General features: G+C 34.2%; 1 protein-coding gene, 2 long non-coding RNA genes and 1 pseudogene across 4 annotated transcripts; 1 reads left to right on the plus strand and 3 right to left on the minus strand.

Annotated features, from left to right (window-relative positions):
- Positions 1–23,176: 23,176 nt before the first annotated feature.
- On the minus strand, positions 23,177–25,689 carry LOC121229251 (YDG domain-containing protein At5g47160). Of its 2 annotated transcripts, XM_041112975.1 has the most exons (3): positions 25,426–25,689; positions 24,577–24,962; positions 23,177–24,406 (listed from the first exon to the last, which is right to left on the minus strand). In XM_041112975.1, the coding sequence occupies exons 2-3, from the start codon at positions 24,592–24,594 to the stop codon at positions 23,522–23,524; spliced, it is 903 nt and encodes a 300-aa protein (XP_040968909.1). In that variant the 5' UTR covers positions 24,595–24,962; positions 25,426–25,689; the 3' UTR covers positions 23,177–23,521. The 2 variants fall into 2 exon arrangements, with proteins under 2 accessions (XP_040968909.1, XP_040968912.1); XM_041112978.1 differs by lacking the exon at positions 24,577–24,962 and having other exon boundaries at positions 23,179–24,406; positions 25,426–25,687.
- Positions 25,690–26,518: 829 nt separating this feature from the next.
- Positions 26,519–28,754, plus strand: LOC107925393 (uncharacterized). Its single transcript, XR_005926949.1, has 5 exons — positions 26,519–26,656; positions 26,764–26,917; positions 27,105–27,203; positions 27,483–27,524; positions 27,683–28,754. It is a non-coding gene; the product is annotated as an uncharacterized lncRNA (long non-coding RNA).
- On the minus strand, positions 28,502–29,630 carry LOC107925490 (uncharacterized). Its single transcript, XR_001692002.2, has 2 exons — positions 29,357–29,630; positions 28,502–28,746 (listed from the first exon to the last, which is right to left on the minus strand). It is a non-coding gene; the product is annotated as an uncharacterized lncRNA (long non-coding RNA).
- A 26,554-nt stretch (positions 29,631–56,184) lies between these two features.
- Positions 56,185–56,996, minus strand: LOC121217676 (protein argonaute 4-like; annotated as a pseudogene).
- Between the last annotated feature and the right edge of the window lie 15,093 nt (positions 56,997–72,089).

Raw genomic sequence — 72,089 nt, forward strand, 5'->3', positions numbered from 1 at the left:
GTAGTCCTTATTATGCAAAACACTAAATATACAAAATTCATCAAAACCATGCCTTAGCCGAATTTTCCTCTGGTCCTCATCAACCCATATTTATAATTTATTTCACATTTTAGTCCCTCAAAATCTCCTTTTTACAATTTAGTCCAAATTACTCAAATTAGTCAAAAATTCAAAGACAAAACTTAGTAATCTAACGCCTATCTTCCATTTACTATCATTAAGCTTCATAAAACTCATATTATCAACAATGACACACCTTAAAATCATAATCAATTTAAGATATTGAGGCATGGGCTTGATAGAACTTTAAGCAACGATTATAAAAACATAGAAATTATTAAAAACGGAACAAAACTCAAACCTTAATTGATGCTTGAACTACCCAAACCCCAACTATCTCTTTTTATTTTCTTTTTCTTTGAATTTTGGCAACAAGATGATGGTAATGGCTTAATTTTCATGTTTGTCTAATTAATCTAATAACATTAATATACATTTTACTTAAATAACCTTATTAATATCATTAAAATTCCACCAACTAATGTCCATTTATGTCATTTAATAAAATCCATCGTCAAATAACCACATAAGGACCTCAAAATTAAGGAGACATAGCAAATAGGCACTTTAACAATTAGAAGGCCAATTTTACAATTTACGCGATTAGGTCTTTTTATCAAATTAAGAACACAAATGATAAAATTTTCACACGAAACTTTCAAACATGTTTTAACACATACTGTAAACACTGAAAATAATATTAAAATATTTTTTGAATTAGATTTGTGGTCCTGAAACCACTATTTCGACTAGGGTCTGAACCGGGCTGTTACAACTTTTCCCCTTAGGGATTTTCGTCCCCGAAAATCTTACCAGTGAATAGGTTTGGATATTGTTTTCTCATAGTATCTTCAGGCTCCCATGTGGCTTCTTCAACCCCGTGTCGATGCTACAACACTTTCACTAATGCAATTTTCTTATTTCTCAACTCTTTGATCTCACGAGTTAAAATCTGTATCGGTTCTTTATCATAAGACATATTTGAATGAATTTCAACCTCAGTCGGAGAAATGACTTGTGAAGGATCTGATCTGTATCTTCGAAGCATTGATACATGAAACACATCATGAATCTTTTCTAGCTCTGGATGCAATGACAATCTATAAGCAACTAGCCCAATACGCTCTATAATCTCATACGGCCCGATGAACCTTGGACTCAATTTGCCTTTTTGCCAAATCGAAGCATTTTCTTCCATGGAGACACTTTCAGAAATACTTTGTCACCGATTTCAAATTCAATATCTTTTCTTTTTAAATCTACGTACGATTTTTGACAATCCGCAACTGCTTTCAAACTATCTCGTATTACTTTCACTTTTTCTTCTGTTTCTCTGATCAAATCAACCCCGTGAATTTTATTCTTACCAAGCTTTGTCCAATACAGCGGTGTTCGACATTTGTGACCGTACAAAGCTTTCTAAGGAGCCATTTTGATACTCGGTTGAAAGCTATTATTATATGAAAATTCAATCAGTGGAAAATATCATTCCCACGTACTTTCAAACTCAAGAATAGAACATCTCAACATATCATCAAGTATCTGAATAATCCGCTCAGATTGATTATCCTTCTGTGGGTGAAAAGCAGTGCTAAAGTGTAATTTGGTACCTAAAGCATCTTGCAATTTCTTCCAAAACTGTGATGTGAACCTCGGATCTCTATGCGATACAACAAAAATAGGTACTCCGTGCAATCTCACAATCTGAGAAATGTACAACTCAGTAAGCTTATCAAGTGACTAATCTGTATAAACCAAGAAAAAATGAGCCGATTTAGTCAATCTATCAACAACAACCCAGATTGCATCTCTCTTACTCGGTGACAGAGGTAAACCTGATACAAAGTCCATCGTTACTCTATCCCATTTCCATTCCGGAATCATAATCGACTGTAACAAACCGGATGACACATGATGTTCAGCTTTAACTTGTTGACAGATCAAACGTTTCGAAAAAAATTCTGAAATATCTCTTTTCATACCATGCCACCAATAAAGCTGTTTCAGATCATTATACATTTTCGTACTACCCGGATGCACAGATAACCAACTACTATGAGCTTCATTCAAAATCATCTTAATTAACTCTAGATTTCGAGCTCTCGAAACACAAACCTGACCTCGAAATCTTAAACAATCATCATTATCAACTCGAAATACAGAATCAGAATTAATATTACACTGAGCTCGTTTTGCTAAAATCACATTATCAATCTTTTGAGCATTAATAATCTGTTGTAAGAACAAAGGTCTCACTTTCAATTCTGCTAAAACTGAACCATCATCAGACAAAACTAAATAAGCATTCATGGCACATAATGCAAACAATGATTTTCGACTCAAAGCATCAGCAACAACATTTACTTTTCCTAGATGATAATCCATAATAAGCTCGTAGTATTTTAGCAATTCTAACCATCTTCTCTGTCGCAAATTCAAATATTTTTGAGTCATCAAATATTTCAAACTTTTATGATCTGAATACACATGACATTTCTTACCAAATAGATAATGACGTCAAATCTTCAAAGCGAACACAATCGCAGATAATTCAGGGCAATGCGTCGGATAATTTTTTTTCGTGCGGTTTTAGCTGTCTCGAGGCATAAGCTATAACTTTGCCTTCCTGCATCAAAACACAACCCAGACCGTTCAACAAAGCATCACTGTAGATCATAAATTCTTTACCGATTCTAGTTGTACTAATACTGGAGCCTCAGTCAATAGGGCTTTCAACTGATCAAAGCTTTTCTGACACTTTTCAGACCAATCAAATTTCACATCTTTCTAAAGCAATTTCATCAATAAAGTCACGATCATAGAAAAGTCTTTTACAAACCGTCGATAATAACCAGCAAGTCCTAAAAAACTACGGACTTCAGAAACATTTCTCGGAGGCTTCAAATCTAAAATAGCCAAAACTTTGCTCGGATCAACTCGGATACCAGATGCCGACACAACATGTCCCAGAAAACTGACTTCTTGTAACTAAAATTGACATTTGATAAACTTCGCATATATCTGTTTATCTCGAAAAGTCTGTAGTACCATTCTCAGATGTTTGGCATGTTCAGTTTCATCACGCGAATAAATTAAAATGTCATCAATGAATACAACAAAAAGTCAGTCTAAATATGATCTGAAATTTCTTTTCATCAAATCCATAAAAACAGAAGGTGCATTTGTTAATCCGAAAGGCATAACCAAAAAACTCATAATGTCTGTACCTCGTTCGGAAAGTAGTTTTTGGAATGTCTGAATCTTTTACTCGCAACTGATAATAGCCCAATCTCAGATCTATCTTTGGAAACACGGTAGCTCTTTTCAACTGATTAAACAAATCATCAATTCGGGGAAGAGGATATTTGTTATTGATAGTCACTTTATTCAACTGACGATAATCAATACACATTCTCATTGTGCCATCTTTCTTTTTCACAAACAAAATAGGTGCACCACAAGGTGAGAAACTCGGTCTTGTGAATCCTCTATCGGTTAATTCTTGCAACCGAGACTTTAACTCTTTTAACTTGGTCAGAGCTATTCTATACGGAGCTATCAAAATCGGAGTGGTTCCTGGTACTAACTCAATGCCAAATTCAACTTCTTGAATCGGAGGTAATCCCGGTAACTCATCAGGAAACACATCTGGATATTCACAAACAGTTGGCACTGATTCAATCTTCTTTTCAGTCACTTTCGTATCAAGCACATAAGCTAAATAAGCTTCACAACCCTTTCTCACATATTTCTGAGCTAACATCACTGAAATCATTCCTAGCAATCCATTCAAATAATCTAATTCCATACGGATAATCTCACTCTTCTGACATCTCAAATCAATATTCACAACAACATCATGCATCGTTAGCCAATCCATACCCAGGATTATGTCAAACTCGTCAAATGGTAATAACATCAAATCGGCTGAAAAGTAATTATTCTGAATCATCAACGAAAAATTCTTGCATACTTTATCAACCAACGCACACTTGCCTAAGGGGTTCGATACTCTAATTACAAATTCAGTAACTCTACCGGTAAAGTTTTACTGGATACTAAATTCATGCATATATACGAATGAGTAGACCCTGGACCTATCAATGCAATAACTTTAGTATCATAGAGAGTAAAAGTACTGGTAATAACATTTGGAGATGACGCTTCTTCTCGGGCTCAAATAGCGTAGGCTCGTGCAGGTGCTCTTGCATCAGCTCTCGTTGCAGTGTCTCGAGTTACACCTCTACTACCACTTACGTTTCCCGTGTTTCTCAGTGGTCTACCTCTAGCTGCAGTGTTACTCGGCCTCATGTTCTGAGCATTATCTTTCTCAGCTAATTATCCTTTTTAGCTAACTCTGGGCAATCTTTTATAAAGTGGTCTCGTGAACCACAACTGTAATAAGCTCGGTTATTACTTTTTTCCCAGGAATCTCCAAAATTTTATCTTCCACATTGTTTACACTTAGGCTTTACATCCTTTGTATTACCAACACTCGATACAAAGGTAGTTTGAGCTTTAGGGTTGGTATATTGCTCCGCAATCTCTATTCTGATATCCCCGCTGAAGCTATTGATTGATCATTAAAATCTCTAGATTTCTTTGACGAGGAATGATAAGTTTTATTCATTGATCTCTTTCTCGAATCTCTAGCTTCTGAATTAGCTTTTCTCTTTTCTTTGCTGAGATCATCGGCTTTACAGGCACTCTCAACCAATACTACGAATTCTTTCAGTTCAAGTATCCCTACTAACAGTTTTATATCTTCGTTCAATCCATCAACAAATCTTTTACACATGATCTCTTCAATAGACACCTATTCTCGAGCATGCTTACTCAAACATACAAATTCTCTTTCGTATTCTATCACAGCTATCCGGCCTTGTTTCAATTCCAGAAACTCTTTATTTTTCTGATCGAGGAATCTCTGGCTTATGTACTTTTTTCAGAACTTGGTCTGAAAGAATTCCTAGGTAACCCATTCCCTAGGAACCACTGATGTCAACGTTTTCCACCAGTGATATGCATTGTCTCTAAGCAAGGATTCTACAGATTTGATACATTCATATGGAGTATAGGACAACTCATCAAATATTTGGATAGTGTTCTCAAGCCAGAACTTAGCCCTCTCAGCATCGTCATCAACCGTAGCCCGAACTCTTCAGCCCTATGTTTACGAATCTTATCAACAGGTGGCTTATTCAATCGAATCAAATCTATTACTTGTGGCACAACCGGAACTTGTTGAGGAATAGGTGGGGCTGGAGGTTGTTGAGCAGCCGGATTCGTTCGTACGAATTCCATGAACCACTCAGTCATTATTTGGAAGAAGGCTTGCTTAGCCTCTCCTCCCTAACTACTAGATATCAACCTAGATTCAGCCGGCACTACCCCTTGAGCGGGAGTAGGCGCATTGCTCTCAACATCATCAGCTATTACTCATTTGGGATCCATTTGCTATATGAAAAACACATTTTAATTATCGAGAATCATCACACTATCGAAATTCATATATATAGCATGTATATCTAGACTCACATACGCTATGGTAGTCCTAGAACCGGCTAAACTGTAGCTCTGATACCAATAAAATGTAACACCCCTAACCCGTATCTGTCAACAAACTAGGGTTAAAGGCGTTACCTGACAAATCAAAATATTTTACACATAATTCGTATACATCATCCACAATAATAGTCAAATATTACCATAGAGTTCCTTATATAGGTCATCGAGACTTAAACATGCATTAGAAAGGGGTCGAAACTAATCTGAGCTCATACAAAATTTTTCAAAACTTAAACATTTTTCAAAAGGTCATACATACCAATATTTAAAAGCCAAATCTCATGGCTAGATATTCACATCACAAAATATACCAAGATACCTCTAGCTTATACATGCCATATACCAAATAGACAACTCTCAAAATGGTACCAAAATAGATGTTCGATTGTGTGAGTGAGTTGCTGACGATCCCTAAATCTGAGCTAGCTTTATAACACTGTAAAATAGAGAACATTTCACACAGTAAGCTTTAAAGCTTAGTAAGTTCATGATATAACACCTTTAACTCATCAATTAAAATATAATTTTATCAATTAGCTAACTCTTAATGCAACTTATCTCATCCTTCATTTACATAACCTTTCATCTACTTCATACTCAATATCATCAACCACATAGGTTCCGTACATACCTGTATCATCACGTTTTTTCTATCACATTTATCACTTCGATGCTCGATGCACTACTTCATTCGATCATACTTGAACATTCAATAAACTTGCACATTTAGTGCCAATTAATTAGCCGAAGCTATAATAATATCACACACTTAGTGCCATTTCATTACACCGAACTTATATCGGTATCGCACATATAGTGCCATTTTTAATAGTCATAGCTATTTCATTTCTCGCACACTTAGTGCCTCAAATTCGATTCACATTTCACATACACCAACTTCTCAATCTCATTTCTATTTATTTCATCACATACAAACATTATACAAACAATATGTATTATACACGAACTTACCTCGGACGTAAAAACGACGATATTAGTCGATCAATCGAGCACTTTTTTTTACCTCGATCTAGGTCCGAATTTCTCCTTTCTTGATCTATATGTATTCAAAATTAACTCATTTAATCACCAACACATTTAATTTAATACACAAACACATATTTGGTCATTTTTGCACTTTATCCCCTAAAATTACACATTTTGACATTTTAGTCCTTATTACACAAAACACCAAATATACAAAATTCATCAAAACCATGCCTTAGCCGATTTTTCCTATGGTCCCTACCAGCCCATATTTATCATTTATTTCACATTCTAGTCCCTCAAAATCTCCTTTTTACAATTTAGTCTAAATTACTCAAATTAATCAAAAATTCAAAGACAAAACTTAGTAATCTAACACCTATCTTCCATTTACTATCATCAAGCTTCATAAAACTCACATTATCAACAATGGCACATCTTAAAATCATAATCAATTTAAGAAATTGAGGCATGGACTTGATAGAACTCTAAGAAATGATTACAAAAACGTAGAAATTATTAAAAACAGAACAAAACTCATACCTTAATTGATGTTTGAACTAGCTGAACCCTAACTATCTCTTTTTATTTTCTTTTTCTTTGAATTTCAGCAACAAGATGATGATAATGGCTTAATTTTCACATTTGTTTAATTAATCTAATAACATTAATATACAGTTTACTTAAATAACCTTATTAACATCATTAAAATTCCACCAACTAATGTCCATTTATGTCATTTAATAAAATCCATGGTCAAATAACCATATAAGGACCTCAAAATTAAGGAGACATAGCAAATAGGTACTTTAACAATTAGAAGGCCAATTTTACAATTTATGCGATTAGGTCCTTTTATCAAATTAAGCACACAAATGATAAAATTTTCATACGAAACTTTCACACATGTTTAAACACATACTGTAAATATCGAAAATAATATTAAAATATTTTTCTGACTCGAATTTGTGGTCTCGAAACTACTATTCCAACTAGGGTCTGAACTGGTCTGTTACAGAAATAATTAGTTATTCATCAAAATTTCTTTTATTCAATGACCAGAATTAAATAGGGATATATGGCTCGTAGATGTCGAACAAAAATTAGTTTATTTGCTTCAAGCTTCTGAGGGGCTTATTCAAGACTTACTCGAACTATTACTCAACAAAGAATAAGAGCTTAGGTTTTGGCTCATCGAGATAGAGATAAAGATAGAGATAGGAAAGAAAAGGATTTTCGTCATTTATGGATCACTCAAATAAATGTAATAATTTATGGAGTAGGGGTATCCTAGAGTTATAGTAGATTAATACACAATTTGTACAAGAAAGATTTACTTCTGAATAGTAAAATACTTGCACAAATAGCTATCTCAAATAGGAAATTCTTTATATGATTTCCAATGAGATTAGAAAATAAGGAGATTGGAAGGAATCCAATGAAATGCTTTAAATGAAATGGGGTTCCCTCAAGAATGAACTCGGGGAAGGTAGAGTAAAAATTAATATGATAAAAAGTTCTGATTTTGATAAGGTCATCAGAACAAGATGAGCGAAGACACTCAATAAAAAATGATTTTTTCTTCCCCAATTAGATTCGATTCTTTTATTTATTTTTTCTTATGACACTACTATTTTGATTACTAAATTTTTTGACAAAAGCACCAGTCTACGTCTGATAATGTTGAATCAATTGAAGGGATAAACCTATTTATTTTTGGTTCTAAGGGTAGTAGTTCTAGTAGTCGACTCACTCCTTTCAAACTGTTTCTCATTATTAAGAAAGGGTAACAAAGATAAAATACTAACTTGTTTTTCAATAATAGTAATTAATCGTTGTTGTTTTAAGGTCAATCTATTTACTCCCCTAGATAATATTTTTCCTTATTCACTAATAAATCGACTAATTAAGCTCATGTTTCTATAATCAATTCGATCTCTCGATTGGATCGAGGGCAAACACTTACGAAAAGATCACTTGGATTTAAGAAAGTGTCGCTTGGATTTATCTATAATTTCTTTATTCCTTATTTCTAAACAAAATCCTATCCCTATCACTATTCTATCTTGAAAATTCAAATTATAGAATTAATATAATAAATAACATTTGATTTGTTTATTTTATTATTATTTATCATTTAAATATATAATAATATATAAATAATATAATAATATACAAATAAATATATAAAGAAAATATGCGTTATATATAACTAATTATATACTTATACTTAATATATTATACTTAATAATACTAATTATTATTTATCAAGTGAGTAGTTTTTTATTTCAAATTGTCACAGAAACATAATTAAAAAATAAAAAATAATATTAATGGTCTTAAAAAGTAGAAAATTAAATTTCTAAAAATACAAGTACAAGTAGGGGGACTAAATTCCTAATTTTTGTAAAGTAAGGAGATTATAAGCTAATTTCAACAAAAATAAACTAGTAGTATATGAACCTTTTTCCTTTTCAATTTTACTCATTTTTGTAGGTTAATTTTTAAATTGAATTTAGAGTTTTTTAAAAAAATATGAAATTTCAAAAAAAGTACTGCAAAATTATTGCTTTCTACCAAGGTTTTTCGATTACTCAAAGGGCAGTTTGGTTTCGCCAAGACACTGTTCTTCTCTGGTGTTGGTGTTGTTGGGTTGATGGTTTCAGCTGTGCCACATCACCACAGCTGCTTCACCCTGCCACTAGCTCCGCCTTCAAGGTACCCCCATTTATTACTTTCCATTTCCCAGCTGACAAATCCCATCAAATTTATCTTTTAAGGGCAAAAAAAAAACAAAAAACGAGAGAATAAAAAGATTGATTCTTTGGTTCTTATGTCATTCAGAAACTCTGCCATCTATGTAATGTGTCTAGATTGAAGCATGTATGGGCTGAAACAACTTCCAAACTCATGAGAACTGGCAATTTTCGATTTGCAAACGATGCTGTCTGTCCTTCGTGTTCATCTTACTTATTCTTCAATGCGGAAGAACAAAGAAAAGAGTTTGGAATTGTAGGTAATAGTGGATCATCCAAGATAGATACTTACAGGAGAAATTCATTTAACACAAGGAAATTGCCCAACACCCTTATAGATGTGAATGTGTTGTAAATTTTCACTTGTGAAAACAATCACATGTTCATTCAACAAAAGATTGAATTGTCTGTATAAAAATGAAAAGTAAATTATATAATATTCAGAATTTATGTTGCACAATTGGCAACACAAGGGAAGCTCTTGCTTTGGTTTCATTGTAGTTTTAGAAACTGTGGGTTGATATTTGATTACTGGTTATGTATATTGTATTTTGACTCTGTCAAAGAAAAGTAGGTGCCGCTACAAGTTACTGGTTCTTCCAAGCACCCGCAGTTGGTACATCAGGCACAATATTTAGATTAGAAAGTCACCTCGAACTTATTCGAAAAATAAGATTAATGTTCATAAGAACCTCTTCCAACTAATGAATGTCTCCCTTGAAAATTTAGGTTTTCTTTTTTCATTTTCTTTTGAAATAGATTGTTTGCTTTTATTGCGTGTCTTTGTCTCATTTGACATTCTCTTGGCTGTCTAGGTTGGTTCTGTTTCTGTGTTTGTAACGAGATATAGAGGTATGATCAGAGATGCCGAAGAAGATCTGCAACACAGCACAAGTTATTTCCACAAACCCAGTATGATTCTAAGGTTTCACTGCTCTATGTTTGAGAACCTAAAACCATATAATTACCTATCAAAATCCCCGTCTCATACATACCAAATGCAGTCCCTAGAGTTAGATGCCTTCGTAAGTCTAGATTTATTCAAGTTTCTACTATGATACTGCTTGATACAATGATTTCCTTGAAGAAAATCATAGTATCTAGTAATCCTCTAGCCTACTTTCCTAGCGCATTAAGTGCTTTTGCTCTTAATTTTCTGAGCTCGGTGCTAATGAATGTTGATCATGTCAGTAGTATACCTATATTTAAAGTAACGTTTGTGAATCATAAGAATCTCCTCATACTTCATTAATACGGACATTTACAGTTTAACTTCCAAGATTGTTTCATATCTTAACTTATAATTCCAGATAGGAGGCTTGAGTTGAGGAGCAGCAGTTTACTGGTCTGTAGGACCTTCATGGAAGTATGAATCCATGGCCAGAAATGGCCAAAGAATATTCTCAGACTGAAAACCATCTTTTACCTTACTGACAGAAAGCTGAAACCTCAATGAACTAGTTTAACTATTGACAATTGTGACACAGGCTCTGATTTAAATTGGTTGCAGCTATCCTATATGCAAAGTATAGCAAGGGGTTTGCAAGGTAGAAGTGAATTCTAATCGAACCAGTAATTTACCAGAAAATAATCGAAGGGATGATGGTGATTTCCCTAGCTATATTCTGATACATCACTGACCGTTCAGAGTTCACCACCATTTCTGTATTGCATTTTAGCAAAACAATCTGGTTTCTGATATCTGTAGTGTAGTGAAGTTTGAAGTGAAGATAGCCCTTTTTTTATATTGAAGCTCGTTGAATCTTGACCATTGATTTATGATTATTACACTTAATCATATCCGTTAAAAAATGGGAAACTTAATTAATGCTAGCATTTATAAAAACTCCTTATATGGCATTATGCATATCCACCAGACCAGTACCTACCACTTTAGATTATCATTTAGTGTTAGTGAAATAGAAGTTTACGTTTATCTTTACTAATACAAAAAAATATAACCGCGATTGGTGCATAAGTTAATCGTAGACAATAAAATTATGGAATTATAGTAGATTTTTTAGAAAATACAACTTGAACTACATGCAGGGAGGCTCAAGTGGTATCATACTTGCAAGTAGATTGCCTATATAACTTAAGTTGGTGCTTCAAGCCTCCTCACACATAAATGATTTCCATAATTAACGTTAGACACTATAGTGGCACCTCTCCAGTGAGTTTTGCAGGTCATATCTCCGTCAACCGAGGTGCTTTCGACTCTATGAATCCACGCCTACAGCAGGCCTCTTAAAGCAGTCGGGATCTCAGCAAATTCAGAAGGATAAAACTCCGCCATGGGAAAAATGCCTTACATTGTTAAGGGTTCAATTGTCTTATTGACAAAAGAGAGATTTGGAGGTTGGCCACATCTTCTCTTTTACATGCTAATATTGAAACCTTATGGTATGGTTTCCAATTAGATGATTTCAAATTTCTCAACTAGGAAGTTTATTTCTATATTTGATTTAATAGAATTTGTTGTTTTCAGGTCAATTGTTATTCTTTGAATTCTGTTGGACCTACTATGGAGAATTTAAGCGGTCCAAGGAGATTCCTTGTAGTCTACTCCACCTCTTCTCTTTCAAGTAACAACTCTTAAACTCATTACGGTATCTTATAGATTGCTGGTTGTGCAAAGCACCTGCAATTGGTGCATTAGGTGCAATCTCTGGATTAGTAAGTCATCTTGAAGTTATTCGCAAAATAAGATTAATGTTCATAAGAACCTGTTCCAACTAATGATTGTCCGCTTTTAAAATATAGGTTTTCTTTCTTTTTGTTTTGTTTTGTTTTCCTTTTTTTGCTTGGGAAATCAATTGTTTAGTTTTATCGCCAGTCTTTTTCCAATTTTACAATCTCTTGGCTGTTTAAGTTGGTTTTGTTACTGTGTTCGTCTTGAGACAGAGGTTTGATCAGAGATGCCAAAGAAGATCTGCAGCACATGGCACAAGTTATTTTCCCAAACACGGTATGAGTTAAAGCTTTTGCAATTCAATTTGAGATTCGGAGGAATTGTAAAAGACATGTCAATAAACCGAGCTCATATACACCAAATGCAATCCCTAGAGCTGATGCCTTAGTAAGTCTAGATTTATCCAAGTTTCTGTTATGTTACTAGTGTGATAGAATGACTACCCTGAAAAAAGGTGTAGTCTCTACCATCCTCATGTGGACTTTTCTTAACGCGTCAAATGCATTTGCACATGCATTCTGGAGGTTAGTGGTAATGAATGTTGATCATGCAGGTTATTGGGCTAATGTCAAGAGGCATTGATAATTGGGGACACACAAGTTTTAACTATTACATGTGTGCTTGTATTATACCTCTATTTAAAGTAACAGTTACGTACCATAAGAATCACCATACTTCTTCGTTAATACAGACAGTTACAGTTTTACTTCTGAGATTGATCAAAATCTAATCTTACAATTTCAGCTATGTGGCTTCTTGGAGGACCAGTAGTGTCCTAGCTTATAGGACCTGTATGGAAGTACGATTTTGACTCAGTCAAAGAAAACTAGGTGCCGCTACAAGTTACTGGTTCTTCAAAGCACCCGCAGTTGGTGCATCAGACGCAATAATTGGATGAGTAAGTCATCTCGAACTTAATCGCAATAATGTTCATAAGAACCTGTTCCAACTAATGATTGTCTGCCTTGAAAATTTAGGTTTTCTTTGTTCTTCTTCTTTTTTTTGTGCTTGTGAAATCAATTGTTTGCTTCTATTGCCAGTCTTTGTTTCATTTGACATTCTCTTGGTTGTCTAGGTTGTTTCTGTTGCTGTGTTTGTATTGAGACATAGAGGTATTATCAGAGATGCCAAAGAAGATATGCAACACATAGCACAAGTTATTTCCCCAAACATTGAGTTATTTCGCTACTCTATGTTTGAGAGCCTAAAACCATATAACGACTTATCAAAAAACCCATCTAATACATACTAAATGCGTCCCTAGAGTTAGATGCCTTCGTAAGTCTAGATTTAATCAAGTTTCTGCCATGTTACTGCTTGATACAATGATTTCCTTGAAGAAAATCGTAGTATCTAGTAATCCTCCAGCCTACTTTCTTAGTGCATCAAGTTCTTTTGCTCTTATTTTCCCAAGCTCAGTGGTAATGAATGTTGATCATGTAGGTTATTAGGCTAATGTCAAGAGGCGTCGATAATTGTGGTTATGTAAGTCTCAACTACAATGCCTTCTTGTACATGTACTTGTAGTATACCTGTATTTAAAGTAACGGTTGTGTATCATAAGAATCTTCTTATACTTCATTAATACAGACATTTACAGTTTTACTTCCGAGATTGTTTAACATCTTAACTTACAATTTCAGATAGGAGGCTTGATTTTAGGAGCAACAATTTACTGGCCTGTATGACCTCTATGTAAATATGTTTCTATTGCCAGCAATGGCCAAAGATTATTCTCAGATTGACAACCATTTTTTTACCTTTCTGACAGAAAGCTGAAACCTTGATGAACTAGTCTAAAGGCCAGTTTTTAGCATTGCTTCTAAAAAGCACTTTTGGGGAGAAGCTAAAATTTTCTGCTTTTGTCAAAAGCACTTTTGGGCCAATTTTTGGGTTTTGAAAAGTACTTTTTCTCTCAAAAAGTATCTAGTTTAGCAATGCTTTTATCTTAGAAGTGTTTTTTGTCCCAAAAGTGCTTCTTAGAAGCAATGCTAAACTGGCCCTAAGTATTGACAATTGTGACCCTGACTCTAATTTAAATTGGTTGTAGATATACTATATGCAAAGTATTACAAGGGGTTTGCAAGGTAGAAGTGAATTCTAATCAAATCAATGATTTACGAGAAATTTCGAAGGGGTGTTCCCTAGCTATTTTCTGATAAATCACTGACCGTTCAGAGTTCACCACCATTTCTGTGTTGCATTTTAGCAAAACAATCTGTGTTCTGATATCTGCAGTGTAGTGGAGTTTGAAGTGAAGATAGCCCTTTTCTTATATTGAAGCTCGTTGAATCTTGACTGTTCATTTATGATTATTACACTTAATCATATCCATTAAAAAAAGGGAAACTTAATTAATGCTAACATTTATAAAAATTCCTTATATGGCAATAGGCATATCCACCACCTACCACTTGAGATTATCATTTAGAGTTAGTGAATTAGAAGATGCTGTTATATTTACTATTACAAAAAAATATAACTGCGTTTGGTGCATGAGTTAATCGTACACAATAAAATTGTGGAATTGTATTAGATATTTGAGAAAATACCACTTGAGCTACATACAGGGAGGCTCAAGTGGTCAAGTAGGTTGCCTATATGCCTTAGGTTGGTGCTTCAAGCCTCCTCACACATAAATGATTTCCATAATTAATGTTACAATATATATTGACACCTCTCTAGTGAGTTTTGCAGGTCATATCTCCGTCAATGCGGAAGGACAAAGAAAAAGGTTTGGAAATGATGCTGTCTGTCCTTCGTGTTGGTCTTACTTATTCTTGAATGCAGAAGAACAAAGAAAAAAGTTTGGAAATGTGGGAAATAGTGGATCATCCAAGATATGTACTTACAGGAGAAATTCATTTAACACAAGGAAATTGCCCATTGTGAGTTTTTGCTTGTGAAAACAATTACCTGTTCATTCAACAAAAGATTGAATTGTCTGTATAAAAACAAAAAGTAAATTATATAATTTGCAGAATTTATGTTGCACAATTGGCAACACAAGGGAAGCTCTTGCTTTGGTTTCATTATAGTTTTAGAAACTGTGGGTTGATATTTGATTACCAGTTAAGCATATTGTATTCGGACTCGGTCAAAGAAAACTAGGTGCCGCTACAAGTTACTGGTTCTTCCAAGCACCCGCAGTTGGTACATCAGGCACAATATTTAGATTAGAAAGTCACCTTGAACTTATTCACAAAATAAGATTAATGTTCATAAGAACCTCTTCCAACTAATGCATGTCTGCCTTCAAATTTAGATTTTCTTTTGAAATAGATTGTTTGCTTTTATTGCGTGTCTTTGTCTCATTTGACATTCTCTAGGTTGTCTAGGTTGGTTCCGTTGCTATGTTTGTAACGAGATATAGAGGTATGATCAGAGATGCCAAACAAGATCTGCAACACAGCGCAAGTTATTTCCACAAACCCAGTATGTTTCTAAGTTTTCGCTACTCTATGTTTGAGAACCTAAAACCATATAATTAACCATCAAAAAACCGGTCTCATACATACCAAATGCAGTTCTTAGAGTTTAATGCAGTAGTTTACTGGTCTGTAGTACCTGCATGGAAGTATGAATCTATGGCCAGCAATGGCCAAAGAATATTCTTAGACTGAAAACCAATTTTTACCTTACTAACAGAAAGCTGAAACCTCGATGAACCAGTGTAAGTATTGACAATTGCGACACAGGCTCTGATTTTAATTGGTTGCAGCTATACTATATGCAAAGTATAGCAAGGGGTTTGCAAGGTAGAAGTGAATTCTATCGAACCAGTGATTTACTAGAAAATAATCGAAGGGATGATGGTGGTTTCCCTAGCTATATTCTGATACATCACTGACCGTTCAGAGTTCACCACCATTTCTGTATTGCAATTTAGCAAAACAATTTGTTTTCTGATATCTGTAGTGTAGTGAAGTTTGGAGTGAAGATGGCCCTTTTTTTATATTGAAGCTCGTTGAATCTTGACCCTTGATTTATGATTATTACACTTAATCATATCCGTTAAAAATTGGAAACTTAATTAATGCTAACATTTATAAAAATTCCTTATATGGCATTATGCATATCCACCAGACCAGTACCTACCACTTTAGATTATCATTTAGTGTTAGTGAAATAGAAGTTGCTGTTTATCTTTACTAATACAAAAAAATATAACCGCTTTCTGTGCATGAGCTAATCGTAGAAATAAAATTATGGAATTATATTAGATTTTTTAGAAAATACAACTTAAACTACATGCAGGGAGGGTCAAGTGGTATCATACTTGCAAGTAGATTACCTATATGCCTTAGGTTGGTGCTTCAAGCCTCCTCACACATAAATTGTTAAGAACAGGCTTTTTCTATTCCATTTTATTCATAAGACATTACATAAATATTTATACACATAGTAAGCCTAACTTAGGAAACTCTATACTAGGAAACAGACTAACTCTAGGGATGCTGTCTAAAAAAACAGCCTTAAAGTTAGGGATAGTAATCAGTAAAATATTTACAAAATCCTATCTGATACACTTAAATACTCCTTAATTAGTAAACTGTAATCTGACACTCCCCCTCAAGCTGGGAAGTAGATATCATCCATTCTCAGCTTGCTTACTAGTTTCTGAAACAACTTTTCAGACAACCCTTTGGTAAGTATGTCTGTTAGTTGACCATCAGTGGACACAAATGGAGTGCAAATTAAGCCACTGTCCAGTTTTTCCTTTATAAAATGTCTGTCAACCTCAACGTGCTTCGTACGATCATGTTGAACTGGATTATGTGCAATATTGATAGCAGACTTATTATCACAATACAACTTTATTGGACCTTTCCACTTGATCTTCAAATCTTCCAAAATAATTTTTAGCCATAATAGCTCACAAATTCCAAGAGCCATCGCCCTAAATTCAGCTTCTGCACTAGATCTAGCCACAACATTCTGTTTTTCACTCCTCCAAGACACAAGATTGCTTCATAGGAAAGTGCAATAGCCCGAGGTTGATCTTCTATCAACCATAGACCCTGCATAATCTGCATCAGTATAGGCTTCAAGGGTTAAATTCTCCCCCTTTTTAAATAGGATTCCTTTACCTGGCGTGCCCTTTAAGTACTGTAGAATTTGATACACAGCTCTAAGATGTGATTCTTTAGGGTTGTGCATAAACTGACTTACAACATCGACTGCATAGGCAATATCCGATCTGGTATGAGACAAGTAAATGAGCTTCCCCACAAGTCTTTGATATGAACTTTTGTCAACTGCTACATCTTCTAGTGCATCTCCAAGTCTGTGATTCATCTCTATGGGTGTGTCTGCTGGTTTACATCCCAACTTGCCTGTCTCTGTCAACAAATCAACTATGTATTTTTGCTGAGATATAAAGATTCCTTCCCGAGAGTGTGCCACTTCAATACCAAAGAAATATTTTAACTTTCTGAGCTCTTTGACTTCAAATTCTTTTACTAGGCATTTCTTTAAACTCTCCATTCCTTCCAGTTCATCACCAGTCACTATAATGTCATCTACATAGACTGATAAAGCAGTCACTCCCCCTGAAGATAGGTGTTTTACAAACAGAGTGTGATCTCCTTGACTCTGTTTATACCCCAACTTGAGCATTACTTTGGTAAATCTTCCAAACCAAGCCCTCGGGGACTGTTTTAGTCCGTACAAAGCCTTTTTTAGTCTGCAAACTACCTGTCCTGTATTTGGACCGAATCCTGGTGGAACATCCATATAGACTTCCTCCTCAAGATCACCATGTAAAAAGGCATTTTTTATGTCAAATTCAAATTGTTGTAATTTCCAGCCTCGGTTGGTAGCTAGTGACAACAACACTCTCACAGTGTTCATCTTTGCAACAAGGGCAAATGTCTCAAGGTAGTCTACTCCATACATTTGAGTGTACCTTTTAGCAACCAATCTTGCTTTTTACCTCTCCAAAGAACCATCTGATTTATACTTCATTGTGTACACCCAGCAACATCCCATTGGTTTCTTTCCTCTCGGTAATTTCACCAAGTCCCATGTCTTATTTTTTTCAAGAGCTTCCATTTCAACCTTCATGGAATTTTTTCAATTCTCATCTTCTAATGCCTCGGATACAGTTTTGGGAATGGAGATAGAATTTAGGCTAGTAAGAAAGGCTTTGTGGTTATGGGACAAATTTTTGTAAGACAAAAATAAGTACAATGGATGTTTTGTACAGGCTCTAATCCCTTTTCTAATAGCAATGGGAAATTTATCTAAATTTTCAGTAGTTTCAGTAGTAGGTTCAGCAATTACCTCAGGTTGTATAGGAGGAGAAGATGATTGAACTTGCACCGATGCCTTCTTCCTTGAGTAAACCAATAAAGGACGTGTCCTGAATCCCTCTTTGTGATTTGGGTGTATTAGGCTTTGTTTCAGGTTGCTGGACAGGAGCTAGAATGTGAGTGTTTGGTTGCTGGACGGGAGCTGGAATGTGAGTGTTTGGTTGCTGGACAAGAGCTGGAATGTGAGTGTTTGGTTGCTGAACAGTAGCTAGAATGTCAAGAAGAAAGAATTCTCTGTCCTTATCTTCTGTGAATAAGATCTCCCTCTGAAGATAAGGACGATTAAAGAAATTCTCTTGTTCTGCAAAAGTAACATCCCCTGATACATAATTTTTTTTGTGGCTGAATGATAGCATTTGTACCCCTTTTGAGTGGAAGAATAACCGAGAAAGACATACTTGACAGCTCGTGGATCAAATTTTCCTCTATTTTGAGAATGTACATGTACAAAGGCAACACAACCAAATATTTTGGGAGGAAGGTTACTTGAAGTACTAAAATCAGGAAAGAATTTTTCTAGAACTTGCATAGGACTTTGAGATTTAAGGACTTTTGTAGGCAATCTATTTATCATATGAGTAGCAGTTAAAACAGCCTCCCTCCAGTATTGTTTAGTTACATTTTTTTGGAACAAGAGGGCTCTTGTAATAGCTAAAATGTGACCATTTTTTCTTTCGGCAACACCATTTTGTTGGGGTGTGCTAACACAAGATGACTCATGTATAATGCCTCTTTCTTGGAAATATGGTGAGAGAAATTGATTGAAATAGTCTTTGGCATTGTCTGACCTAAACCTTTTTATTTCAGCTCCAAATTGTGTTTTGATCATGTTGTAAAAGGTTGGAAAGACAGACCTTACATTAGATTTCTGTTTTAAAAGAAATATCCAAGACACACGGGTACAATCATCAATAAAGGATACAAACCACCGAGCCCCAGAAATATTTGAAATAGTGGATGGTCCCCAAACATCACTATGAATAAGAGTAAAAGGAGCGGATGTTCTTTTATTGCTTACCGGAAAAGAGGTACGTTTATGTTTTGCAAGTTCACAGACATCACAATGGAATTTTTCAACAGTTAATCCTTTGAACAATAAAGGAAACATAATTTTAAGGACTCTAAACGATGGATGACCAAGGCGGAGGTGATGGAGCCAAATTTGGTTTTTATTGGTTTTAATAGATTCGGATATGAAAGATAATGGTGAGGAATTCAGAGCACTAACTTCTCCACTGGATTCCTCAAGATAGTATAGGCAATTTACTTCCTTAGCATGTCTAATCATCCTCCTCGTATTCTGTTTCTGAAAAAGACATCGATTGTGATAGAAAACCACACTTCAGTTAGAGTCTTTGGTAATTCTTTAGATGGATAGAAGATTGGTAAATAGTTTTGGAACATGAAGGACATTTTTAAGAGTAAGGGTTTTATTTATAACAATATCACCCTGACCAGCCACTGTGATCACAGAACCATCGGCTACTATTATCTTTCTACTACTAGGGCAAAGTGTATATGAAACAAATTTTTGTGAGGAGTGGGTCATGTGGTCTGTAGCTCCTGAGTCAATGACCCAAGAACTTTTTGTGGGTATATCCGAGATTTTAGAATTTTGAGAAGAGGATATACCTGAAAAAACCAAACCACTAGTACCTATTGAAGGAGATTTTTCCAATGATCTCTGCAGATTCTTCAACTTCTCAATTTCTTCTTTATTGAACTTAACAGATGATTCTTGAGAATTCCCTTCTCCAGTGTTGCTGGTTTTGACAGTTTCAGCCATGTTTCTTTTGAACAAATTCTACAGGCTTGAGGGTTGATCAGGAATGAGAAGAAGTTGCCAGACAAAGAAAAAAATCCCAGAATTTGAGCTAAAAAACCTGGCTCTGATACCATGTTAAGAACAGGCTTTTTCTATTCCATTTTACTCATAAGACATTACATAAATATTTATACACATAATAAGCCTAACTTAGGAAACTCTATACTAGGAAACAGACTAACTCTAGGGATGCTGTCTAAAAAAACAGCCTTAAAGTTAGGGATAGTAATCAGTAAAATATTTACAGAATCCTATTTAATACACTTAAATACTCCTTAATTAGTAAACTGTAATCTGACGTAAATGATTTCCATAATTAATGTTAGACACTATAGTGGCACCTTTCCAGTGAGTTTTGCAGGTCATATCTCCGTCAACCGAGGTGCCGTCGACTCTACGAACCCACGCCTACGGCAGGCCTCTTAAAGCAGTCGGCTCTCAGCAAATTCAGAAGGATAAAACTCTGCCACTGGAAGAATAGCTTACATTGTTAGGGGTTCAATTGGCTCATTGACCAAAAGAGAGATTTGGAGGTTGGCCACATCTTCTCTTTTACATGCTAATATTGGACGCCTTATGGTATGGCTTCGAATTAGATGGTTTCAAATTACTCAACTAGGAAGTTTATTTCTATATTTGATTTAATAGAATTTTTTATTTTCAGGTCAATTGTTATTTCTTTGAATTCTGATGGACCTACGATGGAGAATTTAAGAGGTCCAAGGAGATTCCTTGTAGTTTACTTCACCTCTTCTCTTTCAAGTAACAACTCTTAAACTCATTACAGTACCTTATAAATTGCTGGTTGTGCAAAGCACCTGCTGTTGGTACATTAGGTGCAATCTTTGGATTAGTAAGTCATCTTGAACTTATTCACAAAATAAGATTAATGTTGATAAGAACCTGTTCCAACTAATGATTGTTCACTTTTTAAATCTAGGTTTTCTTTCTTTTTTGCTTGGGAAATTGATTGTTTGCTTTTATCGCCGGTCTTTTTCTCATTTGACAATCTCTTCTTTGATTAAATTTTGATAAGATGTGATATTTTTGCATATACACATTTTATGTATTATATGTATGAATGTTTCGGTAAGTGTATTTATTTTATAATAATATAAAGTAATTTTGTCAAAAATTTTGATTCCTACGTTTAGATCGATTGTACTTAAATTATTTTTCAAGTTTGTAATGTAGATTATCATTATCCCATAGGTTTTATTTTATTTTATTTTTTGGTAAGGAAATATAAAAATTACTCACAAAGACAAATTAGTTACACTACAAACAAGCTATCGATAAATTAGTTGCACTACAAACAAGTTATCGATAAATCAGTTACACTACAAACAAGTTGTCGATAAATTAGTTACACTGCAAACAAGTTATCGATAAATCAGTTACACTACATACAAGCTGTCCATCAATCCAAAATTACTCAATAATTTCTATTGGGATCTCCTTGAACCTTTTAGAACCATACAGGAATTTTTGCGTTTCATCGGCCAAAGTATAAGTTATAGCATTGGCTTCTGTTAAAACCTTCTGTATGATCATCTGCCACTCTCTTCTACAAAATTTTTGTATTTTTGGAACAAAGTCTCTATTCAATTGACCACGAGACTTATCTTAAATTGTCATAAGAGCTTGAGCACAATCTGTAATTTTAACAATAATATTATACCATTTCGCATCCTAAGCCAACATAAGTGCATAATAATTTGCCCAAAGTTCTGCATGCTCGATACTACACCTTCAAATTTTCCTCACCATGCCTCCAAACCATCTACCCACATCATCTCTAGCCACCACTACAGCCAAAGCAAACCCCAAGCTCGGGGATCTCGCCCCATCCTTGTTTAACTTAATGTAGCCCAACGATGGAGGTCGATGACTTAGTCTCGTAAAATTATCAACAGAGGGCATAAGACTATGGTTAATAGATTTCGCCCAACACCACAGAGACTGAAGAATGTGAGCCGAAAATAGATTATGCTCTTTGTAACTGGACGACTTTCGATGAAACTTGGGAAAGCATGGTGGACATGTAAATCTATAAACAAAGAAAACAAACACAACCGAGTGGGAGGACGAGGTATCGTGCCCCAACCAAACACACGACAACATTAGAGTGCGAAGGCATCAGCACCCTAGTGCGAAGCCCAGCACGTAGGAGCATCAGGGCATTGCACCCAAGCATGATGTACACCAACCGCATAAGCCGAGGCTATCGCAGCACCAGCATGTAGGGTAACTAAGGTCGTTACAATCCTGGTTGCAAGACAAGTGCACGGAAGGGAAAGGGAGCTGAGGCCATTACAACCCCAATGGAACCCACAACCGAGGCAGCCAAGGGCATTACGCCCCAAGCCAAGCGTGCTAGGTGCGCAACGCATGAAGGGGCCTGTCCCCTTAAGGCACACGACTACACAACAACATAGCCCGATTGAGTGGCATCAAACGCCAATGCGTTCATGTAAGCAAGAAGTGTGATGGGATCGTCAACAAGCTTCCACAAGCGATGAGCGACAACAATAGTTACTGTTGCAAGGACATCGTGTGATGGCTATAAATTTTAAAGTTTGTGATTATTTTGGGGAATCACATGAAAACCAAAGTTTACTTTGGGAATATTTGTAATTTCTTTTCTATTATTATATTTTTTTCCTTAGGATAAAACCAAATCTTTAGCCGGTCAAAGTCTATATTTTTATGGTTCAATATTTTCGAATATTATGAATGTAAAAATAATTATTTTAAATAAGCAAAAAAGTTGAAAAATAAATTAAAAATAATACTCAAGTTATTGATATTATGTTGATAGTCAAATTATTAATATTATGGTCATATATAACATAAAATTAAAATGATATTTAATTTATTTGAAACTAAATGATATTTTATTTTAATATATAAATCATATTTTAGTTATTAAAATTAGATACAAACATTACTCTTGAATTTCACAAACAAATCTGTCTAAATCTTTCATTTCTAGAGATTTTCCAAAGTTGAGAGATGGCAAAAAAGGGCAACTAGCATAGGTATAACCACAAAATTCACCTACATAAGCGCTTGAGTAAATGCTTCAATGCTAGACCCTACAAACTTCCTAGCTTAAACTAATATTTATTTACAGATCAAAACAGTTAAAAAAACATGAAGGCAACTAGCATTCTACCAGTGCAAATTTCACCTATGGTAGAGCATATGAGTAAGCATTGTCAATGCATACTGCAATTACTTTCATGTTTATATTACCAGTTATAGACCAAAACAGTCTAGCACATAAAGAAGGCGATTTTATGGTGCAAGTTCATTGTCAATGATACCTCCGAGTACGAACGTTGTCCACCTTCCATTGTGGCTCATATTGTAGATGATCCTCCAATTTCACCAGGTTGAACTTGTAAACATATTTTCCAGTGTCCATTCTAATTTCTTTCCAACAATGCTTCACTTGGTACAAGCCTTCGTAAACAAACTTGTAGCCGCTCTCGTTTGTGTTGCCGATGTTGTCGAACCTACGTATCACCCTGACTGGCTTCCTGTCAATCATATTGTTCCTCAATGCACGGTTCCCACCAACAAGCTTTTGATCTTTAAGTTTCTTAAACCCACAAAAGCTAGGATTTTCACCTTCCCCGCAGTAAGTAAACTCATCGGACGAAACCTTTCTTGTAGAACTATCGTATCGACCGGAATCGACAATGCTCGTAGCCCAAATTTTGCTACCATTGAGAGAAGTGATACAATCTATCCCTTTTTGAAATTCACTGTGAAGTCCGACAATGCACAACTCACCCCTCCAATGGAAACCATCACCAACTTCAATCCCTCCAACGCATCCTATTTGCTTGGCTGTGTTGACCCATTTTCCCAAACACCTAACCAGGTTCGCTAGTCTCATATGTTGCCCTATACCGGAAGGTTTCCCTCGTTCCAAGCCCATCCCATGATCCTTTGAAATTCTCTCACGGTAATCCTTGTCTGAAAGTAACCGTCTGTAACATCTCAGAGCTTCCTTGATAGCACTACGACATTCATACCATTCTGGAGTAAAAGCAGTCTGTTGGTTTGAACAAATTCCTCGGGGATGAACCTTAACATGCCGCACAACTTTGCCAACAGCATGTCTTGCTTGCTTAGACTTAGATAAAGGTCCCTCTTTCACTCGTTTTGGACGCGATGACACCATGATTGAACCCTGGTTACACCATTAGCCACCCAAATGAACGTTAAAAATCCAGGCAAAACACATTAAAAAAATCCATTGCAACGCAAAAGAAGAAGTGAATAGAAAAACAAAGCAAAACCCACAAAAATAAACATGGAAAACAAGGGAATAGTTCAACAGCACAACAGCACACAACTAACCCCATCAAAAGTATTCATCACCGATTTTAATCTCCGGAAGACATTCTATTTGCTTGATTGTGTTAACCCATTTACTTGATACTTAAGAATGTTGGCTACTCTGCTATCAAACGCTAAGCCACGACATCTAGGGCTCATCTTGTGTTGGTTTGAGAACTTGTCCCGAAGCTCCTTGTCCTTCCGTAACTTTTTGTACCATATCAGAGCATCAGTGATATTTCTACGACAGTCATTCCATTCTGGAGTAAAAGTAGTGTCTTCGTCTTCGCTAGCATAAGAAGCCTTAACATGTAGCTTTTTTTTGCCAACAGGTCTTGCTTGGTTGGACTTAGATAATGCCCTCTCTTTTACTGGTTTTTGATGCGATGGCACCATGGTTAAGCCAGCTGGTTACACCCCAGAAGAACGTTAAAAAGCAAGGCAAACCCCATAGAAGAAACTTGTGAGACCTAACACACACACACACAAAAGAAAAAAAGAGCAAGAATGGCATTGCAACACTAAAGAAGTATAAACAAGACAAAGTCCATAAAAACAAACATTGAAAGCAAGGGAATAAGTTGAAAAAAAGAAAGCAAGAATGGCATTGCAACACTAAAGAAGTAAAAACGAGGCAAAGCCCATAAAAAGAAACATAGAAAGCAAGGGAATAAGTTGAAAAAAAGAAAGCAAGAAAATCTAAAACAATGTTAAAAGGAGATGAAAAATGAAGAATGTGTAAGGCAAATATGAACATGCAAGAAGTGAAACCCAACACAATAAAAACCAGAAACAAGTAAAAGTTCAAGGTTTTCAAAGAAAGCTTCAATGGCAAAATGCAGTAAAATAAAAGAGAAAAAGAAATATTACCCGAACAAGCTTTTGCAAGAATGGAGAAATGGAGTGAAGCTTCAAATTTCACTCTTAAGCAAGAATTAATAGAAGCGGAACAGTTCAATATGGAGTGGTACTGTTTCTTGGTCCATAAACTACTGAGGAAAAGGCCAGAACAAAAATAATCGTTAAAAGAATAGGAAAAAGGGTCTATTTCTATTTTATTGTTTTATTTTATAAAAATTAATTAAAGTCAGCTTTTGATAATTTCTTTTAACATTTGAGACTCAATTATTCATATTCAGGTTATTCAACCAGATATGAAGGTTGGTTAAAATTTTGGAAGAGTTTAACTAAATATTAGTATCGAAAAATGAATTTGAGAAAAAAATTATACTTGTTTAAAATATGAATTGGGCTCAAGTTTGAATATTAAAATTTTGAATTCGATCCAACTCGATTTTAAATTTATAACATTTTATATTATGTTATTTGTATACATTATGTAATTTAAAATACAAAAAAATAAATCGATACTAAATACATAATACTGTTATAGTTTAAAATAATGTTAAGATGACAATATAAAAAATATCAATTAATAAAAAATTATTAAATATTAAATCAAAATCATATAATTTTTTTTTAAAATAAAAAATTTGGAAGTTGGTCACGTCTTCTCTTTTGCATGCTAATATTGGAAGCCTTATGGTATGGTTTCGAATTAGATGGTTTCAAATTTCTCAACCAGGAAGTTTATTTCTATATTTGATTTAATAGACTTTGTTGTTTTCAGGTCAATTGTTATTCTTTGAATTCTGTTGGACCTACTATGGAGAATCTAAGCGGTCCAAGGAGATTCCTTGCAGTTCACTTCACCTCTGCTCTTTCAAGTAACAACTCTTAAACTCATTACAGTACCTTACAAATTGCTTGTTGTGCAAAGCACCTGCTGTTGATGCATTAGGTGCAATCATTGGATTGGTAAGTCATCTCGAACATATTCGCAAAATAAGATTAATGTTCATAAGAACCTGTTCCATTAAATGATTGTCCGCTTTTAATATCTAGGTTTTCTTTCTTTCTTTTTTTTTTTTTTTTGCTTAGGAAATCAATTGTTTGCTTTTATCGCCGGTATTTGTCTCATTTTACAATCTCTTGGCTGTCTAAGTTGGTTTTGTTGTTGTGTTTGTCTTGAGACAGAGGTATGATCAGAGATGCCCAAGAAGATCTGCTGCACATGGCACAAGTTATTTTCCCAAACACGGTATGATTCAAAGATTTACTTCTGAAGAATCACCATACTTCTTCGTTAATACAGACAGTTACAGTTTTACTTCTGAAATTTTTCAAAATCTAAACTTACAATTTCAGCTATGTGGCTTCTTGGAGGAGCAGCAGTGTCCTGGCTTATAGGACCTGCATGGAAGTACGATTTTGACTCAGTCAAAGAAAACTAGGTGCCGCTACAAGTTACTGGTTCTTCAAAGCACCCGCAGTCGATACATCAGGCGCAATAATTGGATAAGTAAGTCATCTTGAACTTATTCGCAAAATAAGATTAATGTTCATAAGAACCTGTTCCAACTAATGATTGTCTGCCTTAAAAATTTAGGTTTTCTTTGTTCTTCTTCTACTTTTTTTGTGCTTGTGAAATCAATTGTTTGCTTCTATTGCCAGTCTTTGTTTCATTTGACATTCTCTTGGTTGTCTAGGTTGTTTCTGTTGCTGTGTTTGTATTGAAACATAGAGGTATGATCAGAGATGCCAAAGAAGATATGCAGCACATAGCACAAGTTTTTTCCCCAATTACGGTATGATTCTAAGCTTTCGCTACTCTATGTTTGAGAGCTTAAAACCATATAACGACTTATCAAAAAACCAGTCTCATACATACCAAATGCAGTCTCTAGATTTTAGATGCCTTCGTAAGTCTAGATTTATTCAAGTTTCTGCCATGTTACTGCTTGATACAATGATTTCCTTGAAGAAAATCGTAGTATCTAGTAATCCTCCAGCCTACTTTCTTAGTGCATCAAGTTCTTTTGCTCTTATTTTCCCAATCTCAGTGGTACTGAATGTTGATCATGCAGGTTATTAGGCTTATGTCAAGAGGCGTCGGTAACTGTGGTTATGTAAGTCTCAACTACAATGCCTTCTTGTACGTGTACTTGTAGTATACCTGTATTTAAAGTAACGATTGTGTATCATAAGAATCTCCATATACTTCATTAATACAGACATTTACAGTTTTACTTCCGAAATTGTTTAACATCTTAATTTTCAATTTCAGATAGGAGGCTTGATTTGAGGAGCAGCAGTTACTGGTCTGTAGGACCTGCATGGAAGTATGAATCTATAGCCAGCAATGGCCAAAGAATATTCTCAGACTGAAAACCAGTTTTTACCTTACTGACAGAAAGCTAAAACCTTGATGAATCAGTCTAAGGGCCAGTTTTTAGCATTGCTTCTAAGAAGCACTTTTGGACAAAAAGCTAAGATTTTCTGCTTCTATCAAAAGCAGTTTTGGGCCAATTTTTGGGTTTTGAAAAGTACTTTTTCTCTCAAAAAGTTGTTTAGCAATGCTTTTATCTCAAAAAGTATTTTTTATCCCAAAAGTGCTTCTTAGAAGCAATGCTAAACTGGCCCTAAGTATTGACAATTGTGACACCGGCTCTGATTTAAATTGGTTGTAGATATACTATACGCAAAGTATTACAAGGGGTTTGCAAGGTAGAAGTGAATTCTAATTGAAACAATCGAAGGGATGATAGAGATTTCCTTAGCTATTTTCTGATAAATCACTGACCGTTTAGAGTTCACCACCATTCTGATATCTGCAGTGTAGTGAAGTTTGAAGTGAAGATAGCCATTTTCTTATATTGAAGCTCATTGAATCTTTATCGTTCATTTATTATTATTACACTCAATCATATCCATTAAAAAAAAGGAAAATTAATTAATGCTAACATTTATAAAAATTCCTTATATGGCAATAGGCATATCCACCACCTACCACTTTAGATTATCATTTAGAGTTAGTGAAATAGAAGATGCTGTTATCTTTACTATTACAAAAAAATATAACCGCGTTTGGTGCATGAGTTAATCGTACACAATAAAATTGTGGAATTGTATTAGATTTTTGAGAAAATGCCACTTGAGCTACATTCAGAGAGGCTCCAGTGGTATTATACTTGCAAGTAGGTTGCTGTAGAAGGCCCAAATTGCCCGGCCCAATTTCAACCTAAACCAAACTAACCCTAGCCCAAACAAAATCAAAAAAAAAAAACCTAGCCCTATGTTCAGCCTTTGTACCTGCTGCCACCACCTAACCCCATCCCATCGTACCATCACCTGCAAAACAACAACAGAGAACCAAAAATAAACGCAAACAGTAGCAGACAAAACACAAAGAAACAAAGAAGAAAAAACCAAAAGGGGCAGAAAAGAAGCAAGAGAACAAGGAAATAGATAATAGCAAATCCATGGTATTTCGGCTATAAAGCCTGAAAACTTGGATTTTTTTGGGTACAAAAACAAGAATATTATAAAAGGGGAAGATAGATTTTTTGGGGGGAGAAAAATAGAAACAAGAAAAAGGGATAAAAAAAAGTGTAATCTCTCTGAGGATTTTTCTTTAGAAAAAAAAGAGACAGAATACAAACATACTGAATAGCAAAAAAGAAATTAAAAAAGTCATTGAAATGTGATTTCGCATTTTTTTCTCCTTCATTTTCGATTTGCTTGTGATTTTTTATCATAGAAAACGAAAAGCGTGTTTTGAAACAACACCGATGAAAGCCTACACGTCTCGGAAACATGGAGATTCGGGCTAGGATTGTTTTCTTTATTATTATTTTTATTTTCATCAGATTTTTCTTTGTTTTTTGGTAGAATAGCATAAGATTTTAAGTTTTTCCTTTTAAAAAAAAAGAAGAAAAAAAGGAAGAAGGAGTGCGCTTACCCGATCTCCGTGGGCGTATCCTCCGTTGACAAGGTCCGATTGCCATTGGTGCACAGTCGGCCATCAAATAAATGATGGTTTAGGCAGTTGCATGTTGAATCAAACACTAGTGGGAGGGGTTAAAGCTTCTTTTTTTAAAAATAAAAATGAAAGGTTGCTGAGTTTTGAAAAGGAAAGGAATGGGAATTAAACTTTAGCATCAGACTTGGAAATGATGGAGTTTAAAGGAGGGGACCTGCGCGTGTTGACCCAATCCAAAACATTGGATCCGCATTCTTTTGTTTCAAATGGGTTAATGGCGCATTTGGTCCTCCTCTTTCGCGCCAATTTTCAATCGGCTTCTGTTTGTGTTTTGTTTATTTTTTAAATGTTCCCTAATATTTGTATGTTCTTACATTTTAGCCCACGGTGTACTGCTGCGTTTTAGGCTCTGGGATATTCCCAATTCTAGTCCTCATACGATCGTGTGCATCATATATTGGCCTCATAAACTATTTCATTCCTAAATTATTCTTATTATTTTTAATTTGATTTCAATTAGTTTACTTTTTCTTCATTTCATACTTCTTTAATCTATGTTCACCATCATACGTCATTTGATTACTCATTTTGGAGTAGTTATATTTTCATGTACATTATTTTATGTAATTTCTTTTTATACATTATCATATACATATATATTATAATAAGGCTAATGTTACTTCATTTGTATAATGTTTTCTTTTGTATTCTAACCATGTATTTTAGCATAAATTTTTGCTACAATAATATGTTTTGTATATATATATTTTGCATAAAATTATTTTTTCTGCTTGCTTATATTAGTATACATATTTGGTTTATATATTATTAAACCTATACACATTATCATTTCTATATAAATTTGCATGTACTCTATTTTAAATTTATATGTATATATATCGATACACTTCTTACTTTAATAGATTTTTTTTATTTAAAATACTTTTTGCTTTATGATTTATTAAATCGTCTCTTTATATATATATGAAATTATTTTTAGAAACTTCATCTTTGTAATTTTAAAAATTATTATTTTTGAGTATTTCTCGATATTATGTTTATGTTTTAATATAGCCTCTTATTTAAATATTTTTAATAAAAGGGTGTGTATATAATTTTTAGATTAAAAATATATGTATATATTATTAATTTCATGATCGTTTTTTTTACAATAGATTTACATGTACATATGTCTTTTAAATCTATTTTGTGTATACATATTTTTTTAGTTATCGTGATAATTACTCCCTTTTTATATAAAATCTTTATTGTAAAGTTTTCATCATATTGTTTTAAATTTTGTATAATACTTCATTTAAATATTCTTATATATTATTATCCATATGCAGTTCATGGTAAAATTAGTTTTATTATATATGTAATATTAATTCTATGTTACTTTACATGTATGATTTCTTTTCAATCTATTTTCATATATACTTTAAAACCTTATGTATATAACATATATTTCATCATACCTTTTTGTTATTTGAAAACCTTCCATGGTGTATATATTACTTAAATCATTTCCCCTTTTATTATATGTATATGGTCATCTTTAAATAGACATTTTATAATAAAAAATACTTTGTATATATGAGTGTGTTTTTTTTAGTCTATAATTTGTAATAAAATTAATTTAATCTTATGTGCATATTTAGTCCCATGCCAATTTATTTTACAAATTCTCTCAAATTTATTTATATATATTATTTTGTGTATATAAGTTTTTCTTTTAGAACATATTTTATTATATATTGTTTTGATTTTAAGTCTCACATTTAAATACCATTTTTGTGTGTATATACATTTGTCAACTTTGAATATATACATTATCTTTAAAACGTTTGCGTCCATTTTATAATTTGTTATAAAATTAATTTAAGCTTGTAGGTATTTCTATGTTTTTACACATAATTGTTTTTTTTTAAATAGTTACTTATGTACATGTATTGTAAATCTATTATGTGTCTAAAATTACATTTTCTATACATTTTTACAATCCTTTCATATTTTGTACGCAATTTCGAAATTTTCTATATGTATATATTGTCATTTTTAAACCAATATGTTTTAATGTTTGATATATTGCTCGATCAAAAATCCATTTCACTTCACATATTTTAACAAACAAGTATATATCTTTAATTTTCTAAATTCATCCATTCATTTATTATACATTGTGTGTTTATTATTTCAAGCTAGTTGGGTACTATGGATCATATCATATTAGGTTTTATGTATCATTGTGGCATACTTTCATGTATTGTTTTATTTCGTTTTGTACGATGCGTTGTCATTATAATTGTGTTTTGATATTGTTATGTCAATTAGTATCCCATGCATGCTTGTGATTGGATTATATGTTTTAGGTTAGTTATACTTAAATTTTAGTTCGTTAAGCATTATGTCTCGTATGTACGTATTACCCTATTCGTCATTTTCCATTTGATTTTTGAAATGTGGTTTTATAAAATACAAATTCTTAAGACTGCCTCCGTTTTTTTATCTCAAGTCAAATTGATACTTTTAAGCTAGTTTTATAAGTACCCATTTAAAAATTATTTAAATTGAAGACGAGATTCGATATTTGGCAATTCGTGGAATAGTGCTCTAATGTGTTGGGTTGCAATTTCGCGTTTGCTCAAAATAATCGAATGTCCCTTCAAGATTTTACTCATGCCTTTTAAAAATTCTTTAAAACGAAAGAAATATTTGGCATTTGACAATTCGAGAATCATGCCCTATTGTGTTGGATTGTGATCTCTCGCTTGCTCAAAACAATTGAATAGTCATTTATATTCTCACTCATGTTTATTAAAAATACTTTAAAACGAAGATGATGTTCAATGTTTGGCGATTTGAGAATCGAGCCCTATCGTGTTGGGTTGCGCTTTTCATTTGTCCAAAATAATCGAACATCTCTTCGAAATTTCACACGTATTTTCTAAGGTAAGGCAATGGTCAATGTTTGAAAATTCGAGGAATCGTACCCTACTGTGCTGGGTCTCGATTTTTCGTTGGACTAAATAGTTGGGCATCCTTTTGTGATTCTTGAATTATAAACTTTCGGACGTCGAAACAAGAAAGTTTTGGCGATCAACTCGGGTTATTCAACTTTTATTAAAAAACGACATTTCAAAAAAAAACTTTTTAATTTTAGACATAAGGATAGTATTTAATCAATTCGGTACCAATTTTGGGCGTAGTGAGGGTGCTAATCCTTCCTCATGCGTAACCTACTCCCGAACCCGTTTTCTCAAAAGTTCGTAGACCAAAATCATTGTTTTAATAAACCAAAAATGTTTTATTAAACTAATCTCATTTTTAGGTGATCCGATCACACCAAAACAAAATATCGGTGGCGACTCCATGTATTTTTTTTCAAAAGTCGATTACCCCCTTTTTTTTAAAAATTTTAAAATTTTTAAATCGAGGGATGGTTTCGACAGTTGCCTATATGCCTTAGGTTGGTGCTTCAAGCCTCCCCACACGTAAATGATGTTGGAATATTTTCAAATATTTATAGTATCCCAATAACTATAAATGAATGGGTGTAATTAATCAAAAGATAAAACTTTTGGTCATTGGTCAAAAGTTATATCATTTGATTTTTAAAAAAAAAATTATAACTATTCAAAAAATATTATTTGAATAGTTACAAAATTAAATGAATAATTATTATTATTTATTTATTCATAAAGACACCTATTGAAAGATGTCTCTATGAAGAGACATGAAAATTCCTATAAATAGGAATGGGATTTCATTTGGAAATCATATCAACAAATTCTAATATTATTTCTTCTCTTCCTTCATTTTCTAATATTATTAGATTATTCTATAAAGTATTGCTGCAGAAATCCTTTGTAGAAATTGAGTTTTTGTTATACATTACTCAGTGCATAGTGGACTATTCTCGTCAGTGCAAAACGCAAATAGTCATTGGCTTCATTGTATCCTCGAGGTTAATTTGCTTGGAACTCGTTTGCACACTGAAGATAAGTGGGGGCGAATATAACCTTAAAGATAGTGGCTTGATACACGCCTTGGAGCCTGTCCTATTTCTTCTTTTTCTTTTCGAGTTCCGATCGTGTGTTCGAGTTTTTTCCTTACCGGAGTTTTGTACTAACAATTTTAAGGTTATATTTCATGATGACTACCGCAACACATGAAAGTGGAACACTAAGGGAGTTGGCTTCCAACTTTGTTAAACTTGATCGTTTTGATGGTGGCAATTTTTGACGATGGCAGAAAAAGATGCACTTTTTGTTATCAACTTTGAAGATTGCTTATGTTTTGGATACTCCAAGACCTAAAGAGAATGAAAATGAATCTGTTGCTGCAACCCGAGAAAGACAAAAATGGGACAATGCTGATTACATGTGCATGGGCCACATATTGAATGGTTTATCTGATGGTTTGTTCGACACCTACCAAAACGACGTCACCGCTAAAGAATTATGGTACAAATTGGAGGCAAGATACATGACCGAAGATGTTACAAGTAAGAAATTTCTTGTCAGTCGTTTCAATAATTATCAAATGGTTGATGGTCGTTCTGTTATGGAACAATTTCGTGATATTGAAAAGATGCTGAATCAATTTAAGCAATATGATATGAAAATGGATGAGATGATTGTGGTATCCTCCATAATAGACAAACTTCCTCCATCTTGGAAAGACTTTAAAAGAAGTCTAAAACATAAGAAAGAGGAAATATCTCTTGAGGCTTTGGCAAATCATCTTCGTATTAAAGAAGAGTATCGAAAACAAGATCAGAACCTAAATTCTGAAAATGCCAAAGTACATGTTACGGAGGAAGTACAGACTACTAAACCATTCAAGAGAAAGTTCAATCAGACTGATAGAGCACCTAAGTTCAAAAAGAAACAAAAGGGCTCATGCTATCATTGTGGAAAGCCGGGACATTTCAAGAATGAATGTCAATTTTTAAAGAAGAAATCATCTTCTAAGGCTGATAATAACGAAAAGTTCGTTGCAATGATATCTGAAATTAATATGGCACAAGATGATAATACATGGTGGATTGATACCGGAGCAACCAAACATGTGTGCAAAGACAAAAGCATGTTCACAAAGTTCACACAATGTGAAAATGACAATGTCTTGTACATGGGAAATTCTTCCACCGCAACAATTAAAGGCAAAGGGTCTGTTGAACTACAATTCACTTCTGGAAAGGTTTTAACCTTAAATGATGTATATTATGTACCAGAAGTTAGGAAAAATTTAGTGTCTGGAAGTCTGTTGAATAAGTTTGGTTTCAAACTTGTTTTTGAGGCAGATAAGTTTATTTTGTCTAAGGGAGGAATTTTTGTGGGAAAAGGGTATATGTATGAAAGCATGTTCAAACTTAATATTATTAATAAGAATAAAAATACTATTTCTACTTATATGGTTGAATCATTTTGTTTGTGGCATTATAGATTAGGTCATTTGAATTATAGAAAATTGAATGACATGTATAAATTAGATTTAATTCCTGTTTTTAATAATAATATTGAAAAAAGCAATACCTGTATGTTGACTAAAATTACAAGAAATCCTTTCCCTAAGGTTAAAAAGAAAACAAAATTGCTTGATTTGATACATAGTGATTTATGTGACTTGCATAATACTCTTACATTAGGTGGAAAGAAATATTTTGTTACTTTTATTGATGATTGTTCTAGATATTGTTATGTATATTTATTGCATTCAAAAGATGAAGCGCTTGATAAATTTAAAGTTTATAAATCTGAAGTTGAACTTCAGTGTGAATCATTTATCAAGTGCTTAAGATCGGATAGAGGTGGAGAATACTATAATCCAAGTTATTTTGAACTCACTGGAATTGTCCATCAAGTTTCAGCCCCTTACACACCACAACAAAATGGTGTAGTTGAAAGGAAAAATAGAGTCTTGATTGAAATGGTAAATTCAATGTTATCATATTCAGGTCTTGGACAGGGTTTTTGGGGAGAAGCTGTTCTAACAGCTTGTCATATATTGAATAGAGTTCCTAATAAGGAAACTAAAATAACCCCCTATGAACAATGGAAGAAAAGGAAACCAAACCTTAATTATTTAAAGGTTTGGGGTTGTAGAGCTATTGTAAAAGTTCCAACACCTAAACGTAAAAAGTTAGGTGAAAGAGGAATTGAATGCATATTTATAGGTTATGCACATAATAGCAAGGCATATAGGTTCATAGTAATTGAACCAAATGATTCAATTTCAATTAATACGGTTATTGAATCAAGAGATGCTATTTTTGATGAAAATAGATTTAATTCTATATCAAGACAATTACAACCACAACAATTGATTCATTCTTCAAATGAGAATGAGATTCCATTGAAACAAATTGATAATAATGATGAATCTTGTCAAGAATTAAGAAGAAGTAAGAGGATTAAAAAGGTCAAAGATTTTGGACCAGATTTCATTATGTTTCTTGTAGAAGGAAAATGTGAAAGTATATGCAATAAGATACCTTATTGTTATAATACCGAATCTGATCCTATTACATTTGAAGAAGCAGTGAAATCTCAAGACTCTGCTTTTTGGAAAGAAGCAATAAATGATGAAATGGATTCAATAATGGGAAATCAAACTTGGATCTTAGTTGATCTTCCACCAGGTTCCAAACCAATAGGTTGTAAATGGATCTTCAAAAAGAAAATGAAGGTCGATGGAACCATTGATAAATTTAAAGCAAGGTTGGTAGCAAAAGGTTTTACACAAAGACAAGGTATTGATTACTTTGATACCTATGCTCCAGTAGCAAGAATTGCTACAATTAGACTATTAATATCACTTACCTCTATATATAATTTGGTTGTTCACCAAATGGATGTTAAAACTGCATTTTTAAATGGTGAATTGGAAGAGGAAGTGTACATGGAGCAACCGGAAGGATTTGTTGTTCCAGGACAAGAGCATAAGGTATGTAAGCTTGTTAAATCTTTATATGGGCTTAAACAAGCACCAAAACAATGGCACCAAAAGTTTGACAAGGTTGTTTTAGCTAATGGCTATAAAATAAATGAATCCGATAAGTGCATATATAGTAAATTTGATAATGGAAAGGGTGTTATAATTTGCTTATATGTAGATGACATGCTCATTTTTGGCATGGATTTGGAACAAATAGAAAACACAAAGAAATTCTTGTCAAACAACTTTGCTATGAAGAATATGGGTGTAGCAGATGTTATTCTTGGGATTAAAATAACCCGAGATGAAAGCACTATAGCTTTATCACAATCACATTACATTGAAAATGTGCTTAAAAAGTTTGATCTTTTCAACTGTATACCAGCATCTACACCCATGGATCCTCAATTAAAATTAGTATCTAATGCTGGTAGGAAAATTGATCAATTGAATTATGCAAGTCTAATTGGTTGTCTTATGTACATAATGACTTGTACAAGACCAGATATTGCATATGCTATTGGAAAATTGAGTAGATACACAAGTAATCCAAGTAGTTTGCATTGGCAAGCTTTAAATAGAGTACTTAGGTACTTAAAGAAAACTATTAACTATGGATTGTGTTATAATGGATATCCTCCAGTTTTAGAAGGGTATTTGGATGCTAGTTGGATTACAAGTTTGGAAGATCATGCATCTACTAGTGGGTGGATCTTCATTCTAGGTGGAGGAGTCATTTCTTGGGGTTCCAAGAAACAAACATGTATTACTGATTCCACCATGGCAGCAGAATTTATTGCATTAGCCGCTGCATCTAAAGAAGCAGAATGGTTAAGAAATTTGCTTTATGATGTACCTTTATGGCTTAAGCCAATTTCACCTATTTCTATCCGTTGTGATAGTGAGGCTACTCTAGCAAAGGCATATAGCCAAGTATATAATGGAAAGTCTAGACATATTGGATTAAGACATAGTTATGTCCGACAATTAATCTCTGATGGAGTGATCACTATTAATTATGTGAGGTCAAGTGAAAATTTGGCAGATCCTTTGACAAAAAGTCTTGCTAGAGATGCAGTAAAAAGGACCTCAAAAGGGATGGGACTCAAGCCTATTAATTAGAGTCACCCATGATGGAAACTCGACTCAACGCTTGGTATAACGTCAAGTCTTGAGTTCAATGAGACAAAGTACATCATTAGTATGTGACTGTTAGCACTATAAATAAATCCATCCTAAGATTAAAGTGCTAGGTACCCGTAATGATAAGGGAAGGATGAGTAATGTACTCTTAATGGACCCATAACATAAATATGTTAGAGTGTTATAATTACGGGAACACTTTTGATGGGATCTACCTATGTGAGTGGAAGTGTGGCCGCTTCTAGGAGCTTAAGGGCTTGGCTCTGACAGCACTCATGAAAAGAGGACATAGACACATGGCTATAATAGTGTCCCTAGATACTATGCATTGACTGATGTTGAAATCATTGTGTGAGATGTGTTCAGTTAATCAAATGGAATAGTTGGTTCAAAGCTTAGTCTACCATACAATTTCGATTAACTTTAACATGTTTTCACTAAGTGAAGGTTCAATCGTAAGACACCTTTATTTATGCAAATTGATTTCCAAGAATATCAAAATCTAAATATTTTAAAAATGGGGGGAGATTGTTGGAATATTTTCAAATATTTATAGTATCCCAATAACTATAAATGAATGGGTGTAATTAATCAAAAGATAAAATTTTTGGTCATTGGTCAAAAGTTATATCATTTGATTTTTTTAAAAAAAAATTATAACTATTCAAAAAATATTATTTGAATAGTTACAAAATTAAATGAATAATTATTATTTATTTATTCATAAAGACACCTATTGAAAGATGTCTCTATGAAGAGACATGAAAATTCCTATAAATAGGAATGGGATTTCATTTGGAAATCATATCAACAAATTCTAATATTATTTCTTCTCTTCCTTCATTTTCTAATATTATTAGATTATTCTATAAAGTATTGCTGCAGAAATCCTTTGTAGAAATTGAGTTTTTGTTATACATTACTCAGTGCATAGTGGACTATTCTCGTCAGTGCAAAACGCAAATAGTCATTGGCTTCATTGTATCCTCGAGGTTAATTTGCTTGGAACTCGTTTGCACACTGAAGATAAGTGGGGGCGAATATAACCTTAAAGATAGTGGCTTGATACACGCCTTGGAGCCTGTCCTATTTCTTCTTTTTCTTTTCGAGTTCCGATCGTGTGTTCGAGTTTTTTTCCTTACTGGAGTTTTGTACTAACAAATGATTTCCATAATTAATGTTACACTATATATTGACACCTCTCCAGTGAATTTTACAGGTCATATCTCCGTCAACCGAGGTGCTGTCGTCTCTGTGAACCCATGCCTACGGCAGGCCTCTTAAAGCAGTCGGGCTCTCAGCAAATTCAGAAGGAAAAAAACTCTGCCACGGGAAGAATACCTTACATTGTTTGGGGTTCAATTGCCTCATTGACAAAAGAGAGGTTTGGAGGTTGGCCACATCTTCTCTTTTGCATGCTAATATTGGACGCTTTATGGTATGGCTACAAATTAGATGGTTCCAAATTACTCAACTAGGAAGTTTATTTATATATTTGGTTTAATAGAATTTTTTATTTTCAGGTCAGTTGTTATTCTTTGAATTCTGATGGACCTACAATGGCGAATTTAAGTGGTCCAAGGAGATTCCTTGTAGTTTACTTCACCTCTGCTTTTTCAAGTAACAACTCTTAAACTCATTACAGTACCTTATAAATTGCTTGTTGTGCAAAGCACCTGCTGTTGGTACATTAGGTGCAATCTTTGGATTAGTAAGTCATCTCGAACATATTTGCAAAATAAGATTAATGTTCTTAAGAACCTGTTCCAACTAAAGATTGTCCGCTTTTAAAATCTAGGTTTTCTCTCTTTTCGTTTTTTTTTGCTTGGGAAATCAATTGTTTGCTTTTATCGCCCGAAGTTGTCTCATTTGACAATCTCTTGGCTGTCTAAGTTGGTTTTGTTGCGGTGTTTGTCTTGAGATAGAGGTATGATCAGAGATGCCCAAGAAGATCTGCAGCACATGGCACAAATTATTTTCCCAAACACGGTATGGTTCAAAGCTTTTACAATTCAATGTTTGAGATTTGGAGGAACCGTATGAAGCCATGTCAATAAACCCGCCTTATATATTTCGAATGTAGTCCCTAGTGTTGATGCCTTAGTAAGTCTAGATTTATTCAAGTTTCTGTTATGTTACTGGTGTGATACAGTAACTACTCTGAAAAAAGGTGTAGTTTCTACCGTCCTCAAGCAGACTTTTCTTAACGCATCAAATGCTTTTGCGCCTACATTTCGGATGTTAGTAATGAATGTTGATGATGCAAGCTATTGGGCTAATGTTAATAGGCATTGATAATTGGGGACACGTAAGTTTTAACTATTACACGTGTGCTTGTAGTATACCGCTATTTAAAGTAACGGTTACGTATCATAAGAATCACCATACTTCTTCGTTAATACAGACAGTTAGAGTTTTACTTCCGAAATTGTTCAAAATCTAAACTTACAATTTCAGGTATGTGGCATCTTGGAGGAGCAGCAGTGTCCTGGCTTATAGGACCTGTATGTAAGTACGATTTTGACTCAGTCAAAGAAAACTAGGTGCCGCTACAAGTTACTGGTTCTTCAAAGCACCCGCAGTTGGTACATCAGATGCAATAATTGGATGAGTAAGTCATCTCAAACTTATTTGCAAAATAAGATTAATGTTCATAAGAACCTGTTCCAACTAATGATTCTCTGCCTAGAAAATTTAGGACTTTGGTGAGGAATAGCTTGCTCTGAGACATACAATAAAACCGGTCAACAGTAAGAGTTCATAATTAAAATCGACATTGACAACTCAATTTCAATGCTTAATTATGGAATTAATTTTCCCGTATTTTGGAGAATGATTTACAGTATGAATTCATTTTTCACCAAACATTGAAAAACAATGAAAATATTTTCCGTAAAACTTTTTATAAGTAAACAAACATACCCTTAATTTCTATTTAAATTGTCTATTTATTGTCTATTATGACCGAAAGGGATCATTACTTCCTTTTCGGGTTTTGATTTATTTAGTGCGAAAGCTCTTATAACAACTCTTTGTTGGTTTATTTGGAAAGCTAGAAATTAATGTATGGCAAAGAACCTTTATCTATATTTAATACTATCGATTACTCTAACTTGTTACTAGATGCCTAAGTAGTTCCATAAAATAAATAATAAAAAAAGAACGCTTCCAACAAAAAACGAAACTTATTGTGCAACTATGAAAAAAGTCAATTTTTAGATAGAAACAATGGTATAATTACCACTTTAGTCCCTTTAATTAATTTTAATCTATAATTCAACTTTTAACACTTACGCAATTTAGTTATTGTACCTTAATAACTTCTAATTTCACAAAAATTACCTATCCAAAATTTAATTTGCCTCTAATACAACTCCGTAAATATTTAATAAAAATATTTGCAAGTTCAGTTTATGGAAACGGAGTCCCAATAATACACTTTCTAACACCACTGACTTTTGGGTCGTTACAATTCTCCCCAAAATTCACCTGAAAAGAGATGGGGATATTGGGATCTTATCATCTCTTCTGACTCCCAAGTCACTTCCTCGACACTATGGCTACACCATAGAAATTTCACTAACGAAACATGTTTATTACGTAACTCCTTCACCATGTAGGCTAAAATTTTGATCGGTTCTTCCTGAAAGGACAAATCAGGTTGAATTTCTATATCTTCTGTCGTAATAATATGAGACGGATCCGATCAATACCTCCTAAGCATTGACACATGAAAGACATCATGCATTTTCTGTAATTCTACAAGTAATGCCAACTGATATCCTACTGGTCTCACTCTTTCAGTGATCTCATACAATCCGATAAAACGAGGACTTAGTTTCCTTTTTTCGACAGACCCTCAAGACTTTCTTCCATGGCGAAACCTTTAGTAATAATTTGTTGCTAATAGAAAACACAATATCTCGATGTTTCAAGTCTACGTGCGATTCTTTCTATCAAAGGTTGTTTTCAATCTATTTCAGATTATCTTAACGGTATTTTTTGTTTCTTGAATCAATTCTGACCCAACAACTTTTCTGTTACACAATTCCATCCAACAAACAGGTGTTCGACACCTACGACCATATAAAGCTTCGTATGAAGCCATTTGAATGCTCGATTTGAAAATATTATTGTATACGAATTTAGCCAAAGGTAAATAACGTTCTCAACCTGATTCAAAATCGGTTACATAGGCTCGAAGCATATCTTCTAAAATCTAAACAACACGCTTAGATTAACCGTCAGACTACAAGTGAAAAGTTATGCTGAAATTGAGCCTCATACTAAGAGATTTATATAATTGTTTCTAGAATCTTAAAGTAAATCGAAGATCCTAATCAGAGATAATTGACATAGGGACATTATGTAATCTAACAATTTCTTGAATGTAAACTTCAGTAAGTTTTTGAAGTGACCAATCAGTTCTGACAGTAATAAAATGAGACAATTTTGTAAACCGATCAATTATCACCTAAACAATATTTTTTACTTGGAGATATGGTAACCCTGCTACAAAATCCATCGTTATGCGTCCCATTTCCACTCAGGAATAGAAATAGGTTGAAGTAATCCTGTGGGAACTTGATGTTCTGCCTTAACTCGCTGACATGTTAAACATTTAGCTACGAACTCAACTATTTCTCTTTTCATTCTGAGCCACCAATACAATTCTTGCAGATCGCGATACATTTTCATTCCCTCAGGATCTAAGGCAAAAGGGCTATTGTGAGCTTTGCAAAGTATCAACACTTTTAATTTTACAACATCAGGAACACAGATTCGATTTCGGAACCTCAGACAATCACAATCATCAATGCTGAAATTTTCTATTAAGCCATCTTTAACCATTTATCTTTTCTTCACTAATTTGGCATTATCTAATTGTGCTTCTTTAATCAGATTAAACAACATCGGCTTGACCTTCAACATCCAACAAGCTTCAATCATTATTGATACTAAGTTAAGCAAACATCATTCACAGCTCAATTGTTTCCTTCCTACTTAACGCATCAGCTACAATGTTAGCTTTACCAGGATGGTAATCAATAATACAATCATAACCTTTTAGAAGCTCAACCCAGTGACACTATCTTAAATTCAACTCTTTTTGAGTTAGGAGGTATTTAAGATTTTTTTGATCAGTATAAATATGACATTTTCCACCGTACAAACAGTGCCTCCAGATCTTTAGAGCACAAACCACAGCAGTTAGCTCAAAATCATGCATCGAATAATTACGTTCATGCATTTTTAGTCGACAAGGTATATACGTGATTACTTTCTCATCTTGCATCAAAACACAACTGAGACCACTCAATGAAGCATCACTATAGACCATGAATTATTTTATCGATTCCAGTAAAGTTAGAACCGACGCTTTAGTCAACATCTGTTTCAATTTCTCGAAACTTTCTTGGCACTGTTTGCTCCAAATGAACTGAACGTTCTTTTGTAACAGCTTTGTCATCAGCAATGCATCTTTGAAAATCCATTAATGAATCTTCAGTAATAACCAGCTAAACTAAGAAAACTACGGACTTCCAACACATTTGTCGGTACTTTCCTCTAAATAATGGCCTCAATCTTTTTCGAATTAACTTTAACTCTACCCGTCGAGATAACATGCCCCAGAAACACAAATTTCGATAACAAAATGATTCTAAGGTGTTGTTCATGCTCGAATTCAAATTTCAAGTAGATCAAGATGTCGTCAATGAAAACTACCACAAATTGATCCAAATAAGGTTGGAAGATACGGTTCATGAGATCTATGAATGTCATTAGGGCGTTAGTTAACCCAAAAGGCATAACCAAAAATTCATAATGGCCATAACGCTTATGAAACGTCGTATTAGATACGTCTCTATCTTTTACTTTCAGTTGATAATAACCAGATCTCATATTGATTTTAAAAAAGACAAAAGCTCCTTTTAGTTGATCAAACAAGTTAATAATACGAGGTAGGGGGTAACGATTATTAATTGTCAACTTTTTTAATTACCGATAGTCTATACAAAGTTGCATCGAGCCATCTTTCTTTTTAAAAAATAATATTAGAGCTTTCCAAGGTGATATACTAGGGCGTATAAAGTCTCAATCCGGTAAATATTGCAATTGGACCTTAAATTCTTTCAACTCTATGGGTGCCATAAGATAAGGAGACATTGACACTAGAGCTGTACCAGAAAACACTTTAATTTTGAATTCAACCTCCCAATCTGGTGGTAATCCCAATAATTATTTGGGAAATACATCAAGGAATTCACAAACAGTATAAATCTTACTGCTCTGATCACCACAAGAATTCGAGTTAATGACATAGGCCAGAAAATCTTTACAACCTCAATTGAGAAGTTTATTAACTCAAACTACTAAAACGATATGATTAAACCACTTGTTCGAACACCATTCACCTCAATCATGCTACCGTCTGCACTCTGAACCACAAAATTCTTTTTACGGTAGTTAAGAATCACTTCGTGTTCTGTAAGCCAACCCATACCCAAAATCAGATCAAAATCACCAAATGGCATTATCAACAAATCAACAAGGAAAGATACGTTCTAAATTTCTAGTGAACATCGCCTACATACTTGGTCAACTAATACGGATTGCCCCAAAAGACTTGACACAACCATAGATACTCTAGACGTCTCAGATTTTAAAGTTCCTGATTTGACTAACTCAGCATTAATATAAAAGTGTGAAGATCTTGGATCTATCAAATGGTAAAGAGACTCTGAATGTAATGACAAGACACTTGCAATATCGGTAGCGTCACCTTCCTTACGTGTCCATACAACATATGCTTGAGCTGGCACTCTGGCCTCTAACTAATGAGTACTAGCATCGCTCACCTTTCTAACACCACCTTTGGCAATAAAACCACCACGACCCTTAGATGCTGGTACAGACCTCTGAGAAGAAACAGGGGTATCATTATCATTTTTTGGACACTCTCAAGTGAAATGCACCATCAATCCACAGCAAAAATAAGCTCGTGTTAGTTTTCAGCATTCACCTCGATGTTTTTTCCCACAGTGATCACAATTCGAAATTTCAATATCTTGGGACAGGCCTCGTACACTACTCATGGACATAGTCGGTTGTTGATCTTGATTTCTATCAGATCTGTCAGACTTAAAGGTCAATTTCTAACTACCACGAAAATCTTTAGTTTGCTTAGATTGTGGATGTAAACTAACAGCTCCTAACCACTTCCCAACAGCGCGAGTAATCTCAGCCTTTTTATCAAGACCCAAAGCTTGTTCTACCATTTTTGCTCGTTCAACTAAATTAGCAAACTCTGAGATTCGATGTGATACCAGTTGTACTTGGAGCTTATCACGTAACCCACGCTGAAATTATTTGCAAATTTCAGCTTCAGATGACACAAATTCAACAGTATATTTACTGAGTCGTAAAAACTTTAATCAGCTATAGTCATCTCATTCTGCTTTAACAGTAAAAACTCTTGTTTTCTATCTTCGAGATGCAATTCTCGAACGTATTTCTTTTGGAATTCCTTTTGGAAGAACTCTCAATCAGCCCGTTCTGTAGATACGTGCTGCGTTACTGTCTACCACCAAGTATACGTTTCTCCTTGTAGTAGAGAAACATCACAAATTACACTCCCAAGATGGTCGCATTCAAGAAGTTTTAAAACACATTTAGTAAATTCAATCCAAACTTCAGCTGCTGAAGGGTTAACTTCTTTCAACCTCAAAAACTCTATCGCACCATATCCCTGCAATTCTTTTGTCGGAGCCCGTCGAATGGTAGATGTGGATATTGCAGAAAAAGTAGTTCACGCAACACGTTGAAGAGCATCAACGATAGCTCGAAGTAAATTTGAATACCTAATCCATCATTATTATCCCTCTCAGTATTAGGTTGTTAAACACCAACTAGGTTAGCACTCGGTGTCACTGATTTAGTTCTATCTAACTCATTAGAACCATCATCACCAGTATACATCTCTTAGTCAACTTTATTATTATATTCATCAGACATCGTTCAACTTTAAAACAAAAACAATTATAATCAGCATCCAAATCCCGACTCAAACTCGACTCAACTTTATGTACCTTTAAACTTAAATTAGAGCTTGATTTAGTTCGAGAATCGACGTAATGTCCTGAATAATTTAAGTCTATTTTAGTGGAATCTAACAATAAATGTGTATATGATTCAGTGGTTAAGTGTTCTGGGTGTGTGTGTGAGGTCTTGGGTTCAAGTCCCACTTTTGGCAAATTTTATTATTTTATACCCTAGCCCTATCATTGGTGGGTTGGGTTATATTTTCTTGTTAGTAAACTTATATTAGAATGAGCCTGTTGGTTCTAGTGGTAAGGAGTTAGCTTGCTGGAGGTCCTGTGTTCGAATTCTCGTATGAGCGTGGGTGTTAAATTTTGTCGATGGTGGTTGATAGTGGTTCAGTGGTAGTGGGATTTTGAGTTAGTGGGTGGTTATGCATGTAGATGTAATGGGATTTGGTTTAACCATTTTATGTTTGGTTTAACCATTTTATGTTTTCTTCCCAACAAAATTTCTTTTTTTTCCTTGATCTGTCAAAATTGTTCTTCTAAAATTGCAGTGATACAATTTTTGAATTCTTCGTGTGTCTGGTAAGTGAGGGTAGTAAGTTTTGTTCGAATTAGGGGTAGTTGTTTTAACTATTCTATACCAATTCTGGTCCTTTTGGTGATGTGATTATGGGTTGTTTGGCAGCGAATCGTGAGGAACGAAATTCTTCTCCTGCAAAATCATAGTCGGGTTTGTTCATGAAGTTGGGTAAGTAATTAGTGTTTGAATTTCACTGTTGAAGGTTTCGTTGGTTTGGTTTAATTGTGGATTAAAAATTGATTTTGGGAACGTGTAATATCGTTTGCTGGTTCCGGTAGGTTCGGGATTGCTTACGCATCAAAATCGAATTAAGTATATACCGTTAACGTGAGAAAACAAGGTTCGACGAAAGCCAAAAATTGGATTTGTCGATGCCTCACGGGCTTGTGGCCGACCGTGTAGCTGGCCGTGTGTGAGAGACGACCCTGTAACTGACGAATGTGTGGCTGTGCGCCTGACACGGCTGTGTGACGATGTGAGTGTGGCCTTGTAGGCCACGCGGACTAGGCTAGGTTGGACGTGTAGGGCACACAGGCTAGGCCATTCTGGGCATGTGGGCCCATACGGGTATGTGGAACCCAGAATTCTAAAATTTTCTCTAAGGTCGCACGGGTCGTTCCGATCAACTGTGAACTTACCTTAAGGTCAATAAGGGCTAACCAAACCCTATTTCATGTGATCTAATACTTTGATAGTTTGATTTGAGTAGACCACAGATTTGTATGCCTGACTGTACTGTTAAGTATATAATTATCTGTATATGAGCATGTTAAACATATTTGTTCTGTTATTTTTATATATGTATTCTGTATTTTTATTTAGGGTGGGATTTGTATATTGAAGGAAGTGATCTGTACGGTGACCTATCGCCAATATTCTGGTAGCTTAACTGCATAATATCTATTATGTGTCGCATCGACACTATATAGTGTGTAAGGATGGGTGGGTGTTTTTAACCTTACATGGTGTGATGGGTGGACGGAGATAGTGTGTAGAGGATGGGGTAGGATTCTATATGTTTGATCTATTATCTAATTCTGATATCTGTTTTTGTTATGGACTTAGGTTCGAATCTGTATCTGATTGTATATGAAATTTTGTATATGTTGCATGACTATCTCTGTTGGGTTACACATTGAATTATGAAAACTTACATCTATTTCTCTATTCTGTTCAAGTAATCCACAGACTTAAACGGGTCGGTGTGATGAAGAGTCAACAGCGACCACTCGATAGAGAACTATTTTTATTTAGTATTAACGATTTTATTTTAAAATTTGGTTTTTCTTGAGAGTTTATAATTTTTGGAACTCTTTGGAATGTATGATTTTAACTTTTTGATTTGGATTTTGTTTTGATTTCTTTTTGACAACGTTGACAAAAACACTTTATGCAAACAAATGGTTTTAACAAATAGTTTTTTGAAACATGACCTTGGTTTTGTTTTAAACGATTTTTTCAAACTTCAGCTACAAAATAAATGGTTAACTTTAAAGGACAACATAGAACGATTTCAGTAATATATAAATATAAATGAATATGTTTTATAAAACTTGGACGTTTTATCAAAATAACTAAACATGGTTTTACCAAAGTATCGTCAGTTTCAAAACCCTTCTTCGTAACACTCTCGGATTCAGCCATAACATATAGGCCGTGTTTAGGATGTTATAATCGGCTAAACCTGTAACTCTAATATTACTAAATTTAACACAATTAACCCACATCCGTTATCGGATTAAGGTCACAGGCATTACTAACCAATCAGAACATCTAATTACAACATAAGCAAAGGTGCAAGCTGACTATTAACATTCATATTATATAGAGAGCAGCGCATGCTAATTTAATATTTTCCATATTACTATTTTAAACAAATGAGTGATGAGATATGCAATGCAATACTAAACTTGGTCTTCCACTGTTTACAATTTTATCACTATTTATCCCCTCTTGAAAGCTAGAAATTGGATACCTAACAAGACTATTCCAATTATTAGCATCAGAGTATTGAACTATACTCTGACTATCTACTTTCAGTGATATTAGTAGTGTAACCTACTTCACCCAATTAAGGTTCACCACTTCATTTAAAATTAGCATAATAATACTTTTATAGTCCTTAATACGAGTTTACGAGACCCTAAATATAATTATAAAATAAACAGGGACTAATTTGAAACAACTCAAAAGGGTTTGGAGTAAATTTCAAAAATTTCAGAAACAAGGGTCACACGGTCGTGTCTCTACTCATGTAAGTCACTAACTTTAGACACACGATCGTGTCACAAGTTGTGTACCAGACTGTGTGAAATCTACAATTAAATTAACAAGACACACGCCCGAGTGGCTAGACCATGCGTATCACACACCTGTGTGGCTAGGTCGTGCTTGTTACACGCTTGTGTGACAGACCATGTCTTACGTCGTGTGTGCCTAAATGTACCTTAATATTAGAGTTTTCCAAATCATGCTTACTAAAATACTAAGTAGCTCATTTACTCATGCTTACTAAAATACCAAGCAGCTCATTTACCAATCATTTAACCTACTCAAAACATAATTAAACATGCTTAAAACATGCCAAAACATCAATCTTAAGTGCCTAACCAATGTACCATCATTGGTACCACATTTATATTTGTCAACACATTAGTAAAACATCAACCATTCAACACAGACATTCATACCAAATTATCAAGATTTAACTAATGTTCTAGTTATTTAGGCTAACAAGTTAAAGCAAATCATATGCAAAACATTAAGCTTGACTAACCTACCAAGACATAGCTTTAACCTGAACCATATGAACATATAAATACAATTACACTTGGGACTCAAAATATCATCACATTAACAAAATAACCATCAACCAAAAGACCACCTAGGTACATGCCATTACAAAATAATACATCACCATACTTGAGTCCGGGATCGTTGTTGGATGATGAGTCGACGATACGTTGAAAACTACCTAACCTGCACATGGAAAACCAAACCCTGTACTGAGTATAACTCAGTGGTATTTTTATAATTCAAACAATTGAAACTTAATGTAAATAATTAAGATGTAAGATGCAATTAAGTAATGTCATATAGTATATCAAATTCATTATGCTAATTTATTCATTTGTTCACATTCAATAAATATTGCAATTTCCAATACAAATGTGACACCTTATACCCGACCCAGTTGTTGGACCGGAATATAAAATGTCATATTTTGTTGCCTAAGCAACTCACTTTTCCATTTTTGTTTGAAAATGAAATGTAGTGATAAAATTATTGTATAAAAAATTCGGCAACATTTTTGTCTATTTTACGTAAAACCCCCTGCAAAAAAAAAAAAGATTTCACAATGTAATCACATTCAATTAATCTCCCAAATCAATTGCCCACACTTTGATATCTCAAAATATACCAATAAACTAGATTTCTACGGTTCACTATTTCATTCAAAACATTAGTTATACAATACTAGAAAAGAAAACATAATGAAAATATTTAAATTCAGTTTACGGCATAATATTATATATATACAAGGCTAGGTACATGCCATTTATATCAACTATAAAGCAAACTCTTCACCAATATTGTTTGAGCTGAACTTTGATTCTTCGGATGTTGCTGAACGATCTAGAGAATCTAACTACTTGCAACGGAAAAATAGACAAACCGTACACTGAGCAATTTTTATGTTCAGTGGTTCTAATATCATATAAATCATTACATAAGTATTGAATACAAATTAATTGATAAAAATAAACTAAAACATGATTATAAATATCATTAGTAACATCAAAATAAAAGAAAATTCTAATATTAATCGACTTTAATATTTTGATATTGACAAATCGATAAAAAAAATTAAGCTTTTTAATTAAATTTAAAATCGCATAATTAATTTAATTTGCACAATATGGAAATTCAAATAAATTCAAGTTTGTTTTTGTTTCTCTTTCAATTTAGACCCCATACTAAAGTTTAGACTCATAACCAAATACACAAATCCGTCACCTCGAGTTGTTCGGCAATGATGGCTATTAAAGTAGTCTATGACCCTCTGGGAATTGGGACTGCCCACGACCCTCTGGGAATTGGGACTACCCACGACCCTCTGGGAATTGGGATTACCCACAACCCTCTGGGAATTGGGGAGATCTAAATTCTCTTATATAAAGACTCTATGACATGCCAACTATATCCGATTTAGTCTAACTTAGTGAAACGAGGTAAAAACCTGTAACACCCTAATCCTGAATACAAAGTACTTGAATACTAAGGCTCTACATCAGGTCACCGGAGCAACCCAGCAAAATTTTTAAATAATTTAAAACATTGAAATACATTTTATATAAGAGAAATTATCATCATAGTTATACTGAAAATAGTAATAAAAATAGTTATACAAAATATGTGGAGCTCCAATATCAACATATATCAAAATAATCAAAATAACAAAAATGATAAATGGGTTATAGACCTAAAAAAATACAAGTAAGGCCTTAGGAATACAATGCCTACTAATAGATAAGGTACTGTACTCTGAATACGTGATGCTAGAAGTCTCTCGTCAATGATGTTCCTCAAACATGAGCAAAAGTCTACAAATCTGAACATAAAAAAAAATTTGAAGGCTGAGCTTTACAGGCTCAGTGGTACACAACAAATCTACCATGCTTCAAGCAATTCATAAATATAAGCATGCAAATCAAATGTATACATAGAAGCATGACATGAGTATCGAATAATTAAATCATGAGTCATTAAATATACATAACCAAATCACTTGCATATAAAACTTGCAAAACTTGTTAGATTGCACATACTGCTCAAATAATTGGGTATCCAAATAGTCTCGTGCCACTTCTGGCCGCTTGTCAAATAATCACGAGTGTCCATAGGGTTATCCCGAGCGCCACTCATGGCCGCTAGTTAGGTTAGAGCCCGAAGGCTGAGCACAAACAAATCATCAAACATATAACCACAAAAATACAACCATGACATTCGAGTCTCATACTCGTTTCAACATGCTTATCATTCTAGCTAAAATATTAACTAATGAGATGTGACAGTTTGCTACCTTGACATTCTAACCTTTTCTCATTCAAAAATTAATAACTCTTAATATATAACTCTAAATCGAGCATCGTTTGTTTTAAACGAAACTAAACTTCTGTACGGTTATAGAGATATAAGACACACTTCCTATTTATCTTGTGAAATTTTTGGTGATTTTTTTAAAGTCACTGCTAAATATGTTTTATAAGAATTCTGCTGCCAGATATTTATGACCTTTCAACACTCAAAAATTCATATCTTTTAAAATAAAAATTGAAATCGATCTCTGTTTGTTTTAAATGAAACAAGACTAACTCACGGTTACAACAATGTATAGATCTCTTCTTAATTATTTTTACAAAATTTATGGCGAATTTTCAAACTTACTATTCATGTAATAATTTATTTCTGGCAGATTTCATAACTAAGTTTTTAGCTTCATTTTAATCATCCAAACATGATTTCCAACCAAAGACATATAACATGCATGCATTATCACACAAGCATCATATTTATGACTTATCAAAAAGCTTAAGAGAGTTAGAGGGTACTGTCGAAACTATTTTTAAATCGAGTTTTGGAAAATGGGAATCGACTTTAAGAAAAACGAAAACGGGAGTCGCCACCAATCTTTTTAGGTGTGATTGGATCACCTTATAAAATGTTTTGTTTTAAAACATTAATTTTGGTCTACGAAAGTCGAGAAACTGGATTCGGGAGTCGGTTACGTACGAGGAAGGGTTAGCACCCTCGTAACGCCCAAAAATTGGTACCTAATTGATTATCAAGTGTCTTTAATGTCGGAAATTTGAAAGTTTTAAGATGCAAACCTCTTTTAATTAGAATGTCTCAATTTTTAAAATTAAGGCTCACTTATTTCAAACAAGTCAAAACATCACATCCAGTAAGTTAGGACGCAACATTTTAAAACCTTCGAAACTAAGCTCGTCTTTCGAAAATTTCTATCTCGAAACAACAAAACGCCATATCCAGTAAGTTAGGACACTATGTTTTGAAATCTCGAAATAATTGTTTAAGTTTTAAAAACTCAAAATCACTTAGAAGGGTGCTTGACTATTCGAATTCAACGAGAAAAGTCGCAACCCAGTAAGTTAGGGAACTACCTTTCTCGAAGTTTCCAAACATCAAGCATTGCCTTTTAATTTTTTTTAAAAAAAACCTTGGAATATTATTTTTAAATGACGTTTTAGGATGACATATTAATGCATCATGAAGCATAGATGTACAAAATATTCTAACATTTCCATACAAACATAAGTAATATCATTATGACAAAACTAAATAACATGAACATACGTTTAATGAAAAAAATCATACTAGGGTAAATATAAGATAATAAATAAATAAAAACATGAGTAAACTAAAAGAAAACATAGTACATGCAAAAATTATACAACAATATATATCATAAAATAGCACATAAAAGAAATAATTAAACATAGCATATAAAAAAAAGGAAACTATGCACAAATAAGATAAATGACATACAAAAAAATGAATAAATAGAACATTTACAAATTATAAAAATATAATGCAATAGTTCAAAATACATGAAATGATAGTATAATATATATACGCATAGAAAATATATATTTGAAAATAAACTATATAAAAAGGTTAAATATTATAATATATAAAATACATAATCAAATGTATAAAAGATAGGAATAAATATACATATTTGAAAAATGAAGAAATTAAAATAAAAAAAGGTTGAAAAACTAAGATAGACGAAGAATAAAATAAGAACAAACCACAGAGAGTAAGAACGCAAGAGGGAGAGAAATTTGAGTGAATGCTTTCAAGAATTCTTATTGCTTCCCAAAACTCAAGTGTGTTACAATGAAGGGAGAAGCCTCTATTTATAGTTGAGCCTCCCCAAATCCAACGGTACAGATCAATTACATCAACGGTTAAGATTAAAGGATATCTACAAATTAAATCTCCAAGATTACAAGATCATATCTTCAAGATTGCATATCATATCTAAGATTGCATATCATATATAAGATTGTATCATATCTAAGATTGCATATCATATCTAAGATTGCATATCCTTAAAGATTATATTTCCATATGAGTCAAGCTTATAGATGGACCTTAAATCTTTTCAAGTAATGGGCCATTCTGATTGGGCCAAATTATATGTTTGTAATTTTGTACTGGACTTGGACTTTGTTTTATTTTTATTTTTTGGGGGTTTATTATTTTAAATACTGGAATGGGTCGAGCAAAAATGGGCTATTACAGCTGCCCCTCTTTGCTCATTGTAGTGTAACGAGAATAGAGCAAAGACTATAAAAGGACCCATTTTGCCCGGTCTCATCAGCTTCAGACTTCATGGTCCTCAATCTGCTCCTTGCAAACTCAGGATTGTCATGTTGATGTTTTCGATCTTCTCTCCATCGAATACAGAGATGTCAAATCTGCTACCTTCGATTCGTTCCTTGACAATACAGATATGTCAAATCATCTTGGATCTGCTTCAGCGTAAACACCTGAAGGTCAGATCTGCTATGTCTTCGATTTGCTCCTTGTAAACACAAGGATGCTAAATCATCTTGGATCTGCTTCAATGTGAAAAGATCCGAAGGTCAGATCTGCTATGTCTTCGATTTGCTCTTCGTCGAATATGGAGATGCCAAATCTATTTACTCAATTTGTTCTCTAACAATACAGATATGTCAAATCATCTTGGATCTGCTTCGATGTAAAACATCCAAAGGTCAGATCTGTTATGTCTTCGATCTGCTCTCCGTCGAATATGGAGATGCCAAATCTGTTTCTTCGATTTGTTCTCTGACAATACAGAGATGTCAAATCATCTTGGATCTGCTTCAGTGTAAACACCTGAAGGTCAGATCTGCTATGTCTTCGATTTGCTCCTTGTAAACACAAGAATGCCAAATCATCTTGGATCTACTTCAATGTGAAAACATCCAAAGGTCAGATCTGCTATGTCTTCGATCTGCTCTCCGTCGAATATGGAGATGCCAAATCTGTTTCTTCGATTTGTTCTCTGACAATACAGAGATGCCAAATCATCTTGGATCTACTTCAGTGTAAACACCTGAAGGTTAGATCTGCTATGTCTTCGATTTGCTCCGTGTAAACACAAGAATGCCAAATCATCTTGGATCTGCTTCGATGTGAAAACATCCAAAGGTCAGATCTATTATGTTTTCGATCTGCTCCCTGTCGAATATGGAGATGCCAAATCTGTTTCTTCAATTTGTTCTCTGACAATACAGAGATGCCAAATCATCTTGGATCTACTTCATTGTAAACACCTGAAGGCCAGATCTGCTATGTCTTCAATTTGCTCCTTGTAAACACAAGAATGCCAAATTATCTTGGATCTGCTTCGACGTGAAAACATCCAAAGGTCAGATCTGCTATGTCTTCGATATGCTCTCCGTCGAATATGGAGATGCCAAATCTATTTCTTTGATTTGTTCTCTGACAATACAGAGATGCCAAATCATCTTGGATCTGCTTCAGCGTGAACACCTGAAGGCCAGATCTGCTATACTTTAACCTATTACCCTACTGCTTAGCGGGTTAAGGCGCATCTTCCATCTGCTCCACTACTGCTTAGGGAGATAAGATCCGCAATTTTGACCAGTTACCCTACTGCTTAGGGGAGATAAGATCTGCAAATTTAACCTGTTACCCTACTGCTTAGGGGATTAAGGAGCTGAATTTTGTAATTTTCAATCAATCTTGCTACATTGTCTACTGGGGAATCCTCCTATAGAATTGATTTCCTGGAATTTATGCTTATGCCAAATAATTAAGATGCCATGATCGAAATGAGTCAAATGCTCCTAATTAGACATATTATGATGCAAAATGTTTATGAAAATAACTCCTATTTCGGACGTCATCACTCATTCATCTATCGAGCTTTCCACCTAGTTCTTCTCGACATATCATTCATACTCTGGTCGTATGCCTCGAATCTTCTCCATCAATTTGGTCTACCGTACCATTCTCCAAATGTTACGACCCACTGAAGATGTTTATGAAATGATCCTTTCTTAAGATTAATATTGCTTAAAACATCCAACCCAACATATAAGAATTCCTTAAACAATTGTTTTGTTTCAGTTTCTTGTATTATCTAGAAATTTCCAGAGTAATATGCAAAACTTCGTTTGTGAAGATATTTTAGTTCATCTATCATTATTTCAATGCTACATGCTTTATGAATAATGGGAGACAAATAAATTGATCCTGAGGATAATTAGATTTGGACAAATAATTGGAAGGAATGCAAAAAGATTAACCTGAGAACATATCTTTGCGAAGAAAAAGAATCCAAAGATAGTAAATAGGACAGAAATCAGATGCCCCATATATCGCCGCTTGAGCGTCTATACACCAGCTCCATGAAGACATTCTTGAGTTCAACATGTGTATAAAAGATCCGAAGTAATTCGTTGATGCCTTGATATGTAACATACTTCACTTCTCGTCAAATCTGGTATAGCAAGGTCACAGCATGACTTTCCAAATTTGAGCTGCCCTTTCAGGTTTTCAACTCAAAATCCTTTTGGTCTCAAGGCACCCTTTGTGGGTTTTCGCCTTGGCTTCCCTTCTCCTTCAGACAAAGTACTCCTTGACCGAGTCCGAATTCACTAGACCAGATAAATTCTTCCTATCCATTTCTTGTCAAAATTAGTGCACCTCTAGAGAAAGCCCTCTTCGTAACATATGGCCTTTCCCAATTCGGCATCCTTTTGCATGGGAAGGATCTCTTTCAGCATAAGGCTTCCTTTATGAAATTCTTTTGGACAAACCTTCTTTGTCATAAGTCTGTGTCATCCATTCTTGGTACATTTGCTTAGAATGAATACTTTCAAGTTAAGTTTACTAGAGGTATTCAATTCTTGACTCCATCAAAACTTGGACGAAAAATCTTGATTCATAAACCCATGAGAAAGGGATTGCCCTAGCAGCAGTCCTGGTTGTTGTTTGTCAAACCCTACAAAAAGATGGTTCAATGATTCTCAGCAGACAAGAATGAAGTTTCTGACTTTATCCTTGAACTTGGAAAGCTGAGGTACAGAGATTACTCTCGGAGCATACATCCCACCATGACCCGATGATGTTTCTGAAGCATCCCTAATCTTCATAAATTGCCCCCAACTGTGAAGCTGCCAAATGAGCATAGCAAATAGGAGCCACAACAAATATGGCTGTGGTGCTCCTTTGATACATACAGGATAGAGAATGAACAAACTCTTGCAGATCATCAGCCGAAAACCCAGCCTGGTCTAAGAGAACATGATAGTGGGTCTGCCTCGTGATTCCAATCACTCCAGCATGGGTACCAAGGTAAAAATCATTGTTCTTTGGATGGCATACTTTGTTGTCAATGGCAGTACCATGTAGCACATTTTCAGGAGATCCCTGCTGAAAAAACTTTAGGGTTCCACTTCTCGTCAAGAAACTTGCAAGCCTCAACAACTTGATCAAAACTTGATTGAATTGAAACTCGCTAACCCCATCCCTGAAAATAATGATTTGATCAGGTTTCCTCTTCCTTGAACTTGTATAGAAGTCTAAGAGAGCTTCCTTCACGATATCGTCATCTACTTTGTCAAAAACTAGTTTTGATGAAAGAATCTATCATTTTAAGCTTTAAAGACTATGTATGGCCTGATGCCCCATAGCTGGAAATCAATGGCCACCGCCTGGAGCTAACCATTGACGGCACATCAGACTGCTCATGAAAGCCAAACAATGCACCCATTCCAAGGATGATGGTTGGAACCTTTGAAACAACTGGAATTGAAGGTGTTTGCCCCAGCGTAAGCATAGAGAGTAGGCGGTAGTTTCTTATGCCAATTTTTACCAGTCTCGGTCATCTTCTGTAATTTGTTTTTTTCTTCTTTTTATTTTCTTTTGGCAACCTTTGTTGTACAGTGGTAAGCATTATCTTTGAAAAGACTGTAAACTTTTGGCATTGTGCAGTTATGTAATCTTTTTTTTTTGAAATGGATGACTTTTGACTTTGTAATATTGGCATATGAAGCTATCTCCCCCTCTTAATGGAGTAGTTGATGTCCACAAAGATGAGTCATTGCCAGCTTGAAACTTTTGACGACCTCGGGCCCATAACATACATGCCTCATAAGTCTTGACTCCTTTAAATTTGGCATTCATTGTACAACTGATGCGATCCCTTTCCATGGTGAACTAACAATGCCCCAAAACCTCATGTTTATCCTGGCAATTGCAAATCCTCCTGCATGCGTCTTTGGACCACATTTTTGAATTCCCATAATAGTCTCAACAAGGTTTTGTTTTATCTCCTCAGCTAATTCCAATTTCGCAATCTTTCCTTCCTCTAAGGCTATATTTCCTACCACCACTTCATGGGGTAAAAACCATTTTCAAAAAATTCAGAAACAAGTCACAATTTCTGTCACCTTCAAAGTACTGAGATTCCTCTAAACACATATCGCACTCAAAAGGAACTCTGAATCTATAGTATCGTTGTCCGTGTCATTGATATCTAGAGATCTATGATAGGCACACAAAAGAATATACAAGGAATAAATGAATTCAAGAATGACTATTTACATGAAATGAAAATTTATAAAGAATGTCAAAGGTCAAAAGAATCAGAATGAAAGAATATTTACTCGGATAAATAATAAAAGTATGTTTTATTGAAAATAAAAATGTCTGAACATGAGCCTACTGCTCAAAAGAAATCTCATTACTCCTAGGCTTTAGAGCAACAAGAGTGTTCTGAATATTACTCCGTAAAATTCCTAAAGATTACAGAAAGTTCTTCTGCAGTCCAATTGTTTAAAGAACTTCCCGGTTCATAAGGACGAATGCCCTCAAGGTTTCTTTGTTCAGTCCCTTCCTCATGTATGACATTGATGGGATGATTTTTATTTCCAAAACCCCTTCTCCGGGTAAGCTATCCCTCCTGACACAAAATTCGAGGATATGTAAGGGAACATCGTTAATTCCCATTCAACTTCTTTTCACTCAGCCGTGACCCTCTTCTCTCTCTCTCTCTTTTTCTTTTTCTTTTTAATAACTTTAACTAATTAGGGTCTTTTTATAATTTTGAATACAAATGATGCAATGAAATGCTATAAGATGCAAATGAATGCAAAATGTATCGATCTCGATTCAATCTCATTTAGAAAACTTTATTTAGAAAAAGAATATATTTACATATAAATGGATTACAAATATGCTTTCGCCCTAATGCCTAAAGTTTTAACAACAAAACAAACTCTTGGCCACGATCAGATTGTAGCTCATATTGGTGCTCAATATGTCAGCCTGTGCCGCCAATGTCTGTAAATAATCAGCTGCCTCCTAAGTTTGAGCTACAACCTCACCTGTAGGGTAATCCGTGCAGCTAAGGGCACCTCCTCCAATACTTGTGAAGTTGTTTTGATTATTTTGAGATAGATTAGCGAACAGGTAGGTATCCCGTTCTGCAGTGCGCTACCTTAAAATAATATCCTATATCCTCAGTGTTTCTTGAGAGCTTTCAGATTTCTACCCACGCAGAGCATCCTGCCTCGGTACCTTCGCAGCATAGCTAATCTCTAAAGGTCTTTGTATGATACGGTCTTTTTTAATCACTTTCTTTCATGCTTACTTGAGCTATCCAGGCCATCGGGGCTTGCATTTCCATTGTTTCTGATAAGTACAACAGTAAACTCAAGCTTGTTGTTTGGTAGCGGTCCTATAGTAAACGAGCTTTTTACCATCATAGGTAAAATTCTTTCCATCCAACTCATTTTTGTAGGTCTCATGCACTCTATCAATCACTTTCCTTCCAATACCCTTACCATCCACATGGTAACCGTCTTCATATGAAAGAGAAATGCTATAATGGTAGAAATGTCCATCGATACTCCCACACTCACTTTGAATTGCTCATCTATCCTCCTGTCAAGCAAATACTGCAAGTCCCCTTAGTTATTGTAGAACAACTGCTTGGCTTCATTACTCCATTGATCCCATATTTCCTTTAACTCTTGGAGATTATTTTGCGCCACGCTGATACGAGTGTAACCCCATAATTCTGATGTGTATCCTTCAGCGTTTCCTTTGACCATTTATAGACGTTAACGTTGCCCTCCATTCTATCAAGAAGTCCGTTCTCCATAATAAAACTTTCTAACTTAGAAACTGACCGTGAATCGATACCTTTTAAATGCAAAATGACATGCACAAAAGAAAGAAAACAGTCAGTATCATATGATATTAATAAACACAAAGATAACCTAAGTATAATTCTATCTATATTAAGCTCTTACGGTTTTTCTATATGTGGTTTGTTTCTAAAGTTTGAGGTACCCGAACCAGCAGATTCCTCGATCCTCACCCATTATAGGCTCATTTGAATCGAGTTCAGTTCAGTGGAATACATTTCCCTATGGCTACACGGAGATGAAAATCTCACGAAACCATAGGTACGGATGTATCTCGAAAGTGATCCACTATCCTACACGGAGGCGAAAACCTCACGAAGGTGTAGCTTCTCACTCCTACTTAAGGGTGTGACCACAACGATCATGCAAATGCAATGCGTATCAGAATATAGCAACACATGCAATAATACAAACACATGTAATGCAAAGAGGATTAAATTTTAAAATTTTTAATTTCTGACATTAAGATAATAGATAATCAATTAAATGGCTTGACTCTCTTATTAGTCCCCAGTGGAGTCGCCAAGCTGTCGAAACTATTTTTAAATCGAGTTTTGGAAAATGGGAATTGACTTTAAGAAAAACGAAAACGGGAGTCACCACCAATCTTTTTAGGTGTGATTGGATCACCTTATAAATGTTTTGTTTTAAAACATTAATTTTGGTCTACGAAAGTCGAGAAAATAGATTCGGGAGTCGGTTACATACGAGGAAGGGTTAGCACCCTCGTAACGCCCAAAAATTGGTACCTAATTGATTATCAAGTGTCTTTAATGTCAGAAATTTGAAAGTTTTAAGATGCAAATCTCTTTTAATTAGAATGTCTCAATTTTGAAAATTAAGACTCACTTATTTCAAACGAGTCAAAACATCACATCCAGTAAGTTAGGATGCAACATTTTAAAACCTTCGAAACTAAGCTCGTCTTTCGAAAATTTCTATCTCGAAACAAAAAAACGCCATATCCAGTAAGTTAGGACACTATGTTTTGAAATCTTGAAATAATTGTTTAAGTTTTAAAAACTCAAAATCACTTAGAAGGGTACTTGACTATTGGAATTCAACGAGAAAAGTCGCAACCCAGTAAGTTAGGGCACTACCTTTCTCGAAGTTTCCAAACATCAAGCATTGCCTTTTAATTTTTTTTAAAAAAAACCTTGGAATATTATTTTTAAATGACGTTTTAGGATGACATATTAATGCATCATGAAGCATAGATGTACAAAATATTCTAACATTTCCATACAACCATAAATAATATCATTATGACAAAACTAAATAACATGAACATACGTTTAATGAAAAAAATCATACTAGGATAAATATAAGATAATAAACAAATAAAAACATGAGTAAACTAAAAGAAAAACATAATACATGCAAAAATTATACAACAATATATATCATAAAATAGCACATAAAAGAAATAATTAAACATAGCATATAAAAAAAAGGAAACTATGCACAAATAAGATAAATGACATACAAAAAAAATGAATAAATAGAACATTTACAAATTACAAAAATATAATGCAATAGTTCAAAATACATGAAATGATAATATAATATATATACACATAGAAAATATATATTTGAAAATAAACTATATAAAAAGGTTAAATATTATAATATGTAAAATACATAATCAAATGTATAAAAGATAGGAATAAATATACATATTTGAAAAATGAAGAAAATAAAATAAAAAAAGGTTGAAAAACTAAGATAGATGAAGAATAAAATAAGAACAAACCACAGAGAGTAAGAACGCAAGAGGGAGAGAAATTTGAGTGAATGCTTTCAAGAATTCTTATTGCTTCCCAAAACTCAAGTGTGTTACAATGAAGGCAGAGGCCTCTATTTATAGTTGAGCCTCCTCAAATCCAACGGTACAGATCAATTACATGAACGGTTAAGATTAAAGGATATCTACAAATTAAATCTCCAAGATTACAAGATCATATCTTCAAGATTGCGTATCATATCTAAGATTGCATATCATATATAAAATTGTATCATATCTAAGATTGCATATCATATCTAAGATTGCATATCCTTAAAGATTATATTTCCATATGAGTCAAGCTTATAGATGGACCTTAAATCTTTTCAAGTAATGGGTCATTCTGATTGGGCCAAAATATGTTTGTAATTTTGTACTGGACTTGGACTTTTTTTATTTTTATTTTTTGGGGGTTTATTATTTTAAATACTGGAATGGGCTGGGAAAAAATGGGCTATTACAGGTACCATCTTAATGGAAAAACACCAACAAAGTTTCTTGCATAGCTCTCCACCACTTTGCCTTTACCCTTAGCTTTAGAAGATTCACCACCCTCTTTAACTAATAACCCTGTAACACACAAGATTTCCCAAAAAATAAGAGTTAATGGGATGAAAAAATATATGCTTTAGATAAATAAATAAAATATGAGCAGATTGGTAGAGACTTCCTCAAACTCAAACCCTCCTAAACACCCAATAATCTCTACTTTTATCCTTGAAGAACATAGATATTTTTTTCCATGGAACTTAAAAAAAAACCTAGATCAAGACCCTTACCTTCTTTGAGATTTGGAGGATGAAAATGGTGAGAACTCACTCAAATCTCTCTCCCTCTACATGATTTGCTAAGGAAAATTGATGGAGAAAACAAAAAAAATGTAGAAAGAAGAGAAAAAATAGGGTGATTATAATATAAGAAAAATGGAGAGAAATCTACATTATCCCATACCTCAATTTGGGAAACCATCTTCTGCCATTAATTAGGAGAAGACTTTTATTAAAAAATGGTAAAATCACCATATTCGTCATCTATCTTCCCTTTACTTTACACAAGCTTCTCAACATCCTTAATTTCTTATAAAAAGGTCTAAAATTCACCCAAATTAATTTCAACAAAAATCAATTCCAAAATAATTTTATCCATGGCCAACCCAGGTCAACACTCGAACGTTGACTCAAGAATTTAGGGCTGTTACAAAACCACAAGTTTCATGATCCATTTCAATTCCATTTTCATATAATTCTCATTTCAATTTTGTTTCATAGTCAAATCACATATCACCAATGTAAGATTAGGCTTCCAATTCAAAACATGTAACGCCCCAATTTTTGGGAATTCTGTGAATGTTGGCATAGGTTTAATTATGTTAGTGGGCCTCTAGAAGGCCCAAGCTTAAGATAGAACCCGACAATTTTAGTTAATTTTTGTTCCATAAGAAAAAGAGGGTGAAATTATGAAATAGGACCTATGTGAAAATGTTTGAAAATGCTATAGGCTAAATTGAAGTGGCCAAATAAATAGGAGTGCAAAATAGGAGGATTTGCATGACAAACCTCCTATTTTACATGAAGTGGCCAGCCATCATGTTGTTGTAGACAAAATGTGCACTTGATATCCATAATTTATGGTACAAATTGATAATGGGTTAGGTGAATGTTCCATGATAATGGGTTAGGTAAATGTTCCATGATTGGAATTTCATGTCTTTTGTATTAAAGAATTAAATGGATGAAATATGAAATTTTATTAAAAGAAAAAGGGGTGAAAAGAACAAAGTTTTGTCCATCTTTGTTCATCATAGCCTAGAGTTAGAGAAGAGAAAGGAGAGGAGAAAGCTCTTGAATGTTCGGTCACTTGGGGAAGAAAATTGAAGGTAAGTTCATGGTAGTTTGCTTCTATCTTGATGTTCATGAGTTCTTCTTGATTCTACGTTAACTCTTGAAGCATATTTTGGTTTTTAGTTGTGTTGTGAGCATTTAGTCATGAATTAAAATGAAGGAAATGGTTGTTGTTTCATGTTCTTTTGATGAAAAATGGAAGATAGGTGAAGTTGAGCCAAACAAATGAGCATGCATGTGCCTTAGATGCTAAGGGGAAAAATCGGCTAACATGTTGTGCTTTAAAATGATGAAATAGAGATTATACTTAAGTAAAATCATAGATATGTGATGATTGATTGGTGATATACATGTTTAAATAACAAGCAAGCAAGTTAGGTGTGAAAGAGTGATTTGGTAATAAATCTGCTTGGGACAGTAGCAGTAACGTGACTTTGGAAAATCACCATAAATTGTGCGAGATGAGTTAGAAGCTACATAAATTATGTAATTAAATCTTAATGAGTCTAGTTTCAAATGGAATAAACGAGAACATATTTTGAATTCTGTACAATGAGAAATTTGATTCGTAATGAAGAGTGGTCAGATTAGTCAAACAGTGAAACATGGGAAACTTTAAGAAAAATCTGGTATTGATTGGCCTTACCAAAAATTCTGAAAATTTTATGGATAGAAGATATATGAGTCTATTTTCAAGGAAAATTAACGGCACTTGATTTAGAGTTTCGTAGCTCCAGTTATAAATAATTTAGTGACTTTTGCTCAGGAAGACAGCTTGCAGTGAAATTATGATTATGTGGTAAACATTGACAAAAATTTGTTAATGAGTTGCTTATTGTTTTCTTATAAGCTTACTATGATCTGTAGGTGTGGTTGGCCGAATATTGTAAGGGGTTAATACGTAGTTTTTATTTGAATAGTTAGGTTAACGTGTTAGTAATCTAATTGTAGGCGGTTCGTGTATGGATCTCGTCAATATCGTCGCAAACAGGTGTGCAACTAACACCCTCTTTCTTAGTCTGGATCGGCAAAAGTCGAAAAGCCGAAATGCCGAAAAGTGGTATTTTGTAGATTTGCGAGTGTGTGAATGCTTGTGAGGTAAATCGATTAATGTTTTTGGCTAGCTGCAAAATTTGGACTGCAAAGTGCATGATTTCTGTGCCCTCAATATTTTTGGGCTTAATGGGCCAAAATTGGAATGATGAGCCAACGGGCCTATTTCGGTAAGAACCCTCGGTACGTGATTCTGTTAGTACGTGAAAAGTAGGAATATGCATGAAAAAACCTAAAATAGATAAATTACTGAAATACCTTTAAAAGTGGAAAATTTACAGTTTTACCCCTAGTAGATAAATTACCGAAATACCCCTAGGGTTAAATTGACCTAAATGCATGTTTGACTGTTGTTATTTACTGCATGCCATGTTGTTATTATCTGATGCATGGGATTGGGATATTGACGGAGGAAGTACTGAAAGTGGCTTGTCCACGTACTGGAGGCTTTGCTTCAATTTACTGTTAACTGAGCAGCAAGGCTGCAACTGTGGAGTGTTGGGCTGGGTGGGTTGAGCTATTCCCCACATGGAGTGTAGGGCTCGTACGGGTGGAGTGTAGTGGTTGGTGGGTTGAGTAGTCTCCCCAAATGGGCTTGCATATGTTATTGATGTTGCATGTATTTTGAAATAGGCCTATGGGCCATACTGTTATCTGAATAAGGGGCTAAGGCCAAGTTTATTGTAATCTGAAAAGGGCTCTGGTCCAGCACCACTGTTACCTGAATGGGCTTAGGCCCAATAGGCTTGAGCTGACTTGGGCTTTGAATGGGTTTTCCTTACACACTGAGTTTCCCCAAACTCACTCCTTTTATTTTCATCCACACAGGAAATCCCTAACCATAGTGGGCTTGGAGCTGTGAGGGAATTCGGAGTGGCCACCCGTTCTGAAAGTTTGATTTTCTTCTGGTGAACTGGACATCCTTTTAATTACGTTTGAGGTTTTGGGTTTTTAAATGTAATAAGGCCGCTTAATTATTTTTGATGGTTTTAATATGTATTACTAAGATAGGTATTACTTATTTTAACTGTTGAAATTGGATAGCTTTAGGGCGCGTTTTCAAAAACAACAATTGATTTCAAAATAACACGACAACAAGCAAAGCTTCCGCAATGAAAGTATTTTCCAAAATTAATCACTTTTCCTAAAAATGACTTAATCAAATCGGTTTCCTAGAAATATCCATGACGTTAAGGTGTGGCAATGGTGGTATGCATGTCTAGGATTGGATCCGAAGGGAGCTTGGTACTTAAGCAGTCCGATGGACTCACCACCTCTTTTCCGGTTTCCTACCTGGTGCACAGCTTCCATTCACTTTAACCTATAATGAAATTATCTTTTAAAACACTAAGTAAGTTTTTCTGGATCAACAATATAAAATGTTTTGAACGCTTCGATGTGGCATGTCAGATCCGGTCATAACGTCTGGGCCGGGTTTGGGGTGTTACAAAACATATTAATCATTTTCTTGCTCAATCATCTAAAATCATAATACTCAAATCCAAATTGATCGCGATTTTCACGATATAGGTTTTAAATATTTATAATGTATTGTTCTTAGGAACTAACTATTATCACGATGTAGGCAAGTATACCTATCGAACAGTAGTATAGTTTTAGTAAGACCGGATTGTCGAACCTAAAGGAACTAAAAGTACTAGTAATGACTGTCTTTTTATTATCTAACCTAAGAATAAAGGGGGTTTTGTTTTAACTAACTAATTATCTAAACTAAGAACTCACAGAAAGCAGAATTGGGGGATTACTTTTGGAAAACGATTGAATTAAGACAATACCTAAGGAAAAATCCTCCTAGACTTTACTCGTTATTCTGGCTCCGAATCGGACGATTTATTCATTTAACTTGTTCCGCAGAGATTCCCTAAGTTATGTTATTATCCCTATTCAAGACTAATAACGTCTAATCCCTAGGTTGAATAATTGAGACCTTTCTCTAATTAACACATTAGGGTTGCATTAACTCGATCTATGGATCCCCTTATTAGGTTTCACACTAATCCGGTAAAATCTTATCACCCTATCTCTAGGCGCGCAATCAACTCCGCTTAATTATGATAAATGTACTCTTAGACAGGGTCTATTCCTCATCTGAATAAGAGCTTATCTTAAATCAGTATCCTGGGATATCAAAACAAGAATTAAGAACACATAATTAAGAACAAGTTAAATATTTATCATACAATTCAGAAAATAATAACAAGATTCCTCTTAGGTTTCATTCCCCATAGGTATTTAGGGGATTTAGTTCATAACTAAAAAGGAAAACATCTCAGAAGAATAATAATACAAAACATAAAGAAAACCCAAAACTCCTGACGGTAAATTGAGGGGAGATCTTCAGTCTTGATGATGAATCTGGCTTCTAAGATGAATCAATCGGCTTCCTTCAAGTAATTCCTTCCTTCCTCCCTCCATGTATCCCTTTCTTCCTCCTCTAGGGTGTATTTATAGGCTTTGGAATGCCTGCGAGCCCTCAAAAGTGGCCTTTTCCGAATTGGACTCAACTTGAGCCCGACAGGGAAACACCCATATGACATACCCATGTGCGATTACTTTAGGCCGTGTTCGAGCCTGTTAGAATGGCACGGGCGTGTGTTCTATCTGTGTGAGTCGTGCTTCGATTCTGCCAAATTGACACGGCCGCGTGGGTTGCCCGTGTGACGAAGTCTAGGCCGTGTTGATTTCGTACTTTGGCCCATTTTCTCCGTTTTTGGCCCGTTTCTCGTTCTTTTTACTCTCCTATGCTCACCTAAGTATAAATCATGAAATTAAGGCATTAGGAGCATCGAATTCACTAATTCGAAGGAAAATTCATCCATAAAATCCGTTAAGCATGGGGTAAAATTATGTATAAATTACGGTTTATCACAAATCATAACCATGAATTTGCTAATTTGATTATATGAAAAACATAGGATTCATCTCGAAACATAATTTTATAAATATTAACTAAATCATTCAAACTCATCCAAAACTCATAAAAATAAAATAAAATCAGTATAACTAGTCATAATAAACTATATATTCTAAAGCTTTATGTAATGAAAATAAGATATTAGCACAAACCGAAGTTTTAATCGCTTTACTCTTTTTCTTTGCCTTTCTCCTTCAAGATGTTCGCTTTGTTTTTAGCTACAATTGAAGCAATTCAATACTAAACAACATCATTTATCCATTCTAAAACTAAAACTAATAAAAACAAACTTAAATATGCATGATTACTCATATTGGCAACTTAAGTTTTCTAGTCCGAAATTCGCATATCTTTCGGCTCGATTATCCGTTTTCAATTTTGTCTTCACCAGAGTACTCACTACTTCACAAGCTATCATTTAGCACCAATATTACACAAAATGACCAATGTTCTCTACTTCCCTTTTAACATAGAAAAATATACCAAAAACATACCTACTTCACTTAAGTTTTCTAAGTTTCCATCAATTTCATTTAATGACAACTTTCAAAATACTTGATAAAATCAAAAACTGTTGGTATATATATGTAAAGCAAGCTTCAAAGTTTCAAAATCTAAGAAAAGTTTGAAGAAAAATCATGCCTTATACTTGAATTTGAAGGAAAATAATAGAAGCAATTTTTTTTTCTTTCCCCCTTTTGTTTGACGTGAAAAAGAAAGAAAGATGAACATCTTTCTCTCTTTTTCTCTTTATTTTTATATATTCTAATATTAATTATTAAAATATTATTACTTAATAAAAATATTTAAAAGCCATCAGGAAACCATTGATTTTTTTAAGTAATGGTAAAATTGCCGTTAAGTCATTTCCATCAAAATTAAATAGGATAATTGCACTTTAGTCTTTATACTTTTCTAATTTATTCAATTTAATCCTTGAACTCAATACCGAATTTTTAACTTAACCACATGCTCCTACTAAAAATCCTCTGTGTTTTCATGTTTGATAGTTTTCTTTAAAAACTATCATTATTTCTTATACTACTATTTCTTTATAAATAACTTATTCAAGGGCTTCTACCATAAACATCCTTCTTCTTCTCTCTCTCTCTCTCTTTCTTAAAAGTGGGGATGTTACAACATAACAATAATATTATTCATTACTCAATTGATAAATCAACTCATATAATGACATTATTTATTTCCATTTCCAATCCATGAGTTCATCAATCATAATTTATCAATATTCATAACAAAATTTACCATTTCACATCTCATTTTAATTTCTCATCCTTTGTTATTTCAATATCTAGCTCATCGATTGTTATAATTTATTTTCCCTATCAATGTGACTCAGACTTGGACGGATATACGGATCCAAACAACACACCAGTTTGACACCCAGTGCCTCATCGGATAAATCAGAAGAAATGATTACGCTCAGCATTATAATAGATTGACACCCAGTGCCTCATCGGTTAAACCGAAGCAAATTGGCACCCAATGCCTCATCGACTCGAAGTCGGAGAACTCCCTGAACTCTTCCTGTCCTATGGCATGCCATTTATATCTGACTTAACCCGAAACAATAAATAGGGTTTCATTTCACTTTTCAAAATAACCAATGTCTCATTTTCATATATGTACATTCTCACGTATAAAAATATATTCAATTTGATAGCAACCAACTTTTCTTAATACCCATATTCCATTCAATATTCATAAAAACATTACATTTCTTAATATTCATAATTAATTCATTCTAATAATCAATCAATTCAATTCAACCCAAAGTACAAGAATGTTCGCCTCAAATACTTATCATATGCAAACAATTCAATATGTAATAATTTATAATTTGTTTCGGATTATAGAAATACAAACTGTATATTTCGAGCTACCCGATGTCGACCTTGTCTTTCCCCTTTTTACTCGAAGATTCTAGAACAAAATTTGTTACGAAATAAAATAATTAAAATATATCAATAATACACAACTAAACTTTCATTAAATTTCAAATTTTATACTACATTTTGCTTAATCTTCAATTTAGCCCCAAAATCGAGACTAATTAAATCTTCACATTTAACCTCTAATTTTTATACTAAGTTCACTCTAAGCTAAATTTAGCTCCCTATTTTCAATTCTACCCTTCAATTTTAAAATTTTTACAATTTAGCCCCTATTGCTCAAAATCAACAATTAATTTCACTATTTAGTCCTTTTTCACTTCTAACTTTAAAATATATCAAATTGAACCCTTGAAACTCTAACAAATCGACAATGGTAACTTCATCAATCCTGAATAATACTAAAAATTATAATATGGGTCGACTAGCTCTATGTACCGGGATTCCAAAAAAGTAAAAATTACAAGAAAATAAACTAAAATGACTAACCAATTGAAGCTTAAATGCTTAAAAACCCTTTTGGCCGTCCAAGCTTTCTTTTTTCTCCCTATGGTTTCGAAATCCATGAGAATGAGAATGAAATTTTCTTTCATTCCACTATCACCTATGTTCCTTTCTTCTCCCTATGGTTTCAAAATGCTTGAGAATGTGACATTTTTCACCAAACAAATAGTTTCGCCAAATTTTCAAAGCAAATACAATAGCTGCTAATTCCAGGTCATGTATCGGGTAATTTTTTTTCATATGGTTTTAGCTGTCTAGATGCATAAGCTATTACTTTACCTTCTAGCATCAATACATAGCCTAAACCATTCAATGACGCATCACTGTAAATCAAAAATTCCTTACCCGATTCAGGCTGAACCAGAACTGATGCTTCGGTCAACAAGGTTTTCGACCGATCAAAGCTTTACTTGTATTTTTTGGTCCATTCAAATTTCACATCTTTCTGTAATAGCCATGTCATTGGGAAAGCTATCATCGAAAACCCTTGTACGAACATTCGATAATAACCGGCTAATTCCAGAAAACTTCTGACTTCAAACACATTTTTTAGTGGTTTCTAGTTAACAATTACTGAAATTTTATTCGGATCAACTCTGATCCTTCAGCAGATACTATATGTCCAAGAAAACCAACTTCTCGAAGCCAGAATTCACATTTACTGAATTTAGCATACAACTATTTCTCACGCAGTGTTTGCAGAACAATTCTTAAATGGTCAACATGTTCGGTTTCATCTTGGGAATATACCAGAATATCATTAATAAATACCACCACAGATTTATCTAGATACTGTCTGAAAATTCTATTCATTAAATCCATAAATACTGCAGGTGAATTAGTTAAGCCAAATGGCATTACTAAAAATTCATAATACCCGTATCTGGTTCTGAAAGGTTGTTTTTGGAACATATGAGTCTTTCACTTTTTTATTTCTTTGAAGCTGACTGGTATGACTTCCCTGTAAATCTTTTACTCAAAGTCCAATCTTTCATCTCATCTTGTCTCTTTTCTTTACTCAGCTCTTCGGCTTTATGAGCTCGATCAACCAGTACAACAAATTCTTTCAACTCGAGAATCTCAACTAACAACTTTATGTCTTCGTTTAATCCCTCTTCAAACAGTTTACAGGTGGCAATTTTAGTCGGGATACACTCTTTGGCATATTTACTCAGTCGAACAAATTCTAGTTCATGCTCTAAAAATTCCTTCCGTTTCTGATCTAGGAATCTCTTAATGATATACTTCTTTTTTAACTCAGTTTGGAAAAATTCTTAAGTGACCATCTCTTTCGATACAACAAAAATAGTGTATTTCACCACTGGTAAGTTGAGTCTTTTAACAGGAATACAACACATTTCAGACATTTAGCTGGTGTACAAGACAATTCATCCAGAACCCTGATAGTATTTTCCAACCAAAATTTAGCCCTTTCTGGATCATTTTCAACTGTAGCTCTAAATTCTTCTGCCCCATATTTGCAAATTTTATCTACAGGAGGCTTACTGGCTCTATCAAGTTCTGTACCTTGTGGCCTATCAGGAACTGGTTGAGAAACAAGAGGGGGTAGAGGTTGTTGCATAGCCAGATTTGTTCTTATATATTCGGTAAACCATTCATTCATCATTTGGAAGAAGGCTTTTTTAGCCTATCCTCCTCGGCCCTTAGATACGGGCCTTCTACTACTTGAAGCCGCTCTTTGAACTAAAGCTTGAGCATTGCTCTTAGCTTCTTCAGATTCAGCTCTGTTGGATGACGTTACTATATGAAAAACATGTTTAAAATGGTCATGAGATATCACACTATCACAGGTTATATATAATGACATGTATAGCTAGACTCGTGCATGATATGTTAGTCCAAGAATCGACTAAACTGTGGCTTTGATACCGATAAATGTATTGTGGACCAAAACATACATTAGAAATAGGTCAGGACTAAACTGGGTACTCAGAGAATTTTTTGGCAAAATCCCAAAATTTTTCCAATGTGCAGGGGATACACGCCCTTGTGATCAGGCCGTGTGGACATTCGAAGTAGGGCACACGATCGTGTCTCAACCCGTGTCTGTACCTGTGTAACTCTCTAACTTGGGTCACACAGCCAAGTCACACGCCCGTATGCTAGGCCGTGTGTAGGTGTAGAGGTCACACGGCGAAGCCACACGCCCGTGTGCCAGGCCGTATGAAAAATCCTGAGCATTCTATTTTGAATTTTAAAGATGTAGAGGACACATGGCTAAAACACATGTCTATGTGACAGGCCGTGTGTCACACATAGCTGAGACACACACCCGTGTGGATAAAATAAGGTCATTTTTAAGCCTTATTTTCACCCAACTTGTCTCACACCTACTTCAACATATAAATACATTCACAAGGCAATGCCAAACACTCAAATCAAATCAAACCAAGTCTTGAACAAGTCATTTTATCACATATATCTTAGCATTCTCATTTACTATGATGATCAAAACTCATATTTGCTTAATTATACCAAACACATATCAAACATGATAAAACCACACACATATATATTTACTTCAAAATATGTTCACATAAACCATACCAATAAAAAATTACAACCAACACAAATTTGCCATCATTTGGTCCAACTTAACTTATACATGCCATTATAACTAAAAGAAATTTTACTATTTATACCGAAACGAGCTGAAGGATAGTGTAGCGTAG

Source organism: Gossypium hirsutum, chromosome A01 (genome assembly GCF_007990345.1).
Source record: "Gossypium hirsutum isolate 1008001.06 chromosome A01, Gossypium_hirsutum_v2.1, whole genome shotgun sequence".
NCBI classification, from domain to species: domain Eukaryota; kingdom Viridiplantae; phylum Streptophyta; class Magnoliopsida; order Malvales; family Malvaceae; genus Gossypium; species Gossypium hirsutum.